We start from the raw sequence: 72089 nt of genomic DNA on the forward strand, positions 1-72089 counted from the left end.
GGCCTTGCCTTCAGCACAAGGCGGCTTCGTGATCTATATGGACGCTTCAGAAACAGGCTTGGGATGTGTCCTGATGCAAAATGGGAAAGTAATCGCGTACGCCTCGCGCCAACTCAAAATCCATGAGAAGAATTACCCGACCCATGATTTGGAGTTAGTAGTCGTGGTCTTCACTTTGAAGATATGGCAACACTATTTATACGGAGAACAGTTCAAGGCTTTTACGGATCACAAGAGCCTTAAGTACTTATTCTCGCAGAAAGAGTTGAACATGAGGCAACGACGTTGGTTAGAATTCTTAAAGGATTACGATTTCACCCTTTCCTACCATCCAGATAAGGCAAACGTCGTGGTTGATGCTCTCAGTCGCAAGGCTTTCGGTGTTTATTTCAATCTATTATATGCTGATTGAAAGCTTTTTAAGGATCTGGATTCTTGGAAACCATTTGCGGTCACACATCATTCTATCAGACTTTCCAGCCTAGTGGCCCAACCTGAGCTTTTAGCAAAGATTTTTGCTGCGCAAAGGATTGATGCGCAATACGTAAAGCTGAAGGATCAAGCACAGCAGGCTGATACCCCCCTTATGTCTGAAGGATGAAGGAAGTTTATGGCGTAAGAATCGCCTCTGGGTCCTAAGTGAACCTGTTTTGAGAGACGAGGTTCTCGCGGAGGCTCACAAATCCAGATACACGATCCACCCAGGAGGCACGAAAATGTTCAAAGACCTGCAGCGAGGTTATTGGTGGAGCGGAATGAAGCGAGACGTGGCCGAGTATATCGCCAAGTGTTTGACTTGTCAACAGATTAAGATCGAGCATCAACGACCTGGCGGAGAAATGCAGCAGATTGAAATCCCACAATGGAAATGGGAAAACATTACTATGGACTTTATCGTTGGTTTGCCGAAGACTCGGAGAAAGCATGATGCAATTTGGGTGATCGTCGATCGACTTACCGAATTGGCACATTTCCTCCCTATTCGCCTTAGTCAGTCACTCGACAGTCTGGCAGACCTCTATGTTCGGGAGATTGTAAGATTGCATGGTGTTCCAGTGTCCATCATCTCCGATCGCGGCCCTAGGTTCACCTTAAGGTTTTGGGGACAATTGCAGTCAACCTTGGGTACAAAATGGAAGTTTAGCACCACTTTCCACCCTCAGACCGATGGGCAGTCTGAACACACGATTCAGACTTTGGAAGACATGCTACCTGCATGCATGTTGGATTGGAAAGAAGAATGAGATTCTCATACCAGTCTGGCAAAATTCGTGTACAACAACAGTTATCACGCTAGCATCGGGATGGCCCCTTACGAGACCTTGTACGGGAAGCCCTGTCGATCACCTCTCTACTGGAACGAGGTCGGCGAGCGAAGATTGGATTCTTCGGTAGTGCTACAACACAACACTCAGCAAGTGCAGTTGATTCGGGAGCGACTCCGTACTGCCCAGAGCTGGCAAAAAAGTTATGCGGATCATCGTCGTCCAGAGCTCACCTTCTCGACGGGAGATATGGTTTTTGTTATGGTATCTCCCACAAAAAGCATTTTTTGGTTCGGGAAAAAGGGGAAGCTAAGTCCCAGATTCGTCGGACTATTTGAAATCCTAGATCGAATTGGTGAAGCAGCTTACCGTGTGGCTTTACCTCCTCAATACGCTCAGATCCATAATGTCTTTCACGTATCCATGTTGAGGAAATATGTGCACGACCCGTCCCACATCATCCATTATGATGATGTAGACATTCAGAAGGACTTGACTTTTGAAGAAAGACCAATCGAGATCTTGGATCGTCGAGATCAAGTGCTTAGGTCAAAGACGATATCCCTTGTCAAGGTGCGTTGGCAGCACCATGAGATAGAAGAATGTACTTGGGATCCAGATTCTGACATTAGATAGAAATACCCTGACTTGTACTTGGAGCGATAATTTCAATCTAATTTCGAGGATGAAATTATTTTAAGGAGGGTAGGATGTAAAACCCAGTGTTAAAAACAAAATCGGACCCGGGTCGGGTCTGAACCCGACCCGGATCCATACTCAAGCCAGCCCCAGCCCGTCGAATGGGCTTTCAGGGGCTCGCAAGAGGCGGCATATAGGGGGCCGCCCACCCCGTGCGGCCTCTACAAAAGGAGCGAGAGAATGGGAGGAGGGGCGTTCGAGCCTCTCCCCCGACTCTCTCTCATCTCTCGTCTCTCTCCCCTCTGTCTCTACTCTCCCTCCCAGACTCCATCTCTCTCTCTCTCTCTCGTCGCTGAACCGACGCTGGTGAGCCCCTCTCCGTCGAGTCAGCCCGGTGACCTCCCACCTCCCTGGTGACCTCTCTCTCTCCGGTAGCCCAGGTAACCCCCTCCTCCTCTCATTTCCCCCCTTTTTATTCCTCTGGGTTCGTCGGAAGGCCGGCAGGTGGCCGGCGGCCCTTGCCATGCCTACCTCTTTTCCGTCAGGCCTGCCCTTTTTACTGTTCCGGCAGGGGCCATCGGCCCTTGCCCTTCTCTTTCAGGTAGGGGCCGATAGCCCCTGCCCCTCTCTAGACCGACAGAAGCCTCTGGCCCCTGTCCCATGTTCTGTCAAGCAAAGCTCGGCAGGGGCCATTTGGCCCCTGCCTCCTCTTTTGGAAAGCCGCGAGTGGCCTTTGGCCCCTGCACTCCCTCTCTCTGCTCATTTTTCCGACAGAGGCCATCGACCCCTGCCCTTTCTCTTTCTGGTAGGGGCCGATGGCCCCTGTTCTTCCTTTAAAACTAAGCAGAAGCCTTCGGCTCCTGCCTCCCTTTTTGAAAACCCAGCAGGGGCCGATGGCCCCTGCCCCCTCTCTTATTTGTCTGGTAGGGGCCGAAGGCCCCTGCCCCTCTTTTTATAAACCCGGTAGGGGCGGATGGCCCCTGCCCTTCTTTAAATATCCGGCAGGGGCCGATGGCCCCTGCACCTGTTTCCTTTTGCGGCATGGGTCATTGGACCCTACCCCGTTCTGTTTCAAGTCTGTAGGGACCGTTGATCCCTGCCTTGTTTTACAGAGAAGCCGAGACCCCAGTCTTTTGTTGTCATTTTCCTTATTCACTTAAATGCATGCTAATAACATACCTTTGCAGCTTACGCAACGGAGCCCGTTCGCGCCCTGCGAACCGAACCGACGATTACCTATGCTCGTAGACGACCTCTTTCTTGCAATACCCCGAGGTAGGGGAAAATTGCACAAGGACTTAAATAACTGAAGCTAGCTTAAATAATTAAAGGCCGAAAGAACAAAAATATATATTTATATACGTATAAGTATATAAGTATGCTTTTAGCTCAAGGACGCGGTTTCACGATCCTTGTCCTTTATTTACGCATTTTTCTGCTTTCTGTCTTTAATTTGCCACCGCGCTTTGCGCCCAGGCTTTGCTTTCGCATTTCCTACTTTCTGTCTTTAATTTGCCGCCGCGCTTTGCGCCCAGGCTTTTGCTTTTGCTTTCGCATTTCCTGCTTTCTGTCTTTAGCTCAAGGACGCAGTTTCGCGATCCTTGTCTTTTGCTTTCCAATTTCCTGCTTTCTGTCTTTAGCTCAAGGACGCGGTTTCACGATCTTTGTCCTTTGCTTTCGCATTACTTGTTCTATGTTTGTCGTCGCGCTTTGCGCCCAGGCTTTTGCTTTCGCATTTGCTGCTTTCTGTCTTTAAAATTTGCAACCTCGATGGATAAAAGGAGTCCTTTTGTATCAAACATACGATTCTGCAAATAATGTTGGTTTTAAAGCATCGCAGTGGGTCATTCTGAATCAAGCATTCGGAAGGAGTAGTTTTTTCTACTCTGTTTAGTATTTTTGGCGCAGCTCGAGTTTTTTTAAAATCTAGGACTCGAGCAAACTTTTGCGTGTAATTTTCTAATGCGAAATCCACATTTACTGTTTATCGTTATCAGTATCAAAATTGGTGTTGCATGTTGACACTACGATAACAAATGTGAGATTCGAGAAAATCACATGCCATAAGTTGGCACATGATATTGGTCATTTCAAAAGTTTAGAATGATGACATTATATCTTTGCAAATTATGTTGTTGAGGCTCCTATTAGCATAAGTAAAAGTCTAACTAGCACGTGCTCATAGACATGCATGGCATGCGAGTAATACGACGGATGTTGAGACGGTCATTCGACCTCGACCAGTGCTATGAGCACATTGGTAAAACACATTACAGATTGATTGATTATCACCTTCACAGGTAAGATGCTCGATTGGGTCAAAAGACCAGAGCATGTAGAATGGGTCGTTGGTTAAGTAACCCCTGACACACCCATTTGTTTTCTTGTTGTCTGTCAAGGGAGAGTACGGATAGGTACACACACTTCGATGGACAGGTTGTTAACAACCATTCTACGAGCAAAGACTCGGTGTCCCCAGTCATCGGAGTTAGGGGATGAGACTACCAGATATTATCCTAGGTGGTAGATCTTTTGGACTTCTGCAGAAGTAGGATGCATCCGTAGCCACGAACACCTTTGGGGAATCCTCTCTCGGCTAACGGCCGTCTCCTTAGGAACGAACTCAACTAGCTATTCGGGTTATTCAAAATACATAGAATAATAGACGCCTGAACTAGTCTCAGTTGTTTCTACGAGTCGCGTCTGCGCGTACCCGCAGTCCAGTTAATGATGGAACATAAAGTAACTTGTGCACTCCACTTGATGAATCGTAGAATTGTGTTTTATGCTCAGTGATCTCAATTCATTATTAAATATTTTGTTACATCGTGCAACATGTGCTAGTTAGACTTTTACTTATGCTAATAAATTGCTCATGTTAGTTTAGTAAATTCTTAGTTACTCATCACACATAGTTAATTATTTATGCTTCTTTCAGACATTTCTGTCTACTTGTGCGCCTACTAGTTTTTCACGAAACTAACTCATTTTATGGGTACAGGTGATGATTAGGTGCTTAGCAGGCGATGGCGCGATTGCGAGATGTCTTCAAGATCCACTGTTACCACTCGCAGCTCTTGTCCTGATCGTTTTGGGTTTTTTGTTACGGATTTCTTAAGAAAATCCAAATTTTGTACAACTTAAAAACTATTTATAATATAAATGTTTTCATCTAGATATTTGCAAGTTATGCCTTTGTCTTTTTGCTCTTTTAGCTAACGTGCTCAAGATTGTCGACTTGCCCTCTTTTCTTTTAAAGAAATGCTTCCGCTGATTTTATAAATAAACTCTGAAAAGAAAAAGGATTTTCTAGCCTTTAAACCATTTTCAAAAGGTTTACAAGTTCGAAATTTTTGGGCATTACACTCAGGGAGTATTCAGTTAAAAGAGGTTCGAAGGTTATATTTGCGAAGGTCGTATTGTATTTGTGAAGGTCTCATCACAGTGTGAACGTCGAAGATATTCACATCAAGTATTTACGAATGTCAGTAGACATTTGTAAAGCTTCTCAAAGAGTATTTACTTAAAGAAGGTTTGCAAGTTATATTCGCGAAGGTCGTATTGTATTTGTAAATGTCATACTATATTTACGGATGTCTCATCATAGTGTGAATGTCATGCACCTTTACAAAGCTCCTTAAAAAGTATTTACTTAAGTGAAGTTTACAAGTTATATTCACGAAGGTCGTACTGTATTTGCAAATGTCGTAATGTATTTGTAGATTTTCATAAAATCTTTTTTATTTAAATGTTGTGAACTTCCTACAATATACCTATATATCATGTGAATCTTAGCCGGTTCGCATGTGTGAAGGGCAAAAATATATGAAAAAGTCAAGCATCTGCAATTTTTTATATGTAAGAGATTTTGTCAAATTGCTAAATATTTTGAGAAGTGCACCATTTTGCAAGGACAATACCGTCATTTTCCATTCTGAATATGTAATCCACCGGTCGCCGGTTATAAGACCAACCAAATGTGTCCCTTTCATACTGGGGGGTTTGGATTGTTTTCACTATCCGCATGGTGAATGCTTTACACCACGACATTTGCAATGATAGGTCAAGAAGCAACTATGGGTTCGCCGTATATAATGCCAACGTACAAAACAAAAACTTTTGGTGGCTCTATCAATTTCAGCATAGAACTAAATATTTGTACAACTTCCTTTTAAAGCAAGAAAAAAAGGCTATTCACAATCATGTAAAAACAGAAGCAATTTGTAATGAAAGAGCTACAAAACCGTATATCGAACCCAAGTTAAACATAGTAGATCATCCCCACTTCCAGTGTTGATGTATGGGGAATATTGAGAGCAGACGCTGGACCCCTGCAATTTCTTCTTAGGAAATCATACCCCACATCTATAGCCAGCTTCTTCAGGAAACTTGATCCACTCTTTGCTTTTACATATGAATGGCCCAGGATAAATGCCATGCCTGCTTCTCTTGCCTCCATCAATTCCTGCAGTTCTTCCCTAACACTAGGATCCATCTCTGGGCTCTCTGGCAACACAAATCTCACCTGTTTTTTCCTCATAATCATTGGTGAGTTGTTTGTGCTTAACTCATTCCATGAATTTGATGTTCCTGGCACATCCACTACATTTTCTTCCACACAAGGCTGGATGGAATCTGCCGTTGGTGTTCCTATAACTGTCATTTTTTCATCCTTCTCAGAATCATCCATCGACCATGAACTTTGCTGCCCAGATCGGATGAACTCCGCTATGCTATATGACAACTCCTTCTCAAACTCTTGATCATCTTTGTGAATATCTAGATAACCATATCGAGCTATACATCTATAAAGTCTGTACTCCTTTGGCCCAATTCGGCCAACGAGGAACCGCTCTTCTGGTCGAACATATGGAACAGGAACAGATTTTACGCATACAAACACTAGGACCTGGTGGAATGCTGGAAGGTTGGTGACAAAGTGGGAGAACATTGCAGGGATTCCAGTAACGACTTCTGCATGTATGAGTCCAATGCCAGGTACACGGACAATACCAAGACTTGGTCCAAGGCTAAGCAACCACTTCATGGAGACCTTATTCTCAAGGTCAAACTCATATTTCTTGAGAGTACCATAGTGCCATATGTACATGACCAGCATAAATGTGAAAGCAAGAGCTATAGGGACCCAAGCACCCTCCAAGAATTTGATGAGAGACGCAGAGAAGTAAAGTGCTTCAATGGATCCAAAGAAGAAGATGAAGCAAATGGCAAAGATAACGCTCTTGTGCCAGCATAGAACAATTACAAGAGACATAAGGCAGCTTGTAACAAGCATCACAGTTATAACTGCCAAGCCTGAGTCAAGAAAAAGCGGTTATGAAATGTAAGAACCAATACACTGGACATTGAAGGTACCGGTGACAAAAACAAAACATTTTTTTTCATCAACAACCAGACTGGTTACACGTTAGGATCTTTTGGATTTTTTGTTTTATTCAACAGACCCAGTTCAAACCACTTGTTATGATAATAAGAATTCTTTTGGCCCATGAAAAGACTCAAAATTTAACCACATGTATAAGGTATTATGAGTTTCAAGTCTACTCTTTCAACCACTTTTTTATGCTAATATTTCCACTCATATATTTATCAAGTTGAGCAAGAGGATAGACCACAGTGGGATTCTAACCTTGAAAAGCTGATGTTAGAAGGAGATAAACAATATCATGATGGAAATTATAACTAGTGGCAGTGCCATTTATTTCTATTTGTTATAGGAAGTTAGGCAGTTTATAAAGAAGAAAGAAACTAAAAGAAACCAGTGAAAAATAGGGATTAAGAATGAAATTCATGATGGAATACTGCAGTAAGATGTAGATGTTTTTGTCCATCAAGGTGTTAAATTATGTATCGATATTTGTAATCTCATATATATTTATATTCATATCTATATAGATATATATACATATATACTATGTATATATGTATATATGTATATATATCTATATATATATTTATATAAATATATATATTTTTTCTTATTCACCCAAAAGGGTATTTCTGTAAATTCCTGTTTTACGCATATTCCATTTTGGAATATGCTTGTAAATTTGCTTTTTCCTTTTTTTTTTTTGCTTTTTCTTTTTTCCTTTTTGCTTTTTGCTTTTTTGTTTTTTTGTGCCACATAGGGAGGCTCCCCAAAGAGTCGTTGGGGAGCCTCCAACGGTCACATATGTGACCGTTGGGGGCTCCCAACGACTCTCTTGGGAGCCCCCTATGTTGCTCCTTTTCTCCCTTATAAATAGGGGCTTCCCCCTCTTGTATTTCTCATGGCTTTGAGTCAAAGCCCAAGTGCTCAATAAAGTGATTCCAATATTTTGTGCATTTGTGAGTTTTTGTGAGTTGTGCTTTTGTGCACAAGTGTTCTGAAGTGTTCTTATTGTGCATGTGTGCCAGGTTTATTATCAAGAATATTAAGGTCTTGATCTTAGTATCTTGTTTAGAGATACTTTTGCATGGTATCAGAGCCTCGTTGAAGAAGGAGGACTGTGCATCTCTTCACTTTTGAAGTGCCTCGAAAAACGTGCCTTCAAGTTATTGAAGTTTTGAAGTGAATCATCTCCTTCAGGCAATATTTTAGAAGCATCTTTTGTCAAGAAAGGTTTGAAAATCATTTGAGGTACGCGTTATTTTCTATCATCTTCCCTCTCTAATGGGTGAAAAAGACTCCCACTTCTCCCTTGGTTTTAAACTTAGTGGTTCGAACTACCATGTTTGGGCCGGCAATATGGAAGCCCATATCAAAGGGAAAGGTCTTTGGGGGTACGTTCAAGGTTCAATATCGGAACCTGAACCCAAACTTACAATCATAGAAAAAGGAGATATTAAGATTCTTGAAGGTGAAGATAGACAAAAGGCCTTAGAAGATTATTCCAAAAGGCATGATGAGTGGGAGATGAAGAACTTCAAAATCTTGTCTTGGATTTTTTCATCCGTAGAAACCAAGATCAACGCCAACATCATTAAGTTTAAAAAGGTCTCCGAAGCTTGGTTGTACCTTGAAAAATGTATACTTCAAGGGACTTATCTCACAAATATTACCTCCAAAAGAAGGCTTTGACCCTTCAACAAAATAATTTGTCTATTCGGGAATATTTTGCCGAACTATCATCTATTTGGGACGAGCTTGCTATGCTCGAACCAAAATGGAGCGGAGAAGCAATCGAGTTAAGACACAAACAACTAGAGGAAGATCGATTCTTTAATTTTCTAAATGGTCTTAGACCCGAATTTGAGCAAATTCGGTCCTTTCTTCTATCCGCCTTCACATCTCCCTCTATTGAAGATGTTATCACTAAGCTAAGTGGTGAGGAAACCCGTACGGAGATTAGTAAAAATAATCCTAGCATCCTTGTTGCACCTTCTCAAAATGATTATGAAGCGGTTAATGCTTTGTCAAAACCCGGGAATAATATGAAGGCCTACAAACCTCCTCATTTCAAAAATCAAGGACAATGAGGAAATGATCGATATGGCAAAAGAGACTATAGCAAATTAACTTGCCATTTTTGTAAAGAACCCGGGCATATCAAACTCATTTGCCCTAAATGGAAGAAAATTCTTGCCGCGGCTATGGCATCCCAACCAGAGGAATGACCTTCTTCATCAAATAAGTCTCTTTCCCTTCAACAAATTATGGATGCTCTTCAACCTCTTCTTAAATGAGGCATTTCCGGAGCCGCTATGTCATCCTCCTCTTCTCTCGGTAAGACATCTTGGCTCCTAGATTATGGTGTTTCATTTCACATGACTACAAGTTCTTGTTTTCTTTCTGATTTTTCTAAAAAATTTCTTCCATCTTTTGTCTCAACGGCGGATGAAACACCTCTTGAAATTAAAGGAATGGGCAATTTTGAAAAACAAGACTTCTTTATTCCAAAAATTCGTCTTATACCAAAACTAAACTTAAATTTACTCTCGGTTTTTCAACTCTCGGACTATGGTTGCGATATAAAATTCTCTTCTGATAAATGTTGGATACAGGATCGTCAGTCCGAGAAGTTGATTGGGGAAGGCTCTAGGAGAAGAGACCTCTACTATGTTGATTTTCTCAAAATTCCCAAGAATCAATTTTGTAACGTTGCTCAAAACAAAGATATTCATGTATGGCATAAGAGATTGGGTCATCCCAACATTGTTAAAATCTCTTATTTGTCTTTTATTAAGCATCTTTGTAATAAAAATTTTGTATGTAATGAATGTATTCTTGGGAAAATGAAAAGTCTTCCTTTTTCTCAAAGATCCATGTTTACAACAAAATCTTTTGAAATTGTTCACTCCGATGTATGGGTCCGGCTCCGGTGATATCTAAAGGAGGTTTCTCTTACTATGTTATCTTTGTGGACGATTACACTAGATTTAGTTTGATATATTTTCTTAAACATAAACATGAAGTTTTCTCGATTTTTAAAACATTTCATATGATGATTTTAAATTAATTCAATGGAAGTTTAAAAATTCTTAGAACCGATTCGGGTGGCGAATATCTTTCCAATGAATTCAAAAGTTATCTTGAAAATCATGGTATTCTCCATCAAAAGTCTTGTCCTAAAACCCCACAACAAAATGGGTTGGCTGAACGAAAACATAAGCATATTATTGAAACAACACGAACTTTGCTCATTTCACAAAATATTCCGAAAAGACTCTGGGCTGAGGCAGCCCTTACATCAGTCTATCTCATAAATAGACTCCCATCAAAAAACTTAAACAAGGTTTCCCCATTTGAAAAATTATACGAAAAAGAACCTGATTATAGCAGGTTAAGGGTTTTTGGATGTAAATGTTTTGTCCTTACTGATAAAAATGACAAACTCTCCCCCAAGGCCATTTCTTGTGTCTTTCTTGGTTATTCCGAAACTCAAAAAGGTTTTCGTTGTTATGATATTAAAAATGATAAACTATATGTTTCCAGAAATGTAAGCTTCTTGAAAAATATAAGTGGTTTCGAAAAACTTGAATCTAATGACGAGAATATAGACTATTCTTTTATGTTTGATCTGTTGACTGAAGATGATGATACTAGTGATGATGAGTCAAATCAAAATGACTCAAGTAATAATGAAACCAATTTTGTGCCCCCAACGTTTCATCATGTCAATGAAGAACCGCATAGAGATCCCATAACCTACACTCATAGAGATAGGAATACTTTCAGAAGTGCCCTCAAAAGATATGATGATGCTAGTGGGACTACTCCTCAAAGTGAGGAAAACCTTCGTAGGATCGAAAGACAGAGAAAACCCCCCTCTAGGTTCATCTCATATGAGTCTTTTTCACCTAAATATAGAGCCTGTCTAAGCGCCATTCACTCTTACATAGAACCTAGAAACTTCGAGGAAGCACGAAAATGTCCGGAATTGATAGTCGCTATGGATAATGAACTTGAAGCTCTAAAGAGAGCAAAGACATGAGAATTTCAAGACCTCCCTAAAGATAAGAAAGCAATAGGGTGTAGATGGGTGTTTAAGGTTAAGACTAAGAGTGATGGGTCCCTCGAGAGATACAAGGCCCGTTTAGTTGCAAAAGGATATAGTCAAGAATATGGGATTGATTATGAAGAGACCTTTGCCCTGGTAGCTCGAATGGTCACCGTTCGATGTCTTATAACCATTGCCTCAATCAACAAATGGAACATCTATCAAATGGATGTTAAGAATGTTTTTTTAAACGGAGATCTAAACGAAGAAGTGTATATGGATGCTCCTCCTGAAATGGAGTCTCCTAAAGGAAAAGTGCTTCGCCTTCGAAAGACACTTTATGGTTTGAAACAAGCCCCCAAGGCTTGGTATGATAGGTTTAACTCCGTAATGTTAGAAAATGATTTTTTATCCTGTTTTACTGATACTGCTTTATTTGTTAGAAAATCTAATGCAGGGATTGTTATTCTACTTCTATATGTGGATGACATGCTTATAACCGGAAGCGATTCTAAAGGGATTAAAAGCATAAAATCGATTTTAAAGGATAAGTTTGAAATGTCTGACTTGGGTTTTTTAACTTATTTCTTGGGTATTGAGGTTGCATACTCTCATAGAGGGTATTTTTTGTCTCAAACTAAGCTTGCATCTGAGATTATTGACAGGTCAGGTATTACAGATGATAAAGTTTGTGAAACTCCTGCTATAGTAGGAGCTAAAATGAAGATTGATGATGGTGTTCCTCTCTCCGATCCTACTCCCTACAGACAACTTGTAGGATCGTTGATGTACCTAAGTATTACCAGACTAGATATCTCACATGCAGTGCATACGGCAAGTCAGTTTCAACATGCACCAACTTCTATTCATATGAGTGTCGTCTTACGTGTCGTAAGATACCTAAAGCGTACTCTTAATAAGGGAGTTTTTCTGTCATCCTCTTCTGAGTTAAAATTAATTGCTTATACTGACTCTGATTGGAGAGGTGATCCAAATAACCGTCACTCCACCACTGGTTTTTATGTATTCTTAGGTGATTCTTTAATCTCATGGAGATGTAAGAAGCAACAAAAAGTTTATCTATCTTCAACTGAAGCTGAATATCGTGTCATGGCAACTACTACCATGGAAATTGTATGGATTCATCAGCTGCTTGAAGACATGGGGATCACTATTGAAGGGTCCACTAAGCTATACTGTGATAACAAGAGTGCAATATACATTGCCAAAAATCATACATTCCATGAGCGGACGAAGCACATTGAAATGGACTGTCACTATGTTCGTGAAGCCTACTTAAAAGGAGTCATTGATCTACCTTATGTTTTCAGAATATCAGTTGGCAGATTTTTTCACCAAAGCCTTATGTGCCCCAAGATTCAACTTTCTCCTTGGCAAACTCTCGGTCATCTTGCCCTAAGTTTGAGGGGGGGTGTTAAATTATGTATCGATATTTGTAATATCATATATATTTATATTCATATCTATATAGATATATGTATATATATCTATATATATTTATATAAATATATATATTTTCTTATTCACCCAAAAGGGTATTTCTGTAAATTCCTGTTTTACGCATATTCCATTTTGGAATATGCTTGTAAATTTGCTTTTTCCTTTTCTTTTTTCCTTTTTCCTTTTTGCTTTTTTGTTTTTTTGTGCCACATAAGGAGGCTCCCCAAAGAGTCATTGGGGAGCCTCCAACGGGCACATATGTGACCGTTGGGGGCTCCCAACGACTCTCTTGGGAGCCCCCTATGTTGCTCCTTTTCTCCCTTATAAATAGGGACTCCCCCCTCTTGTATTTCTCATGGCTTTGAGTCAAAGCCCAAGTGCTCAATAAAGTGATTCCAATATTTTTTATGCCTTTGTGCATTTGTGAGTTTTTGTGAGTTGTGCTTTTGTGCACAAGTGTTCTAAAGTGTTCTTATTGTGCATGTGTGCCGGGTTTATTATCAAGAATATTAAGGTCTTGATCTTAGTATCTTGTTTGGAGATACTTTTACACAAGGTCCTCTTAAAGTATAACTCCATGCAGATCATTAATGGTATTGTTATATTCTTAATTGAGCCAACATACTACAAGAGTCTCTATCTGCAAAGATGCACTCTTTTCACATAGGTAGATTTTAAAATGATCGAGCTAGCTCAGACGCTCACTTTATGAAGCAACACAGCAAGAATAAACAGACAACATGAAGAACATTCATAAAGGTAGGTCCAAAACCTAAACCGAAAGTTGTGCCTATAAATGAATAAACATGACCAGTTCCTCAGCATCCAACAAAATTGAGATTGTGGCGATTCTTCACAACTCGAGTTTCTAGAAAAAACTTCACCAAACTTATCATTGGATAAAGAATGCTTAATTTCACTTGATAATTACTGCCATTCAAGTTTTTCATGTTAAGTTCAGAGAGCATAAGGGCACGTTCAAGACCACTGGAACCCGTAGATAGAAGTAAAAGCAATGTTTTAAGTCTTCCCTTTTTTTTTCAAGAAAAAAAAAATAGCTTTAAGCCTTTTTTGTTTTTTCGAGAATGAAAACAATAGTTTAAGCCTTTAGTCCCCAAGGAGATTTTAGGTAGTTCATTTATGATATCACCATTTATTTTTTCTCCTTTCTATAGTTTTTTGTTTTATAGTTTTATTCATTCTCTAGTCTCTACAGTTTCTCCATTAATATTGGAAACAATTGTATGCTTTACATCCCAAGGATTTATTGGTCATTAAAAAACTAGAGTCAAAAGAAGAAACTAATAGTCGAAACTCCAAATAGCAACTGCTACTGTTCAAATTAAGAATAACAGAATATCACAGCAATTAATATGTTACCTGAGGCATTTCCCATGCGCTTAGTGTCTCTGAACCCCACAGTAACTGCAAGGCACAGCAGCATTAAGATCCAATTGATCTCTGGGATATAAATCTGACCATGTATCTTATCTGATGTATGAATGATCTTCACTCTTGGAAAGCATCCCAACGCAGAGCACTGTCTAATGATGGAAAATGTTCCTGTGATAACAGATTGGCTTCCCACTACTGCTGCAAGTATGGCTATTGCTAGTACAGGCCACCTTAGACTCTCTATAAGAATTTAATTATTGGAAAAGGAAAATCAATGATTAGGTATTAAGATAAGTCAAAGATTATCCACAAGGTGATCTTTATACCTGGCACAGATACATAGAATCCTATATGATAACCAGTTTGAATGACATGATGCCTTGATAGATAAGCTGCTTGTCCCATATATGCAAGGATCAGTGAAGGGTAGACCACAAACGTAAATGCAATCTGCAGATGAGTGAGTTTATCAGTTAACTTCATCTAATGGCCAGTTATCATAAGGGCAATTGACAAAGGACCAGTCATCCTCAGCTACACCAGAAAAATCAATACCAGTGTCAAACATGTCTGGATGAACAACTGAGAACTATCCCGACACACTTGTCAATGAACACAAAAAACACCATGTAAGACCCTGAAAATTGTGTGACAAACTAGAAGGTGAACAGGCTTTCAAGAGAAGCTTCTTTATGATGACAATGTATCAATCAATAATTGCTTGGTGGACACATAATGCATAACAAGAACTGGAAACTGCCAACCCACAAAGCCATGTTATGTAAAACACATTTTGATAAATAAGCTCAAGCTTGAGGAACTAGATTGTGTTGATTTTGGTCTATACCTTGATCGATAATTGTGAAAAATGTCCAAGATCTGCAAACATAGCCTCAGAGCCTACAAAAGAAACAATTGAAAATTGTTGAGACAATGTGGTTTCCCACAGAAACACAACAGTCTTCAGTTGATAGGCTTCTACCTGTGATACACAAGAGGATTCCTCCCAAGGACATCCATCCTCCCTTTTGTGTCTTCCTCAAGAATTTGTACATGTAGTATGGAGAAAGTGCTTGGTACACATAAGGGTTCCAGTGGACAATATTATACACACCCATGAGGCTGATGCAAAAAAGCCATGTTACAACAATTGGCGCGAAGAGAAATGCTACCCGATGTGTACCATAATGTTGAAGAGCAAACAGACAGACCAGTATGATACACGCAATAGGAACTTCTGCATCTGAAAAACTGCCAATTCTTGAGGAACCAAACCACCAGAATTTGCAACCATATCATGCTACTTTAGAATATAATTTGCATCAGAAAATGGCATCTTTAGTACGTAAATTTGCACTTAGAAAGAATTTGTTCTCACAATTTCTATATGGTTGCAAGGAAATAATTAGACTTTTGAAACTGATGGAAGCATGGACTACTTAATCCATTCATTTCCCCAACAAATTTAGATACCAAAAGACTTGCAAACATGAAATTAAGAAAACAGAATGCAGAACAGTCATTTTCCCCAAGGAAAGAAACTATCTATCCTTTTGATTGGGATAATGCTACAGAAAAGAGAAGCATTAAAGTGTACAAACGACATCACCATAAATGCCTCAATGAAAATTTCAGCATATATCAAATGAAGTAACTCTCAAAGATGAGAAAGAGATAAATTGCAGAAAAGATCATCATTCCCTAACAACTGGCCACCCTCAATTACTTCCGTGAAAATTTTAAATACAGAAAGCATTAAAGAACACATAAAGATAACAAACAGCAAAAAATGTGTCTTTGCATTTTGCATGTGGGTTTATACATGTGTGCTACACATCTTCCCCAGAAATTAAGCATCAAACATATTCAATGGTGCCTCTCTCTCAAAAGAGAAGGAATACCAGGTCGTTGACTGCCTCTTCGTCAATCCTTTGACATTTTTCTTGTTGTATCTGATAGATGTAGCTTGGCAGTTGACAATTTTATTAGACGAATTGTGAGAAAGGTCCTTACAAGCACAAAAAATATTTACCCTCTTAATTTTGATAACTATAAGAAATGGATGCTAAATGATCCAAAAAGTTCTCTCCTAGTGCATAAATGACAGTTTGATTCTCAAAAAATAGGCTTAAGCAGCATAACTGCCAATAGAAAATTCATTAACCCTCAGAGCTTAATTGGAAAAGGAAAAGATCCCAAGTCCTTTTCCAAAGATTCATTATATAATCATAAAATGTAACAGATATTAAAAACACAAAAGATATAATGCTAAAGAAAAAATTCAAAAGATGTAGTCATCAACTTAAAAGATGTATTATTCCCATTTCTAGAATAGGTAAATACACGATTAGAATGTAGCTGAATTCAAAGAGGCAACTGATTTAAATGTCTGGCTAAAAAGTAGCAGAACTCAAATAGGCAGTTTTGCAGTGACTTTTGCAAAGCCAATAAGAAGTTGGTCTCGTGTGCTTGGTTGATGTCCTGCTTCTACTTATCAGATCAGACTGGAACATACAGAATGCAGTAGGAATAAGCCCCTTTTAAGATTGTCTCAGAAGGCAAAGTCTCTGGCTTAGAAGTTTTAATCAAGTGTACATAAAATCCTCATAATTAAGATTTTGCAAAAAGCCCATGGTATTCCACTCTTTAATCCTCTTCTAAGTCATTCACTAAGCCTGTATAAAATCATACATATGCTATTTTACAATTTCTTGAATTTTTTGTTTTCATATCCATGTTCATTCCAGGTCGACCTAATTTTCACAACCTGATTCAGTACATGATATAGACACTCAGATTGACTTGAACCATCCTGGGACAAAAATAACCTTATCCAACTTATTAATTAAAAAATTGCAACACAATCCCCAAAGAGAAAAATGTCAAATGCCCAGCCATCTTGTCAATACTTTTGCTTGTTTCTGTGCAAATGAGATGGTAGGAAAGGGAAAATGCAATCCTAACATAGTTGCTTACATGAAATTACACCTGAGGTGACGGAATTATGATAATTTTCAGAAAGCCAGAGAATCATTTGCAGATTGCCGTAACAAACATTATAAGTGATACATACGCCCAAAATGTATCGCAGCAAGCATACATGAATGAGTAGAACCATGAGAATGACAATCAGTGGTAGAATACATGGAACATGAAGATTCACAAGACATCGATGCATCAAATTTCGTATCATTGTGTTCTTGTATCCCACGTGGGACTTCCAGAACATTGTCAAAATTCAATTCAAAGAATTCCAATGAAGACATAAAACAGTAGTAGCAACTAAAGATGCAAACATGGAAAACTTACATTCATGTTGCCTTCTTGACATTGAGAGCTCAAGGCCCGACACTGCAGAGAAAACTGCAACATCCAACAAAACCTTCAAGGCTCTTGACACAAAACCAAAAGGTTAAACACAATAAACCAGCTGAAAGGATCTAAGACAAGACATACCAGATATTGCTGGTGTGAGGACACCATCACCGATGACCATGCAAGCTCCAAGTAGGGCTAATACGAGTAATACGCTCTGCAGGACTTTGTGCTTTTCAAGTAATATCCTTACCCTTGCTCCAATCCTAGAGTCAGAAGGCTTATCTTTCTTGTATGTGGATAGTGCTTCATCAGCAAGCTGGCAGTTTGGCAAGAAACCAACCCTGGCATGCCTGCAGAGAAGAGAGTACAAAGCAAAGGTTCCACCTGCATTAAAAACAAGCACATGGCAAACAAGTATTAAGCAGTATAATATACATGACATACAAATGCACAAAATTGCTTTCTGTTGGTCAATATTTAATACCTTCTCCATTATCATCAGCTCTGAGCACTATGAAAACATACTTGAGAAGAGGCACCAGTGTCAGCGTCCAGAAAACAAAAGACAATACTCCATAAATCTCTTCATTAGTCTCAGAATGATGAATGTCCTCAGCAAAGGTGCTCTTGTACACATACAAGGGTGAAGTACTCAGATCTCCATATACCACGCCCAAGCTCTGATATGCCAGGGTTAAAACAGACCTCCATGATTCTCTCTGTTAAAAACAAAACAACCGGTAGATCATTCACCAAACATGAGTTACTTGATTAAACAATACCCATCACCCTTTCGGATAAGAAAATCAAAAAAGCAATTTTGTTTTCTTATTTTTTATGTATGAATTTTTCTTAAAATCCATCTACCGAGGAAAATTACACCTTTTTTTTTAAAGCCCTTCAGAAACCAATTATTTCATTCCTTTCCTTATATAATTAAAGGTATTCTTTTATTTTTTCTATTCCATCACTTAATTTGAAATAACAAGAATTTTTTTTATTTTTTTCACAACAAAGCACTTCATCAGCGCAACCAAAAGAGTCTTCCGGTCACTGTTTGTGTAAAAGGCATCTTCAAATGCTCCTTTCTTAATGTAAGTGACCAAAATGTGGTTTGAACCGTGACACCAACTAGAAATTATTGACGAAATTGAGTCTTCCGATCTCTGTTTGAGTAAACGGCAACTTCAAATTTCTTTTGTTAATGTAAATAACCAAATTGTGGTACGGTTGACGCCAACTAGAAATTATTGAAGAAATTTTATTCACTGAAACTAGAAATCTAAACCAAAAAGAAGCAAGCAAAATTACATACAAAGGACTGCAACTAAGAAAAACTGAACTTTTCTTTCATCTAAATCACCATCCACCCAAAAATCCAAGCATCAAAAAAATGTTGAAAAAAATGCACCTTGGTCGAACAGCCACATCCAAACCGAAATCTTTCGATATAAAATATCAAACATCAAAACTCTTTAGTCCACAGTAGGCATAAGCCAGACATATATATAGAGAGAGAGAGTACCTTAACAGGGTTTCTATAAATCCCACCCTCAAGATCCATGACAATGAGAAGCCAAAACTCCAACTAGCCCATCTCTCCCTTGCAACCTCAAAACCCAATTCACCATTCACTCAAAACCAACCAAAACCGCTCTGCCAGTCAGCAAAAAGGCACCACCAACCATTAAACTCAAGAACCCACCTTACATTTTTCAGCCTCTGCAACCCAGCTGAGGGTAACCAAAAGAAGAAGAACCAACTTTGCTTTTCTCTTTCCTTGGGCGAAAACCACCACCAAAAATATTCAAACCCCAACTTAACTCTATACCCAGAGAAGAAGAATCATCAATTCCTCTCTGCTAAGGTGTCCTCAGTTAGATGGTCAGGAATTTAATACTAGAACTATGCAGACGGCACTTCCACCACGAGATTTAATGACTGAAAACGTTGAAGAAGCTTCAATTTATTCAAAGGTGAGAAGTAGAGAGGCGTTATTTGTTCTTCAAGTCCAACTAGCGGTTGAACTATTCGGGTGATGAAAAGTGCTAAATAAGCACTGCCAGAAACAATAAAGTTTTTCACAAGGTAGTGAGAGAAACTACTAATAAAATCAGGATTGATTACGCTTCGTAGAAAAAGAATAACTTGTCCTTAAAAGATGTTTTACTTTTGGTGAAAAGAAAAGGATACCGCACAGTTTTTTTATTTGATCAACTCAAATCGCTACCAAACCTTATTCTGGACTTTGTAGGTGGGGAATACTTTTTCATTGTTTTAAAATGCTACCACATGACTTGCCACATATTTGTGGTGATGGACCACTGTAACTTATTTGTAGTACTGCATCACCATAACTTTTGGTGGTACACTGTTGGTTTATATGGATCTGATCCCCAAAATCTTTAATTTTTTTAGAATATTCTGATCTGATCCCCAAAATCACGTCTAGCATATTATTGTATCATTTCCATGTGTCAATGTTAATTCACATGCCATGTTTTAGGTCATTTTAAACCAAGCTTATCTTTGATTTTTTTACTATCCTAGAAATTGGATTTCATGGTATCTCTAATATGGTTATGCCTACTAATATATTGAATATATCATGTTAAAATACATCTTTACAGTGAGGAGAATATACGGTATTTTATTTTTTGTAATTTTAACTTATAGATGAGTTCTTTTTTTTTAGTAAAAAACAGATTTTTTATATCATGTTTTTGCTACATGCAAGGTGGTTTTCTAAAGGCTTCAAAAAACAACTGCCCTGTTAAGGATGCTCAAGGAGACGAGCCGAGCCAAGCTTGAATAACCAGATTTTATTTAATGCTCTAGAATTTTTAATTCAAAATAAGTGAAATTTTAACCATTTTTTTTTTGAAATATAATTCAACTCAAAGGAGATGATAGATACACTGCGAAAATAGTTTGGGTTTTGAATTGAACAACCCTGAATGGGTTAAAGAAACTAACAACTCTAAACTACATTGAATTCAATTCTTATTTGAATGTTGATTTAGGTCTGCACACTAAAAGATTTCATCGCGGATCTAACTCAACATGAATTGAAATAAATACAATATTATTTCAACATAAATTATAATGTATTAATAATCATTTGCACCAAAAACATGTTCATACGTGAGAGTCAAAATCATCTCAGCATCACACTACTATACTTCAGATCATTCAATCACTTGAAATCCCCATAAAACGGGGTTGGAATCATGAAAGTTGATCAATTTATATCACTAATATTAAGATTGCATATGCTAGAATATTCATCACAAACATGATATCACAGTTCTATAATTAACATATCATGATGTAATTAAAGTAGAGTAAAGAGCAAAAATGTATCTTAGCATTTACGTAAATAGCAAACATGTATCTTAACATTAATACAGATAACAAACATGTATCTCAACATTAAAGAATAATTAACATCTTTTGTATTAATGCATATCTTGTTTTTCTTAATTAACATCCCTAGGTACTTGGGTATAATCTTTGTATCTGATGAGAACATGATAGATGTTTATTATGTTATATTAATTTTTTTTTGAAGTGCCTAATAGACTGAATATCCAAAGTGAGCAACCCATGGCCGAGAAAACTTCTCGCAATGGTAGAAACGTTCAGTAAAAATGCATCAAGAACTAACTGCAATACTCGGGATATATCACCTAGGATACTTGGATATCTCCAACCTCTCTAACTTCGAGTGACTGAAGACCAAAAAAGACTACATTGCTCTCGTAAGCATTCAGTAAGACATGTAGGTGAAACTATATGTACTAGTGTCACTTGAGGTTGTACCTCCTATCTTTTTCAAGGTAGATCATGAATGGGTTACATAAATTTTCTTAGTTATATGCTTTATCATTTTCATATTCCTTGTTTCACAAGGCCAATCAGGGCTCAGAAGCCTAAGTACTCATCTATGGCAATTGTCACATCATGATGCAATATTATTTACCCAAACTCATTCTGTGTTGCTCTGGTGCATTTAGCCTATATGAACACTTTGTCAATAAAAATAGGTACAACAAGTCAAGGGTGTGGATGTTATGTATGAGTCGGTTACTTTCTTGCGCACCTCATAGGTTATTATTAGACTCGAGCTCATACGCGAGCTATCAAATAAACCTACATGGTTCACACACATCATAATAGTAAATGTGCAATAATATCATCCACACAATTGTGCCCAATGGAACCACGAAGGTTCCTTGAACCGTTCTTTCCATCACAAAAAATAAGCATGTATCTCATACATGGAACATCATACATATTATGCTTCAATTTCATTTCATATATCATCATTGCATATTCAATTTAAGCATTCATACATATGCATTTTCTAAATTTCGAAAACCCAAAATATAGATGAAGTTTCACATTTCTAAAATATTGAACTCACATAACTGATTTCAAATCTAGTGAAAATCAATCAAACTTATATATATATATTACAGTTCAGACTTGATTAAAACATGATACATTCATGTGTCGATTAGATTTGAACATACAATGTTGCAATTCAAGTTTTAAGTTGCACTTACATGCATACTTGCATGAAATATATATATATATATATATATATATATATATATATATATATATATATATATATATACTTGAAACTATCTGTATATATTTTATAAAGCTGCATATGCTTACATATACCTAGGTTCAAATTTGCATTAGATACGATTAGGTTCAAATCTGCATATACATATGTTCAAAATTGTATTAGATACTTAAGTTCAAATCAAAATATACCTATGTTCAAAATTGAATATATATATATATATATATATATGTGTGTGTGTGTGTGTGTGTGTGTGTGTGTGTGTGTAGGGGTGCGTATAGATTTTAAAACCGCATATATGTAATTTTAAAATCGTTAATTTCAAAATCACACACACACACACACACACACACACATATATATATATATATATATATATATGTTGAATGTATCTAAAGTTACATTCTTTTTTTTTTTGAAAGCTACAAGTGTTGTATAGTTCATGCATACGCATGTTGCATATGCATGCAGTTCATGTACATGCGTGTTGCACACATGCATATATGTATGTTGCACACACACAAGCATTATATATATATATATATATATATATATATATATCCCACGTGGACATGGAAACTGATTTTTACAAAGTGATTCATAAGCAAAAACAGTTTTCATGAAGCTTTTTTTTCCTTGAAATGCATTTAAAAAGATATAAGACTATGTATTTAGAAAAATCTAACATAAAAAGTATTTAGATCAAGATTATACCAAGAATGTAGTTAGATAAAAATGGCATAAAAAGTGCATTTAGATAAAACTAACATATATATACATTTAGATGAAACTAACATGCATATACATTTAAATGAAACTAATATACATATACATTTAGATGAATTTAACATACACCAACATTTAGATGAAACTAACATTCATATGCATTTAAATAAAATTAAGATACATATGCATTTAGATAAAACTAACATACACCTACATTTAGATGAAACTAACATTGATATGCATTTGGATGAAACTAACATACATATAAATATTTAGATGAACATATATCCATATAAGCATCTAGATAAATATTCATCAATATAAGCATCTAGATGAACATTAATCTATATAAGCATCTAGATCGAGAGAAACATAGAATGAGAGATACAAACCATTAACTCTATAAACAATCTTAGTTTATACAAAAATAAACCATTGAAAGCTTTAAAAAACATTATTATGATTTTTCCATACATATCAACACTCATATTCATTGTGTATATATATATATATATATATATACATGTTGATAAATGTCACAACATTAACAACCAAATTAAGAGTGATTTTTATTTATATTGATGAGACAAAAACCCACAAAAGAACAAAGAAACTCTCTTCAAAACATGTAGGGTGAAGTCCCAATAAATACCTCACACTATACCAAGTGAAGATAGAGGGAAGGAGCTCCAAAGTTCTTCCAAAAAAATCAGTGGAGGGAGAAAAGAGAGGAGAGAGAAAATACCATACAAATGAAAGGGGTTGGGCTTGACCCACCCTCCAAAATCATGAAATAGGGAGGGAGATTGGTAGGTGATGATGTGTGATTGAAAAAAAATGAGGAGAGATGGAGGGTGGAGCTTGAGTCAAACTCCTCCTCCCAAAAACCAAATTTTAAGGCTCTTACTTTTTTCATAATTTCACAAAAATGGAAACAAGTTAAAAGAAAGTTTAAAAAAATTGCACATTTGAGATTAGCATAGGGATTGGGTTTTGCTCCTTGTTTTAAGAAGAGAGAGATCTATTGGGACAGAGAGAAGACAGAGAGAGGTCTCCATCAAGTGGGCACCACTCTTCTCCTCTATGCAATTTTCAACGGCATCTTCATAGAAATCATCCCACCCCATTATAATGAGTTGGTTCAAACCCAACTCTAACCAATTCTAGTCCGATTAGATGTTAAATATTATATTTATTATCATTTTATTTATTTATTTTATTATTGAATTTCTTTTTTTTCTTTTGAAACTCCCAATACGAAGTCACTACACATTGAATCCTTAATTGGATCCAATCCAATGTCAATTGGGTCTGATCCAAATCGAATAAGTCTAAATAATTTTATTTATTCAATATTTAGAATTATTTTTTTACTAACCATGGTTTAATTAACTTGCATAGTTAATTATAATTTATCAGGGTAATTAGTCATCAATTCAATTTATTCTACTAAATAAATTAATAATTTAATTTAATTACTAATTAATCAAATCTTTTAATTTATTTATTAATTAGCCATTAATTGTCAATTGTACCAAAGTTAAACTAAGGATATTAGTAGTTAAACACAATTCAATCACACAAAAAATTTTAGACGGTTGATTTTTTGAACCTTTTAAAAACCCACTCATATGTCATAATGGAACACTTCAAGAGTTGATCCCTACAAAATCAAGTACATATATCACATTGGTATGCTCAGAAGATGAAAAAACCCAGAAAAACTAATTTAGCACTTATCATTTTGCACCTACCCATTACTCTCTCTCTCTCTCTCTCTCTCTCTCTATATATATATATATATATATATATATATATATATAGAGAGAGAGAGAGAGAGAGAGAGAGAGAGAGAGAGAGAATGTGTGTGTATTGTAATTGCAGTGCCTTAAATAAGGGGCTTCAAGTTTAAAACACATTATGCAAATCTTATGAAAACTAAGACGCGATGACACAGATTTTTTAATTGGTTAAAATATTTTTTGATATTTCAATATGAATATATATATATATATTAATTATTAAAATCACATTAAAGATTACTACTCTGGCGGCCATTGTTTAGACAAATATTACCACTCTTGTGGCCATTGCTATGACAGTCACTGCTTATGTCATCTATTCTGCATTGCCAGGCGCACAGTTAACTTACTGATATATTCTGCAGTTGTTGGAAGTGTGAGAAGGAACCCCTTAGTTGGAACTGATAGGGATGGCTCTTTTGACCTATGTAGTTTCTTAGATCATTTTTCTACCTTGTCAAATCTGGCATAAACATCAGCAAAACATGATTCAAAGGTCTGTTGTCATATCTGCCCTGAATTGTTGAATCAACGATCCAGCTGTATCGGCTGATGCCCATACTCAAATGAATCTTTGTATCGACCAAAAATAAAAAAACATTACGTGTCAATTAGAATGTCACATATTAAAATCATTAAAATAAGATTTAAAAAATATGAAAAATTACTTTTCAGTATTTTTTATATTTATTAAAAAATAGCCGATTCAAGGGTGATGCCTATCGATTTTCTGCCGATACGATACCGATTCAGGCTGATGTGCACGGACGACATTGGTAAGTTTGAACTAAACTTAATATATAGATCACATATGCAGGGTCAGACGTGAAAAAAAAAAACAGAACAAAAATTAAAAATATTACATTATTTTCATTAGAGAGTTCCTTACCGACTAGCATTACCCCTGAGATTGATGTTAGTTGGTGGGAATGAAACTCATGAAGACATGCTTTTGAGCGTGCCCACCTGCAAGAACACGCTTTTTCAGTTGAGCTCCTACCGTTCCAAGCACCATACGTTCGCCAAACACACCAACGTGGGCTTGTCACTTTTGAATTCGCTTTTTAGGCAACACGCCATATATATATATATATATATATATATATATATTTGGTGCTAAACAGTGCGCTAAATAAGTTTTTTGAACTTTTCTCATTTTATTTTTAAATTCTGACCATAGAGATATGATTTATGTACTTTATAGGGATAAGCGCTTGAAGCCTTTGATTCCAACACATGGGTGGTTGAAAAATCAACGGTCCAAAATCTTTGTAATTTTTTCAGACTTCAAACATCATTTTTTTCGTCTAAAACACAATATCTTAAGTGTGGATTCCTAATAAATCGACCATGCCCAACACATTAATAGGGCTGGAACCGCATAAAAAGCACAGGAGAAGCTGAAAAACCCATTTAGCATGCGGTTTAGCACCAAATAGCATGGACCCATTACTCTCTCTCTATATATATATATAGAGAGAGAGAGAGTAGAGCCTAGGTGCTTGTGATATGCATTTGATGGGTTTTTTGAGTTTTTTATTTTATTTTTAAATTTAGACGGTACAAATGTGATCGGTGTACTTGATTTTATAGTGATCAGCTCTTCAAGTGTTTGATTCATATACATGAGTGGATTTTTATAAGGTTTAAAAAATCAATGGTGCAAAACCTTTGTAAAATTTTTAGGCTCCAATCATTTTTTTTCCATCAAAAGCAAATGATCAAGGTGTGTATTCCACATAAATTGACCATGCTCAACACATTTATGGGGTTGAAACCGCAAAAAATACACCATAAGAGCAGAAAAACTCATCAAGCATGTATCACCAGGCCTGGTAGGCATGTACCGAAACCCCCGCTACAATGGAGAAGACCTTTCGGTCCCAAGCCTAAGCCAATTGCTAGTTTGACATAGTGAAGCTTCCTAACTAAGAGGAATCACCATCGCTCGACACGCAAAGTACTTGATTTTATAGGGATCAGCTCTTGAAGCGTTTGATTCCAACATATGAGTGGGTTTTTCATAAAGTTTGAAAAATCAACAATCTAAAATCTTTATAAATTTTTTAGGCTTCAAACATCATTTTTTTTATCTAAAACACATGATCCAGGTGTGGATTCTTAATAAATCGGCCATGTTCAACACATTATTAGGGTTGGAACCACGTAAAAAAGCACCGAAGAAGCTGAAAAACTCATTTAGCATGTGGTTTAGCACCAAATGGGTTTAGCATGAACCCATTACACTCTCTCTCTGAATTTAAAAATAAAATGAAAAAACCTAAAAGTCCATCAAACACGTATCACAAGCACCCATTATACATGTTTGATGGATTTGAGGTTTTTTCATTTTATTTTTAAATTCAGAACATATAAATGTGATCTATGCACTTGATTTTATAGTGATCAGCTCTTGAATTGTTCGATTTCGACATATGGTTTTTATAAGGTTTGAAAAATTAATGGTCCAAAATCTTTGTAAATCTTTTAGGCTTCAATCATTTTTTTCATAAAAAACACATAATCAAGGTGTGTATTTTATATAAATCGACTATGCCCAACACATTTATGGGGTTGAAACTGCGAAAAAAAAACACCATAAGAGCAGAAAAACCCATCAAGCATGTATCGCCGAGCCCCATGAAGCGCTGCATGAGACGAAACCCCCGCTACAATGGAGAAGACCTTTCAGCCCCCAACCTAAGCCAGTTGCTAGTTTGACATAGTGAAGCTTTCTAACTAAGAAAAATCATCATCGCTCTATATGCACTCATCAAGCCCCTTGCAAGGGTGTAAGGTTGGGCAAGAAGGCAAGTGACAAGATTGAGCTCTACGCATGCCTGCTGATACCCATGAGGAATTTGCATACTCGTAGGTACCCCTGTGCACTCTGATGTGCTACTCACGAGATATAAGGGTTGCCCACTCTAGAATGCACAGTGGTACACCAATGCAAGTCAAGAGGAAGGTCCTCTATATAGGTGTTATGGGCACTGATCCCCCCCCTGTAAATAGAAGAAACTCTAATATCCCTTAAAAATACACATCTTTTGTTCTCAATGAAGTTCCTGAACTTAGACTTTATATTTTACCAAAACGACCATACCAAGGTCTTCATCACATATGAATGTATCGATGAGATTTCGATATTGGCTCGGTAATTCTCAACGTGCAAGGAGATGTGCAGTGCCGAAGTTCGGGCAAGTCTGCATGGGCACTAGCATGGAACCTCCCAATCACTATAAGAAAAATGCCAAATAGCGACGAACTTTTGTGACGGATTTTTTCCATCGCAAATTTGCGATGGATTCGCGAGATAAAACCATCCATTGCTAAGTTCATAAATATTTACGAAATTAATGACGAAAATTTTGTTGTCGCCAACGCCGTCGCTACTTAGTGACAGATTAGTGACTAAAATTTTATGTTGCAAAACCCATCGCACTTAGCGACGGAATACCTCCATCGCTAGTTTGCGACGGAAATATTTCATTGCTAAATGCTGCTGTAAAATCTCGCTGATTAGCGCTGGATTAGCGATGGAAAAATTTCGTCGCTAGATCATCACTAACTGTCGATGTAAAATGCCCTAGGGCACGAAATTGATTTTTTTTTACTCACCCGCGCCGCTCTCTCTCTCTCACCCGCGTCGCTTTTTGTCCTCTCTCCGGGTGCTATAGGACATAACTGGGTCAAGGGGAGGTGTGAACTGGGTGCTATAGAATAGAATTGGGTCAAGGTGAGGTGTGAATAAGGTGCTATAGGATAGAATCAGGTCACTATAGGGCAGAATTGGGTCAAGGAGTGTGAATCGAGTGCTATAGGACATAATCGGGTCAAGGGGAGGTGTGAATCAGGTGCTATAGGACAAAACTGGGTCACTATAGATCAGAATCGAGTCAAGTTTAGGGACATAACCGAGCTCATAGAGGGGATGAACTAGTTTAGGATAAAGTGGTGGAGGACCACCACCTTTGGTGGTTGAAGTGGTGGCTAATAGGGTGCTAAGGGAGAAAGGGGAGAAGGATGGGTCAAATGGTTTAGCATTCTACCCCTCTAAAGAAAAATTTCATCCTCAAAATTTGCCATTCTCAAGAATTGTTTAAATAAATTGAGGTAAAATCCACTCGATGTCAATGAGGATGCGCTTACCCAATAAATATTAATATACACATGTGAGCTCTAAATAATGATCAAGACAACTCACAATGAGTCCCTAAGGAAATTTTTGGGTCGGCACTCGGTTATGCAAAATCTTATATGTGCTTCCATTTATTCATTTTTTATTAGACAAAAGTCTCGCAATCCTATGCGATCGATTACACTATATTCCAAAAGGATTAACCTACGACTAACTAGATATCATGTACCTACTCGCTATTGTCCATTGGTTCTGCTATGGTGGCATTAACATGTCCTGCCACCTCCTTGGGTTGTTGTTGCTGCTGAGATCCTTCAGCATTCCGCCTCTGCCAGTCTGCCACCTTTTTGCAATGATTTTTGGCATAGTGGCCATCTTGCCGCAATAAAAGACACCCTTCAGTGTCTCAAGGGCATGACTGTCCCAGATGACAGTAGTTGTACTTTGGGTATATTGCACTCATAAAAACAGGATGCCCGTAGAGTCCCGATTCAACTGAAACATGAGCAAAAATTGATATTTTTATGATATTTCATTTTTTCCATGAAAAGTTTTATATTTTTTTAGGATTTGATCATGTTGATAATCATGCTAGGGTGCTCTACATTCGATTCGATGTTGATTTGAATCTGTTTGATCCTTGAATTAAGAGTTTTATAAAAAAAAATTCTGAAAACCCTGATTTTAAGGCCATAGTCTTGTTTTCAGGGGCATTTTTGTCATTTTCCCTAAAATTCCAAATTTCAAAGTTGTTTTCTTTTATTATTTATTCTATTTTGCATCATCTTTTATTATGTTTATCTCAGGGAAGCATGGAAAAAGGCTTATGTCCAGATAAAATCCAGCAATTTTCAGATATTGCAGAATAAATCCCGAAAAGCCGACATATCTCTACCAACAAGTTTGCTAATTTTGCTGAGATATTCAAGAGTATATTTTATTTTATTTCTTTTTTTATTTTGATGTAAATTATAATTGTAAATATTAAAATAATAATTTAATTTTCTGCTTAGAATAGGGCGGCATTACATATAGTTTATTTTTAAGTAATATGATTCGTGTGATGGATGATGATTCATGCATATTCAAACCCACCATGGTCTACATGATTGACATGTGCACTCTCTTCTAAGGAGTTAATAAACTCGATTGAGTTCATATTTGTAGTCATAGTCAGAATACAAACAATATCCAGATTTATCAACTTCTTTTAAGCCACAATCAACCTACACTCCTAAGCTATCTTCAGAAATCATTGCATATTTCCAAAAAATTTCTAAGTATTTCTCCCTTTTAGAATTAAATGAGGTATACTTAATACATATTCGTGGCCATAGTCAGGGATATGTGCTAAATTTATTTCATCTAAATTTTATAAGACACATAAATTCTTTTACAAAAGGTTTTCCTCAAATTCTTCAAAAAATATTTTCTCAAATTGCATTCATGCATCATCTAGGTTAGATTGCATCATGAATAGTTTTTCACAAGGTTACACACCCATTCTTTTGATCAATTCAAAAATCATATCTCAAAAAAAAAATGATTTTCTCAAAAATCTCCAAAATTTCTTTAGAATTCAATTTTCCCAAAACGATCACTTTTTCTTTAGGAATCGATTTTTCTTTATTTAAAACTACTTTTCAAATATGTCTCATGATTTTCAAGGTATTTTCTTTTCTAAGTATTTCAATATTTGAAGCATACATCATGTTTTCAGTCAATTTTTTTTTAAGTCAAAGCACATGCCTGATTCTTTGTGCATTTAGGAAGTAGAACATCGATTTAGACAAGTTGAGCAAATCAAAGCAAAGCACATGATTGATCCTTGGTTTGATTACCCCTGGTTATGGTGTCAGGAATGGTGGAACCTCGTATCGACAGGCGAGTCCCATTCTTCAGAATTATCCTGCATTTTAAAATGAAGGCGAGTTATTTTCAAATTTTTTTTCAAAGGTCAGTTTAACTTGCAAAAGTAAAATTTTGCAATGATAATAGGTTTAAAGACCGAGATGGGACCTGTCTTTGCCTGATCAAACTTGTGCTCTGCTCCATTTAACTTGTCAAAATTGTGGTCTACATTGTTAGTTCTATTTCATGTGAACCTAGAAGCCTAGAATCAAACCCAACTGACATGGATTGCATATAGACTTAGGTATAGTTTGGTAAGACCGATTCAGGAGGTATTATTCATGCTCACTTAGACTTAGGTCAAATACAATCCTCCTCAATCTAGGATCTGATTGAAAACAATGTTTGTTTCTTATAAATTTTTCCAAAAATCTACTTCTTTAGGTCATTAAAGCCTTCTATTTTCTTGCATGTTGATCATATTTTAAAAATAACCCCACCTACTTTTACCTTGCCACCACGTTGCTGGGCTTTCTTCTAGAACCGTAGTTCAAGACAAAGCCTCACAACTGAGCCACCTATTTGGGTTGATCCCCCCCTACCACGTACCAAGGGCAATAGTCCAAAGTATATATGTAGGTGCTCAAGGATATTGGAAAACATGAGCCTAGAAACAGAGAAATTATTTTTATGCCACATACATCAGGCTTCGGATTGAGTATATCGGCATAGCATGATTGGACACAATTGATTTGAGCTTTAGAGTTAGGGTTAGGGTCCTACCATTATTTCAAAACTTGTGCACCTAGAGTCAGCTCTTTAAGGAATGCTGTATATGCATACTTGATTGTGCAGGATGTGATTGAATGTTATTTCTCTTTATTCATTTTGTTTTCCTTATATTTTTCCATATATTTTCTGAAAATACTAGACAATTTTTAAAATACCCTATTTTCCTACATTCCCTTTTATTTTCTCAAACCCTGGATGATTTTCAAAAAACTCCTCTATTTTGCCTCAAAACTCTAGGCAGTTTTCATCCTTCCGTTCCTTTGGATCTCGAATTTTTAGCTTTTTTTTATCCTGCCTACAACTTTTTCAAAAAACATATATACTTTTTAAGTCTTGTCCTTACTTCTTCTTTAATTTCTAGCCTATCTTGATGGCATCCAGTCAGCTTTATTCAGTTTTTTCTGAAGGCCATATCTCTTATGAAGTCGACTCCTTATCTCAAGCAACACAAGAGCAAACTCAGCATGCGATGGTCTTGTGCACAGTAGGGTTAGCCTTCTTTCAGGATGGATAGAACTATGTTGATATCAAAATAATACAACTTCTATAAAGATGGGGAAGTCGACAGACCAACCGTCTCTTGATCGCCATGGTTATACTTGCCTTCCTATATTGTGGATTGACCCGCTTCACATTCAAAGATTCGATCTTAGTAGAATGATGCATCTACGTATTACAGTCTTGGTTCATCCAGCATGTGCCAACTCGAGCAAGTTCATTCCAATACAACAGCAAAAAGCCACTACCTATTTCTTGGTACAGGTTCTTGATCGAGAACCTCCATAAAGAAGAAATCGTGTGGGACTACTTCAACCGTTAGGAGTCACCCCTCGATACACTTATGCATATAGCAAGCTATTCAAGTTACTCAGACCATTCTTCTCCAATTATTACCAGTCAGATTGATGTGTCAGGCAGTTCTCACAGAGATAGAAGCGTGTTGAAGCGCGACTATTGTTAAGCATTGTGCAAGAGTTTGATCTGAAGTCTGCTTAGTGGTCCAGAACATACTATTCTGCCAAGCATAACTGAAATTCTTTTATCACCTTCAGTGTTTTTCTTGGTCCTCGAGTATCTTCTGACTACCACGAGTAGTGGCATATTATTTGTCCACCCCCTCTTTATCAAGTTTATTATTAATAAAATCATCTTCCTGCAATAATTTTCATTTTATCGTGGTTTGACGACCTCGCCTAGGTAACAAGGCATATTTTAGTTGTTTATCAAGGCAATTATTGTGATTCCAGTGATGAGCCAATCCCTGGTAATGGGATATTCTTCAAATTATCAACCTGATCCTCAACAAGTACTTTACTTCATTTGTCTTTATCCCAAATTATTTTTCAGAACCTGACAATTCTTCCTATTCTGCAGAGAGCACTTGTGATCCCATATAGTTCAGACAAGGTCCAGCAAGAAAACTGCACACGTCCAACAAATCAGCTATTTTTCTGCATCCGAGTAAGAAATGTCGACTCCACGATATGCCCGAAACCAAAGTCAGCAGGCCAACGATGACATCGATCTTCAGATGTATTTGTTATTCCGAAAGATGATGAACAAAATGTTGACTGAACAGGCAGAGGCTAGTCCAGGCAAGATTCCCAGCAAAAGGAAGGTTAAGAGCCGAATAATGAAGAAGCATCAGAAAATCTCAAAGAAACGAGTTCAGCACGAGGACACCTCTAACGAATCCGAATCAGTGGCTGACTCCGATGAAGAGTATGAGACTCAGCAAGCCTTTCAGAAGTCGACTCAGGGGCAAGGGTTGGCCAACAAATCCAAGAATCAGACTGTTGATGACCTTGCTCAGCCACAACTCAAAGATGTGGTCAAAATGGTCAAGGATCTGTAGGCCCGTGACAAGGGAAAGAAGGTCTTCACAAGTGAAGACTTTTATGACGGTTTAGACGGGGATGACAATCTCGACAATCTCCTCAGGAAGTTCATCAAGTTTGATGGTTTTGGCGACCCTAAAGCACATCTCGCTATGTTTTTCGCCGAATATGCCAAGTTTAAGCGAGATAATCGAGCTTTATTCCTTTGCTTCCCTCGCAGTCTGGAGGGGACAACAGCCAAATGGTATTCTGAGCACATCAATCCAATCGAGTTGTGAGAGTTTGATAAGGTAGTCAACCTTTTTATTGAACAATTCTTATTCAATATTGAGTCCTTACCCATATTGAATCATCTCTGCGGCCTAAAGCAGAAAGAAGATGAAAAGGCCAGAGACTTCATTCACAGATGGAGATCCACTTGCAATCGAATGAGGGATATGATATTAGAAGGGCATACATTGTCAGTGATCCTAAATAATTTATCTCAACCTCTAAGGGGTCTGATCTCTACCTCCTCGGCACGATCCTTTGTTGAATTAATAGAACGAGCCGAATGACTTGAGATGGAGATGAAGAATGGGGTTTATGAGGGCATTACCATTACAAGAAGCAATCAAGATGCCAAGAAGAAGACTCACTTCACTCTTTCTGCCAATCCCTCCAACAATAACAAAGGCAACAAGAATAATGGTGATAACAATTCAGAGGAATTCAAAGGCCAAAAATGAAAGTTCTTTGACAATGATAAGCCTCTCCAATCTAGCCTCTAGCATAAAGAGAAAGATCAGGAAAAACCAAAGCACAAGAATTGGAGTACTGATCGAAAGTTCACACCTCTAGACCAGACACTCCACAGTGTTCTCGAATACATGCTCGCGAGAGATATGATCTGTTTGTCTAAAGTCGTTGATCCCCCAGCAATTATGGGCAGATTCAAAGAATAGTTCTGCAAATTTCATCGAGCAGTAGGGCACGACATCAACCACTGTTTTGTCTTCAAGAACATTGTTCAAGACTGCATTGACAAAAATCTCCTTATTAAAGATAAAGAAAACACCAATCAGCCGTCCTGATTGAGCTTCTACTTGAAACTGACAATGCCAATGTTTTCTCCTTCCTTTCATTTTGCTTTTGAAGGAACAATTTAGTCTTGTTTCTTTCCTCAATTTATCAAATACATCAATAAAAGTATCAATTTTCCTCACTTTCTCCTTTGCAAAAAGTCTTCTTGCGAAAAGTGACCCCTTTAAGAGTGCATCCCGAATAAATCAAGAAGTCGGTTACCTTCAGAGCACGCTCTTCAAATATCAATTATTTATTCTGTTATCCAACAACTTACTCCCCAGTTACACTGGGGCATTCTTTGAAAATTTATCTTTACTTCAAAGTATGCAGGCAGGATTAAACAAAAATTTTCACCATTCATTTGCATTCAGTTGCATCTATTTGCATTTATTTGCATCCATTTGCATTTATTTGCTCAAATTTATTATCCATTTAGGATAAGGGATAAATTCTGAGACCCCGACAGTTGTCCAAGTTATTGTGAGGGTAAAGATTGAAAATCTCTCATCACAATCATCAAGCACCTTCAAAACACCAGTGTTTTTCAAAGTTGACCTTCGGGTCAAATCTTTTATCAAAACCATTTTGCTGGTCAGGTCAAAATTAACCTTCGGGTTAAGCCTATTTCCAAAATCCAGTTTCACACTGGTTGAACCATTCCAAAATTCAATCTTCGCACTAATCAAGCTTTCAAAATTCAGCTTTCAAGCTAATTTTCAAATCCAATTTATGAATTGTTCTAGAAAATATGAGTTTCAACTCAAATTTTCTTCTAAATCCAATTCGTCTTGTTTTCCTTCGAAGATTCAAGTTTTGACTCAAATTTTCTTTCCTTCAAATTCAAAAGTTGGTAAAGAAGATTCGAGTTTCGACTTGAATTTTCTTTCAAATCCAATTTGTCTAGTTTTTCTTTGGAGATTCGAGTTCTGACTCAAACTCTTCTGCCAAACCCAATTTTACACTAGTCCTGTCAAATCCAATTTTCAAATTGGTCCTTTCACCAAAATCCAGCTTTGCATTGGTTCTATTACCAAATCCAATTATTGTACTGGTCGCTCTTTCAAATTCAAGCCTTATACTGATTCCTTTTCTCAAAACAAAAATTTTCACCATTCATTTGCATTCAGTTGCATCTATTTGCATTTATTTTCATCCATTTGCATTAATTTGCTCAAATTTATTATCCATTTAGGATAAGGGATAAATTCTGAGACCCCGACAGTTGTCCAAGTTATTGTGAGGGTGAAGATTGAAAATCTCTCATCACAATCATCAAGCACTTTCAAAACACCAGTCTTTTTCAAAGTTGACCTTCGGGTCAAATCTTTTATCAAAACCATTTTGCTGGTCAGGTCAAAATTAACCTTCGGGTTAAGCCTATTTCCAAAATCCAGTTTCACACTGGTTGAACCATTCCAAAATTCAATCTTCGCACTAATCAAGCTTTCAAAATTCAGCTTTCAAGCTAATTTTCAAATCCAATTTATGAATTGTTCTAGAAAATCTGAGTTTCAACTCAAATTTTCTTCTAAATCCAATTCGTCTAGTTTTCCTTCGAAGATTCAAGTTTTGACTCAAATTTTCTTTCCTTCAAATTCAAGAGTTGGTAAAGAAGATTCGAGTTTCGACTTGAATTTTCTTTCAAATCCAATTTGTCTAGTTTTCCTTTGAAGATTCGAGTTCTGACTCAAACTCTTCTGCCAAACCCAATTTTTACACTAGTCCTGTCAAATCCAATTTTCAAATTGGTCCTTTCACCAAAATCCAGCTTTGCATTGGTTCTATTACCAAATCCAATTATTGTACTGGTCGCTCTTTCAAATTCAAGCCTTATACTGGTTCCTTTTCTCAAAACAAAAATTTTCACCATTCATTTGCATTCAGTTGCATTTATTTGCATTTATTTGCATCCATTTGCTCAAATTTATTATCCATTTAGGATAAGGGATAAATTCTGAGACCCCGACAGTTGTCCAAGTTATTGTAAGGGTGAAGATTGAAAATCTCTCATCACAATCATCAAGCACTTTCAAAACACCAGTCTTTTTCAAAGTTGACCTTCGGGTCAAATCTTTTATCAAAACCATTTTGCTGGTCAGGTCAAAATTAACCTTCGGGTTAAGCCTATTTCCAAAATCCAGTTTCACACTGGTTGAACCATTCCAAAATTCAATCTTCGCACTAATCAAGCTTTCAAAATTCAGCTTTCAAGCTAATTTTCAAATCCAATTTATGAATTGTTCTAGAAAATCTGAGTTTCATCTCAAATTTTCTTCTAAATCCAATTCGTCTAGTTTTCCTTCGAAGATTCAAGTTTTGACTCAAATTTTCTTTCCTTCAAATTCAAGAGTTGGTAAAGAAGATTCGAGTTTCGACTTGAATTTTCTTTCAAATCCAATTTGTCTAGTTTTCCTTTGAAGATTCGAGTTCTGACTCAAACTCTTCTGCCAAACCCAATTTTTACACTAGTCCTGTCAAATCCAATTTTCAAATTGGTTCTTTCACCAAAATCCAGCTTTACATTGGTTCTATTACCAAATCCAATTATTGTACTGGTCGATCTTTCAAATTCAAGCCTTATACTGATTCCTTTTCTCAAAACAAAAATTTTCACTATTCATTTGCATTCAGTTGCATCTATTTGCATTTATTTGCATCCATTTGCATCCATTTGCATTAATTTGCTCAAATTTATTATCCATTTAGGATAAGGGATGAATTCTGAGACCCCGACAGTTGTCCAAGTTATTGTGAGGGTGAAGATTGAAAATCTCTCATCACAATCATCAAGCACTTTCAAAACACCAGTCTTTTTCAAAGTTGACCTTCGAGTCAAATCTTTTATCAAAACCATTTTGGTGGTCAGGTCAAAATTAACCTTCGGGTTAAGCCTATTTCCAAAATCCAGTTTCACACTGGTTGAACCATTCTTAAGTTCAATCTTCGTACTAATCAAGCTTTCAAAATTCAGCTTTCAAGCTAATTTTCAAATCCAATTTATGAATTGTTCTAGAAAATCTGAGTTTCATCTCAAATTTTCTTCTAAATCCAATTCGTCTAGTTTTCCTTCGAAGATTCAAGTTTTGACTCAAATTTTCTTTCCTTCAAATTCAAGAGTTGGTAAAGAAGATTCGAGTTTCGACTTGAATTTTCTTTCAAATCCAATTTGTCTAGTTTTCCTTTGAAGATTCGAGTTCTGACTCAAATCTTCTGCCAAACCCAATTTTTACACTAGTCCTGTCAAATCCAATTTTCAAATTGGTTCTTTCACCAAAATCCAGCTTTGCAATGGTTCTATTACCAAATCCAATTATTGTACTGGTCGCTCTTTCAAATTCAAGCCTTATACTGATTCCTTTTCTCAAAACAAAATTTTTCACCATTCATTTGCATTCAGTTGCATCTATTTGCATTTATATGCATCCATTTGCATTAATTTGCTCAAATTTATTATCCATTTAGGATAAGGGATAAATTCTGAGACCCCGACAGTTGTCCAAGTTATTGTGAGGGTGAAGATTGAAAATCTCTCATCACAATCATCAAGCACCTTCAAAACACCAGTGTTTTTCAAAGTTGACCTTCGGGTCAAATCTTTTATCAAAACCATTTTGCTGGTCAGGTCAAAATTAACCTTCGGGTTAAGCCTATTTCCAAAATCCAGTTTCACACTGGTTGAACCATTCCAAAATTCAATCTTCGCACTAATCAAGCTTTCAAAATTCAGCTTTCAAGCTAATTTTCAAATCCAATTTATGAATTGTTCTAGAAAATATGAGTTTCAACTCAAATTTTCTTCTAAATCCAATTCGTCTTGTTTTCCTTCGAAGATTCAAGTTTTGACACAAATTTTCTTTCCTTCAAATTCAAGAGTTGGTAAAGAAGATTCGAGTTTCGACTTGAATTTTCTTTCAAATCCAATTTGTCTAGTTTTCCTTTGGAGATTCGAGTTCTGACTCAAACTCTTCTGCCAAACCCAATTTTACACTAGTCCTGTCAAATCCAATTTTCAAATTGGTCCTTTCACCAAAATCCAGTTTTGCATTGGTTCTATTACCAAATCCAATTATTGTACTGGTCGCTCTTTCAAATTCAAGCCTTATACTGATTCCTTTTCTCAAAACAAAAATTTTCACCATTCATTTGCATTCAGTTGCATCTATTTGCATTTATTTTCATCCATTTGCATTAATTTGCTCAAATTTATTATCCATTAATGATAAGGGATAAATTCTGAGACCCCGACAGTTGTCCAAGTTATTGTGAGGGTGAAGATTGAAAATCTCTCATCACAATCATCAAGCACTTTCAAAACACCAGTCTTTTTCAAAGTTGACCTTCGGGTCAAATCTTTTATCAAAACCATTTTGCTGGTCAGGTCAAAATTAACCTTCGGGTTAAGCCTATTTCCAAAATCCAGTTTCACACTGGTTGAACCATTCCAAAATTCAATCTTCGCACTAATCAAGCTTTCAAAATTCAGCTTTCAAGCTAATTTTCAAATCCAATTTATGAATTGTTCTAGAAAATCTGAGTTTCAACTCAAATTTTCTTCTAAATCCAATTCGTCTAGTTTTCCTTCGAAGATTCAAGTTTTGACTCAAATTTTCTTTCCTTCAAATTCAAGAGTTGGTAAAAAAGATTCGAGTTTCGACTTGAATTTTCTTTCAAATCCAATTTGTCTAGTTTTCCTTTGAAGATTCGAGTTCTGACTCAAACTCTTCTGCCAAACCCAATTTTTACACTAGTCCTGTCAAATCCAATTTTCAAATTGGTCCTTTCACCAAAATCCAGCTTTGCATTGGTTATTTTACCAAATCCAATTATTGTACTGGTCGCTCTTTCAAATTCAAGCCTTATACTGGTTCCTTTTCTCAAAACAAAAATTTTCACCATTTATTTGCATTCAGTTGCATTTATTTGCATCCATTTGCTCAAATTTATTATCCATTTAGGATAAGGGATAAATTCTGAGACCCCGACAGTTGTCCAAGTTATTGTGAGGGTGAAGATTGAAAATCTCTCATCACAATCATCAAGCACTTTCAAAACACCAGTCTTTTTCAAAGTTGACCTTCGGGTCAAATCTTTTATCAAAACCATTTTGCTGGTCAGGTCAAAATTAACCTTCGGGTTAAGCCTATTTCCAAAATCCAGTTTCACACTGGTTGAACCATTCCAAAATTCAATCTTCGCACTAATCAAGCTTTCAAAATTCAACTTTCAAGCTAATTTTCAAATCCAATTTATGAATTGTTCTAGAAAATCTGAGTTTCATCTCAAATTTTCTTCTAAATCCAATTCGTCTAGTTTTCCTTCGAAGATTCAAGTTTTGACTCAAATTTTCTTTCCTTCAAATTCAAGAGTTGGTAAAGAAGATTCGAGTTTCGACTTGACTTTTCTTTCAAATCCAATTTGTCTAGTTTTCCTTTGAAGATTCGAGTTCTGACTCAAACTCTTCTGCCAAACCCAATTTTTACACTAGTCCTGTCAAATCCAATTTTCAAATTGGTTCTTTCACCAAAATCCAGCTTTACATTGGTTCTATTACCAAATCCAATTATTGTACTGGTCGATCTTTCAAATTCAAGCCTTATACTGATTCCTTTTCTCAAAACAAAAATTGTCACTATTCATTTGCATTCAGTTGCATCTATTTGCATTTATTTGCATACATTTGCATCCATTTGCATTAATTTGCTCAAATTTATTATCCATTTAGGATAAGGGATGAATTCTGAGACCCCGACAGTTGACCAAGTTATTGTGAGGGTGAAGATTGAAAATCTCTCATCACAATCATCAAGCACTTTCAAAACACCAGTCTTTTTCAAAGTTGACCTTCGAGTCAAATCTTTTATCAAAACCATTTTGGTGGTCAGGTCAAAATTAACCTTCGGGTTAAGCCTATTTCCAAAATCCAGTTTCACACTGGTTGAACCATTCTAAAATTCAATCTTCGCACTAATCAAGCTTTCAAAATTCAGCTTTCAAGCTAATTTTCAAATCCAATTTATGAATTGTTCTAGAAAATCTGAGTTTCATCTCAAATTTTCTTCTAAATCCAATTCGTCTAGTTTTCCTTCGAAGATTCAAGTTTTGACTCAAATTTTCTTTCCTTCAAATTCAAGAGTTGGTAAACAAGATTCGAGTTTCGACTTGAATTTTCTTTCAAATCCAATTTGTCTAGTTTTCCTTTGAAGATTCGAGTTCTGACTCAAACACTTCTGCCAAACCCAATTTTTACACTAGTCCTGTCAAATCCAATTTTCAAATTGGTTCTTTCACCAAAATCCAGCTTTACATTGGTTCTATTACCAAATCCAATTATTGTACTGGTCGATCTTTCAAATTCAAGCCTTATACTGATTCCTTTTCTCAAAACAAAAATTTTCACTATTTATTTGCATTCAGTTGCATCTATTTGCATTTATTCGCATCCATTTGCATTAATTTGCTCAAATTTATTATCCATTTAGGATAAGGGATAAATTCTGAGACCCCGACAGTTGTCCAAGTTATTGTGAGGGTGAAGATTGAAAATCTCTCATCACAATCATCAAGCACTTTCAAAACACCAGTCTTTTTCAAAGTTGACCTTCGAGTCAAATCTTTTATCAACCATTTTGGTGGTCAGGTCAAAATTAACCTTCAGGTTAAGCCTATTTCCAAAATCCAGTTTCACACTGGTTGAACCATTCCAAAATTCAATCTTCGCACTAATCAAGCTTTCAAAATTCAGCTTTCAAGCTAATTTTCAAATCCAATTTATGAATTGTTCTAGAAAATCTGAGTTTCATCTCAAATTTTCTTCTAAATCCAATTCGTCTAGTTTTCCTTCGAAGATTCAAGTTTTGACTCAAATTTTCTTTCCTTCAAATTCAAGAGTTGGTAAAGAAGATTCGAGTTTCGACTTGAATTTTCTTTCAAATCCAATTTGTCTAGTTTTCCTTTGAAGATTCGAGTTCTGACTCAAACTCTTCTACCAAACCCAATTTTTACACTAGTCCTGTCAAATCCAATTTTCAAATTGGTCCTTTCACCAAAATCCAGCTTTGCATTGGTTCTATTACCAAATCCAATTATTGTACTGGTCGCTCTTTCAAATTCAAGCCTTATACTGATTCCTTTTCTCATAACTGTTGTTCCTAGTGAACCGATGTTGTTTTCAATTGAATCGATGTTGTTCTTTAGTGAACCGATGTTGTTCTTAATTGAACCGATATTGTTCTTAAGTGAACCAATGTTGTTCTTAAATGAACCGATGTTGTTCTTAGTGGAACTAATGTTGTTCTTAATTGAACCGATGTTGTTCTTAAGTGAACTGATGTTGTTCCTAATGAACCGACGTTGTTCTTAATTAAACCGATGTTGTTCTTAAGTGAACCGATGTTGTTTCTAGTGAACTTATGTTGTTCTTAATTGAATCAATGTTGTTGTTAAGTGAAACGATGTTGTTCTTAGTTGAACCTATGTTGTTCTTAAGTGAATCGATGTTGTTCCTAGTGAACCTATGTTGTTCTTAATTGAACCAATGTTATTCTTAAGTGAACCAATGTTGTTTTTAAGTAAACCGATGTTGTTCTTAGTGGAACCAATGTTATTCTTAAGTGAACTGATGTTGCTCTTAAGTGAACTAATGTTGTTCCCACGAAACTGATGTTTTTTTTTTACGGAACGGATGTTGTTCCTATGGAACCAATGAGAATCTCCTTTTAAACCATCCCTTATGATCCAGTCTTTCATTAAGATCCTACAATTGATCAAGCCGTCGGGTCACCAATTTTTATCAAGCAAAATTCAGGTTATCAATTCTATCAAAGTCATTGTTTTCCAAGCTTCGGGTTGCATCCGCCAATCATGGTCGTCCAAGATTCAACCTTTGTGTCGAACTCGCTCCCAATTGGCTCAATATCAATTATCAATCATTTTTCTTGTGAGAGATCCTTTCTTATAAGGAGAGTTCGAGGGAGCTCATTCTCTTCCATGCAACTATTGTTTGTTCGCTGAATCCCTTTCTAGGGAGATTTTGAAGGGACTCGTGTTTCGCGAATAGTTTGCAAGACAATTTTTATTATCACACAAGGAACACTATTTCTAGGATGAGCTTTGACAGAAGCTCGTTCTCCTTGTGACCCTCAATATTTTTGTTAGGCCATCCCATCATCGAAGACCCTTTTCTAGGGAGAGCATGATGGACTCGCTCTTCTATGACAATTCATCGACCTTATCCAATTGACCACCTTTCCATAAGAGAACCCTAGAATTAAGGAGTTTTGATGAAAACTTAATTTCTCTTCGAAAGTTCATTTTGCAAACATGTCTTCTTCAGGGAAGAGAGGAGTATTATTTATTTTTACCCATTCAGGTAAGGGTCAAGCTTGAGTCTCTCCTTTGGGGAGAGGAGAGGGGAATTTAGCCACAGTTATGTCAATCAGATGTCAAGCGATTTCTTTCACCAAGAATTTCAAGAATATTTTGCCAATCTATCATAAAAAACAATCTTTGATCTCAAAACTTTTACTGCAGAAAGAATTACCTCAAATTACCTTCAGTATTCTCTCCAAAAGGACAAAACTCTTGCTAAGAAAGAAGAAAATTCAAGTTTTTTTGTTGGTCAACCAAAAGGACGAAGAAAAATCTTTGACATGACTAGCAAGGAAAAGTTAATGATGTTGAAAAGCCATAAGTGAATTGATATTGATCATAGCTATGGCACATTTTAAAGACTATTCTTCTGGTAATAAGGTAGTGGAAATATCCTGAGCAAAAAAAAAAGAATTCACTCAATTTCAATATATCTCTTCAATCAATCAAGTTGTGATCAACTATCTGCAAAAGGGATCTCTCAATCATTGTCAAGTTGAAAACTGGTGGATGCGTTAGACCCCCAGGGCCAAATAAAACTCGGATCATCTACAAGTTGAAGAAGCATGTAACATATCCTTCTAGGAAAAATTTAAAACATTGCCAAGTTAAAGGCTGATGCGATAAACCTTCTGCCAATCCCTAAAAGATATTTGATCACTGATATCATAAAAAAAAATTTAATCCAATGAGACAATTTTATCAATTTAATTCTTGGGACCAAAGAAGACTCGGATCATCTCCAAGTTAAAGGAGCTTGTGACGTGTCCTTCCAGAGAAAATCGAAACATCACCAAGTTGAAGATTAATGTGATGAAATTCTTGCCAAATCCCAAGAGCGCTCACTTTTCATGTCTCAAAAGAGTACAAAAGATCACCAAAAGACCCCAATAAAGAGACAATATTATCAATCTAATTCCTGGTACCAAAGAAGACTCGAAACATCTCTAAGTTGAAGGAGAGTATGATGTGTCCTTCTAGGAAAAATCAGAACATCACCAAGTTGAAGGTTGATGTGAAGAAATTTCTGCCAAATCTCAAGAAAACTCAATCTCCATGTCTCAAAAGAGTGCAAAAAGATCATCATGGTTAAACCTCAGATATCAAACTGCCAAAACTACCAAGATTTTTCTTTATTCATGTAAAATTCTTTTATCAATATCCTTCCATTAATTACTTTTATGAAACTGAGAGCAAATTCTTTTCTTTTCATATCAAGGAAATGGATAGCTTCCTTAAAGAAGCCCAACAACAATAATTTGATTTTAATTCTGGTTTCTACGGAGTTAGCCCAATTAGAGGTAATACTTTAGGTAGAAAATGGATTTTTTTTTGCACAAATGTTCTTACTTTCAATTATTTTGAATCAACTATAATTTTTATCTTATTGGCAATATTTTTCAGCTATCCCGACATGATGTGAGAGCTTGATGTCCATTTTGATATATCTTGGCATTGTCGTTATCTCCCTTTAGGACTTGATAACATGAGTTTTCAAGATCCTTCCCTTCTATTTTAATCTGAGCGCCTGAGCTCTCAGATTTGCACACTTCCCTGTGTTCCCCACTGTCCCACCATAGACAGTTCCTGTTCAGGGTAAGAGTTAAACCTAAATTATTTTTGGGAAAGGTTATTGTTTTAAAAGCCATTTAGTCTCAGCAATGAGACACCCAAGATCAACTCCTTTTCAAGCTTTAGGGAACCCCATTTTCTTCCTTTTGCAAACCTTCTCGGATTTATTATGCAAAATCTGAAGGTTCTATCATGGTTTCTTTATTCAAGGATTCTGGTATCCATACCCATTCAGGTTAAGGGTTACACCTGAGCCTCACTTCGTGAGGTATTTTATTCATATCCGTTCAGGTTAACGGTTACACATGAGCCTCACTTTGTGAGGCATTTTATCCATACCCGTTCAGGTTAAGAGTTACACCTAAGCCTCACTTTGTGAGGTATTTTATCCATGCCCGTTCAGATTAAGGGCTACACCTGAGCCTCACTTCGTGAGGTGTTTTATCCATGCCTGTTCAGGTTAAGGGTTACACCTGAGCCTCCCCTATCAGGTATTTTTCGTCCCATCCAGGTTAAGGGCTAAGCCTGAGCCTCATTTTGATGAGGTGAATTTTCTTCTCCATTCTCCATGTCATATCTACCACTATCACCCAAATCAATTCTTTCATACCCAGTCAGATTCTTCTAACTGGGGCATTTTTATAGCCTAAATTTGGTGTATTATTCTTTGCCAGTAAGCTTGACTTTCAACCGATTTAGTAGCAAAGAGGGGTATCTGTAAACACCCTAAATTTTCTACCTTCACTCACAAACCCTTTTCTCTTGCCACTGGGGCCCGCTCTCTAAATCCTTTAAGAAACCAGTTGGTCAACATTTGAGCCAGGGTTATTTAGAGCCTGAACTTTGTCCCAAATTCAAATATTTCAAAATTCAATCTCAATTTCAATTATCATTTTTTGCCTTCGAACAAAAATGTTCAATTCTTTGTTTTTGTCAAGGGTCCGGGACTTCAAATCCCTTATCCAGGGTTTGTCTTTTGCATCTTATTTCATATCATTTTATGTTATTGCATGTCATTTTCAAGATCCAACACTGGTTTTTCAAAATCTTCAATCCAGATTTGAGTTTTTAAACTTTTCTTTTGAAATCAATTTCAAAAAACTGGGTTTTAGATTGATATTTTCCATTCATCAATCCCCAGGATCTTATATTCCTTTATTTAAATTATTTTCCTTAGAAAGCGATCTGGATTCATTTTAAAATCAATTTTTAATTGATCTCAACTCTCAAATGAGACCCATCTAGGGGGTGTCTCTTCTGGACCCCTTATTTCATCCAAATTTTAGAGTTTTAGTTGATTTAGGACTCTATCTTTTCATCTTTTTAAACCTTTTTTAATATTTTATTTCGGTTTTAAATCAGAGGTAGTCTTATCCCTCGTCAATTTCTTTCATCTTGGCCAAAACCTCAGAGTTTTAGTCAGACTAAGACTCTATTCCGGAGTTTCAGTCAGACTAGGACTCTACCTTTTATTTCTATTTTTACCTGTTTTCAAGAAAATCCTTTAAAATGTTTCAAAAGAAACCAAAATCTTAGAGTTTCAGTCGAACTAGGACTCTATCCCAGAGTTTCAGTTTGATTAGGACTCTAACCCTTACCTCATTTCTGAGAAAATCTTTCAAAAACTTCTTCATCTATCTTTCAAAAAATCAAAATTTAAAATTTTAGGACTCAGCTAGAGTTTCTGTCGGGTCAGAACTCTACTCTAATTTTATCTTTTTACTCTTATTTTACTTGTTTTTCAAAAAACAGATCCAATTCTAAGAGTTTCAAATTTTTAGGACTCTATTTTAGAGTTTCAATTGATTAGGACTCTAACCTTGATTTTGTCATTTTGTTTACCTTCACTAATCTTTGAGAAGATCTTTCAAAACCTCTTTGTTTATCTTTCAAAAACCTAAATTTCAGAGTTTCAAAATTTTAGGACTCTAGTCAGGAGTTTTAGTTGGTTCAAGACTCTAATTTTCTCGAATTTACTCTTTGCTTTTATTTTCATCTGTTTTAAAAATTCTTTTTTAAACCTTTATTCTAACCTGTTCAAAAACTCAAATGAAGGGCCCACACACCTGATGCCACATTCGAGAGATTTTCAATTCATCTAGGACTCTAGTTGATTTAGAACTTTGATTTTTACCTTTTGTTTTAAACCCTTTTTGAAAATCTTTTTTTAACCCCTTTATTTTTAAATTTTTAAATCATTTTCTAAAAAAAAATCAAATGGGCCCCCCAGTAGGTGGTGTCACATTTGAAAGAGTCTAGGTTAGTTCAAGTTTAGTTAGTGCCCTAATTGAATTAGAATTTTAAAAAGATCAAAATTGATTTTAAAATCTAACCTTTATTTTCACTTTTTAAAACCTTATTTTTAAATCTTGAAATTAGGGCTTTTAAAATCAAATGTGGGCCCACTGTAGGTGGCTCCACATTTGGGATTATTCTAGGCTAATTAGGACTTAATTAGGTTAATTAGGTAGAGCCTTTTAGGGTTAGAACTCCACCAAAAATCGTTCCCCCAATTGCTCTATCTTAATTAATTAAAGAACTTTCAAAAAAATCCAACTCTTCAATTAAGAGTTGGAAAATTTTATAAAAGGGTCTCTATAGGGGGGCAACCAAGCATGCACTCTCACCCTTTCTCTCACTCTAAAATTCGTGTCTCTCTCTCTCCTCCAAGTTTCTTCTCTTCCTCTATTACTGCAACAAAGGTGAGCTCTCTCTTCTTCTGCTTTTTTTTTGTTTTATTTTATTTCTTTTTTTTATTGATTTCACCATTGCCGCCCCTATGTGTGAGCTTTTTCTTTATTTTTTTGTTCAAGATCCATGTTTCACGACCTAAGATGATGATCTACTGATCATCCATGGTTGTTTCCATATTTTTGATCCGTTGGATTCATTAGAAATACAATTATTATGTTAAATGCCCAAAAAAGATCAAGATTCAACCTTTTTATAGGTTGAATCCCTCTTTCAAAGGTCAAATCAAATTTTCAACCGTGTATCCTTGATTTTTTTTATTATTTCATCATATCCATATTTGTTTTACTCATTCAAGCTTCAAATCAAAATTCATTATGTTATTTATAAGTTTTTATTTATTATTTTGCATGTTTAGATTAGGGTTCTTCATGCTTTATCGATAATATGCGTATCTTGATTCTGGCTACACGAAAACAACATTATTTCATGTGTGTTTTTTTGTTAATAAAATCTATTTTTTTTAGGGTTAAATCATGACTGTGTCAGTGGCTTTTCATAAGAATTTAGGATTATTTTGAGTTCTGTAACTTTGTTAAAAAAAATTAGAAACCGAAACTTGGTTCCTGTACCGTGAAAACATTATACAAAATTAGGTACAGTTTGTCGAAGTGATATCTCCATCATTAGAGATCCAATCGATGATCCGTAAAAAGCAGAGGATTTGTCAAGATGTCTAGTATATCCTATAAAATTTTCATTTTTTTATACAGCAGTGTGCTATTTTTACTTTTTCAGAAATCAGAATCTATTTCACAAAGACCGTTATGCATCATTTAAGCTCTGGGTCAACTTACGCAGATCATATCTCCTTAACTGGAGATCTGATTGATGATCCATATAAAGTCACAGATTCAAAAGCATTTTTAGTTTTATCAGTGTGATTCTTGTAATTTTTTAATACTGTCTGATATTTTTAATTTAGCCGAAATCAGAACTGTCTTTTCTAGAGCCATCATGTGTTCACCGGAATCAAGCGTATATTGCAGGAATGATATCTCACTAACCAAAAATGGTTTTTCCAATCTGTAATAAGAAATATTTTTGTCTAGATGCATAGTTTCTTCATGTGAAATTTTACAGTTTTTTATTGCAGTTTGATACCCGATTTGGGGCTGACATTGTGACAGGTACGTGCCCACGGACAAAATTACATATTTTCATATTTTTATTTAATTTTTATATCAAAATAAAACCAAAAATATATTTTTTTGATTGCACTCTAATTTTAGGGTTATTAGAAGTGTTCATGTTGATTTTTGTGAATTTTGAAATTCATTTAGTGCATTATTTAGTTAAATCATAAAAATAGGATGCCTGCGGAGTCCTGATTCAACTGAAATAGGGGCAAAATTGATATTTTTATGATATTCCATTTTTTTCATGAAAAGTTTTATATTTTTTTAGGGTTGATCATGTTCATAATCATGCTAGGGTGCTATACACCCTATTTGGTGTTGATTTGAATCCGTTTGATCTCTGAATTAAGAGTTTTATAAAAATCTTTTCTGAAAACCCTGATTTCAAGGCCATATTCTTGTTTTCAGAGACATTTTGGTCATTTTTTCTGATATTCTGAATTTCAAAGTTGTTTCCTTTTATTATTTATTTAATTTTGCATCATATTTTATTATCTTTATCTCAATAAAGCATGAAAAAGGCTTATATCAGGACATCAATTTCTAGATATTACTAGATAAATCCCAAAAAGCTTATATATCTCTACCTACAAGTTTGTTAATTTTGCTGAGATATTCAAGAGTGTATTTTCTTTTATTTTATTTTCCATTTTGATGTAAATTATAATTGTAAATATTAGAATAAGAATTTAATTTTCTGCTTAGAATATGGTTGAATTGCATATAGTTTATTTTTTAATAATATGATTCATGTGATCAATGATGATTCATGCATATTCAAACCCACCATGGTCTACACGATTGGCACGTGCACTCACTTCTAAGGAGTTAATAAACTCGAATGAGTTCATTTTTGTGGCCACAGTCAGAATACGAACAATATTGAGATTTATCATCTTCTTTTAAGCCACAATCAGCCTACACACTTAGGCTATCTTCTGAAATCATTGCATATTTCTAAAAGTTGTGTAAGTATTTCTCCCTTTTAGAATCAAATAAGGTATATTCAATGCATATTTGTGGCCATAGTCAGGGATATGTGCTGAATTTATTTAATCTAAATTCTATAAGGCACATAAATTCTTTTACAAAAGGTTTTCCTCAAATTCTTCAGAAAATATTTTCTCAAATTTCATTCATGCATTGTCTAGGTTAGATTGCATCATGAATAGTTTTTGACAGGGTTACACGCCCATTCTTTTGATCAATTCAAAAATCATATCTCAAAAAAAATTGATTTTCTAAAAAATCTCCAAAATTTCTTCAAAATTTGATTTTCTCAAAAAGATCTCTTTTTCTTCAGGAATTGATTTTTCTTTCTTCAAAAATACTTCTCAAATATGGGTCATGATTTTCAAGGTATCCTTTTTTTCAAGTATTTTAAAATTTGAAGCATACATCATATTTTCAGTCAAACTTTTTCTAAGTCATAGCTCATGCCTGATTCTTTGTGCATTTAGGAAGTAGAACATCAATTTAGACAAGTTGAGCAAAACAAAGCACATGATTGATCATTGGTTTGATTACCCTTGGCTATGGTGCCAGGAATGGTTGAACCTCGTATCAACAGGCGAGTCTCATTCTTCAGAATTATACTGCATTTTAAAACGAAGACAAGTTATTTTCAAAAACTTTTTTAAAGGTCAGTTTAACTTGAAAAAGTAAAATTTTGCAATGATAACAGGTTTGACGACCGAGATGGGACCTGTTTTTGCCTGATCAAACTTGTGCTCTGCTCTGTTTAACTTATCAAAATCGTGGTCTACAATGTCAGCTCTATTTCATGTGAACTTAGGAGCCTAGAATCAAACCCATCTGACATGGATTACATGTAGACTTAGGCATGGTTTGGTAGGACCGATTGAGGAGGTATTCTTCATGCTCACTTAGACTTAGGTCAAATACAATCCTTCTCAATCTAGGATTTGATTGAAAATAATGTTTTGCTTCTCATAAATTTTTTCCAAAAATCTACTTCTTTAGGTCATTAGAGCCTTCTATTTTCTTGCATGTTGATCATATTTTAAAAACTACCCCACCTACTTTTACGTGGCCACCACGTTGTTGAGCTTTCTTCCAGAACCATAGTTCGGGACAAAGTCTCACAACTGGGCCACCTATTTGGGTTGATCTCCCCTGCCATGTACCAAGAAACATAGTCCAAAGTATATTGGCAGGCACTCAAGGATGTTGGAAAACCTGAGCCTAGAACTGGAGAAATTATTTTTATGCCACGTACATCAGTCTTTGGCTCGAGTATATCAACATAAAATGATTGAACACAGATGATTTGAGCTTTAAAGTTAGGGTTAGGGTTCTACAACTATTTTAAAACTTGTGCACCTAGAGTCAGCTTTTTAGAGAATGTTATATGCGCATACTTGATTGTGCAGGATGTGATTGAATGTTATTTCTCTTTATTTCTTTTGTTTTCCTTATATTTTTCCATAAGTTTTCTGAAAATATTAGACGATTTTCAAAATACCCTATTTTTCTACATTCCCTTTTGTTTTTTCAAACCCTAGACGATTTTCAGAAAACTTCTCTTCTTTTTCTAAAAAATCAAGGCGATTTTTATCCTTCCGTTCCTTTGGATCTCGAATTTCCAGCTTTGTTTTTATCCTGCCTACAACTTTTTCAAAATGCATATATACTTTTCAAGTCTTGTCCTCACTTTTTTATTTTCCAGCCTATCGTGATGGCATTCAGTCAGCTTGATTTAGTTTTTTTCGTAGGCCATATCTCTTATCAGGTGCGGCAAGGTCTCCCTGATCATCAGACTCTGAACACCGAATTTTTCATTCCTCGATGATATTATTCTTGGCTCAAGAACTTTTCTCGTATGTTCTTGAACCATCTGAGTGACTACGGATTAGAACTGACATCGTCAGTAGGAGAGCATATTATCAACGGTAATTTGATTCAAGCATTAGCAGAGTGGTGAAATCCCTCATTCACAATTTGCCTTTTGCATCTCATTTTATATCATTTTATGTCATTGCATGTCATTTTCGAGATCCAACACTCTGGTTTTTCAATTTTTTCAATCCAGATTTGAGTTTTTAAACTTTTCTTTTGAAATCAATTTCAAAAACCTAGGTTTTACATTGATATTTGTCATTCGTCAATCCCCAGGATCTTATATTCCTTTATTTTAAAATATTTTCCTTAGAAAGCGATCTGAATTCATTTTAAAATTAATTTTTAATTGATCTCAACTCTCAAATAAGATCCATTTAGGTGGTGTCACTTCTGGATCCCTTCTTCCATCCAAATTTCAGAGTTTTAGTAGATTTAGGACTCTGTCTTTTCATCTTTTTAAACCTTTTTTAAAATTTTATTTTGGTTTTAAATTAGAGGTAGTCTTATCCTTCGTCAATTTTTTTCATCTTAGCCAAAATCTCAGGGTTTTAGTCGGACTAGGACTCTATTCCGGAGTTTCAGTCGGACTAGGACTCTACCTTTTATTTCTAGTTTTACCTGTTTTCAAGAAAATCCTTTAAAATCTTTCAAAAGAAAGAAAATTCTTAGAGTTTCAGTCGGACTATGACTCTATCCCAGAGTCTCAGTTGGATTAGGACTCTAACCCTAACGTCATTTATGAGAAAACATTTCAAAAACTTCTTTATTTATCTTTCAAAAAATCAAATTTTAAAATTTTAAGACTTTATTGTACAGTTCCAAAATTTTAGGACACTGCCCCAGAGTTTCTGTCAGGTTAGAACTCTATTTTGATTTCATTTTTTTTCTCTTATTTTACTTGTTTTTCGAAAATGGATCCAATTCTAAGAGTTTCAAAATTGTAGGACTCTATTTTAGAGTTTCAATTGATTAGGACTCTAACCCTGATTTTTTCATTTTGTTTCTCTTCACTAATCTTTGAGAAGATCTTTCAAAACCTCTTCGTTTATCTTTCAAAAACCCAAATTTCAGAGTTTCAAAATTTTAGGACTCTAGTCCGAAGTTTTAGTTGGTTTAGGACTCTAATTTTTTCGAATTTACTCTTTGCTTTTATTTTCATCTGTTTTAAAAATTCTTTTTTTAACCTTTATTTTAACCTGTTCAAAAACTCAAATGCGAGGCTCATACAATTGGTGCCACATTCGAGAGATTTTCAATTCATCTAGGACTCTAGTTGATTTAGAACTTTGATTTTTACCTTTTGTTTTTAACCCTTTTTGAAAATCTTGTTTTAACCCCTTTATTTTTAAAATTTAAAATCATTTTCTAAAAAAAAATCAAATAGAGGCGTCACATTTGAAAGTGTCTAGGTTAGTTCAAGTTTAGTTAGTTCCCTAATTGAATTAGAATTTCAAAAAGATTAAAATTGATTTTAAAATCTAACCTTTATTTTCACTTTTTAAAACCTTGTTTTTAAATCTTGAAATTAGGGCTTTTAAAATTAAATATGGGCCCACTGTAGGTGGCTCCATATTTGGGATTATTCTAGGCTAATTAGGACTCAATTAGGTTAATTAGGTAGAGCCTTTTAGGGTTAGAACTCCACCAAAAATCGTTCCCCCCAATTGCTCTATCTTAATTAATTAAAGAACTTTCAAAAAAATCCAACTCTTTAATTAAGAGTTGGAAAATTTTATAAAAGGGTCTCTATAGGGGGTCAACCAAGCATGCACTCTCACCCTTTCTCTCACTCTAAAATTCGTGTCTCTCTCTCTCTTCCAAGTTTCTTCTCTTCCTCTATTGCTGCAACAAAGGTGAGCCTTCTCTTCTTCTTCTTCTTTTTGTTTTATTTTATTTCTTTTTTTTTTGTTGATTTCAACCTTGTCGCCCCTATGTGAGTTTTTTCTTTATTTTTTTGTTCAAGATCCATGCTCCACGACCTAAGATGATGATCTACTGATCATCTATGGTTGTTTCCATATTTTTGATCAGTTGGATTCGTTAGAAATATGGTTATTATGTTAAATGCCCAAAAAGATCAAGATTTAACCTTTTTATAGGTTGAATCCCTCTTTCAAAGGCCAAATCAAATTTCCAACCGTGTATCCCTAATTTTTTTTATTATTTCATCATATCCATGTTTGTTTTACTCATTCATGCATCAAATCCAAATTCATTATGTTATTTACAAGTTTTTCTTTATTATTTTGCATGTTTAGATTAGGGCCATTCATGTTTTATTGATAATATACGTATCTTGATTCTGGCTACGCCGGAACATCGTTATTTTATGTAAATTTTTTTATCAATAAAATCTGATTTTTTTAGGGTTGAATCATGCCTGTGTCAGTGGCTTTCAATAAAAATTTAGGATTATTTTGAGTTCTGTAACCCTACTAAAAAAATCAGAAACCTAGTTCCTATACTGTGAAAACGTTATACAAAATCAGGTACGGTTTGTCAAAGCTATATCTCTATCATCAGAGATCCAATCGACAATCCATAAAGAGCAAAAGGTTCTTTAAGATGTCTAGTATATCCTAAAAAAAATTCATATTTTTATATGGTCATTTGCTATTTTTACTTAATCAGAAATCAGAATCTATTTCACAAAAACATATGCATCGTTTAAGCCCTGGGTCAACTTATGCAGATCGTATCTCCCTAACCAGAGATCCGATTGATAATCCGTAAAAAGCCTAGGATTCAGCAGAATTTCTAGTTTTATAAGTGTGATTTCTATAATTTTTTAGCACTGTTTGATATTTTTAATTGAGCCAAAATCAGAGTTGTCTTTTCTAAAGCTGTCACGTATTCACCAGAATCAAGCGTATATTGCCGAAATGATATTTCCCTAACCGGAGATGCTTTTTACAATATGTAAAAGGAAATATTTTTGGCTAATTGTATAGTTTCTTCATGTAAAATTTTATAGTTTTTCATTACTGTTTGATATCCAATTCGGGTCTGACACTATGACAGATACATGCCTGTGAGCAAAATCGCATATTTTATGTTTTTATTTAATTTTTATATCAAAATAATACCAAAAAATATTTTTTTATTGTACTTTAATTTTAAGGTTATTATAATTGTCCATGATGATTTTTATAAATTTTGAAATTTATGTGGCACATTATTTAGTTAAATCATAAAAACAGGATGCCCGCGGAGTCATTATTTAACTGAAACATGGGCAAAAATTGATATTTTATGATATTCTGATTTTTTTATGAAAAGTTTTATATTTTTTTAGGATTTGATCATGTTCATAATCATGTTAAGGTGATTCACACCCGATTTGGTGTTGATTTGAATCCGTTTGATCCCTGAATTAAGAGTTTTACAAAAATCTTTTCTGAAAACCCTAATTTTAAGGCCATAGTCATGTTTTCAGGGGCATTTTGGTCATTTTCCTAAAATTCTAAATTTCAAAGTTATTTTCTTATATTTTTTGTTCAATTTTGCATCATTTTTTATTATATTTATCTTAGAAAAGCATGGGAAAAGGCTTATATCCGGATAAATCTAGCAATTTCTAAATATTGCTAGATAAATCCCGAAAAGCTGACATATCTCTACTAACAAGTTTGCTAATTTTACAGAGATATTCAAGAGTGTATTTTATTTTATTTTCTTTTCTATTTTGATGTAAATTGTCATTGTAAATATTGGAATAAGAATTTAATTTCCGGCTTAGAATAGGATTGCATTACATATAGTTTATTTTTCAATAATATAATTCGTGTGATGGATGATGATTCATGCATATTCAAACCCACCATGGTCTACATGAATGGCACATGCACTCACTTCTAAGGATTTAATAAACTCGATTGAGTTTATATCTATGGTCATAGTCAGAATACGAACAATATCCAGATTTATCATCTTTTTTTAAGCTACAATCAACCTACACTCTTAGGTTATCTTTAAAAATCATTGCATATTTCCAAAAGTTTTCTAAGTATTTCTCCTTTTAGAATAAAATGAGGTATATTTAATGCATATTCGTGGCCATAGTCAGGGATATGTGATGAATTTATTTCATCTAAATTCTTTAAGGCACATAAATTCTTTTACAAAAGGCTTTCCTTAAATTCGTTAGAAAATATTTTCTCAAATTGCATTCATGCATCATCTTGGTTAGATTCCATCATGAATAGTTTTTTACAGGGTTACACGCCCATTCTTTTGATCAATTCAAAAATCATATCTCAAAAAAATTTGATTTTCTCAAAAATCTCCAAAATTTCTTTAGAATTTGATTTTCTCAAAAAGATTTTTTTTTCTTCAGGAATTGATTTTTCTTTCATCAAAAATACTTCTCAAATATGGGTCATGATTTTCAAGGTATCCTTTTTTTCAAGTATTTTAATATTTGAAGCATACATCATATTTTCAGTCAAACTTTTTCTGAGTCATAGCACATGCCTGATTCTTTGTGCATTTAGGAAGTAGAACATCGATTTAGACAAGCTGAGCAAAGCAAAGCACATGATTGATCCTTAGTTTGATTACCCTTGGTTATGGTGCCAGGAATGGTTGAACCTCGTACCGACAGGTGAGTCCCATTCTTTGAAATTATCCTACATTTTAAAACAAATGCGAGTTATTTTCAAAAACTTTTTCAAATGTCAGTTTGATTTGCAAAAGTAAAATTTTGCAGTGATAACATGCCCCCCCTTTGAAAATGTATTTTTTTCCTTTTGATTTGAAAACTAAGATGAAAGGTTTAAAAATACAAGTAAAAAAGATGAGAAAAAAGATGAATTTGAAAACAACAAATTTCAATTGGATTTAAGATCCAATTTTGATTTTCAAAATCCAAATTGAGTTAAAGCCGGATCTAGATTGAATTTTTAGAAATTTTATAAAAATATGGAATTTTGATTTGAGATTCAAAGATTATTTTTGAAATTGGGATAAAAATTAGATTTTGAATTTGAATTTGAAATCCAAGAATTGATTTTGAATAAAGATTGGATTTTGAATTTGGATCTGGATCCATTTTGATATTTCAAAATCTAGATTAAATTGTGAATTGGATCCAAGGTATTTTTCAAAAGTTTTTTATAAAATGGTGGATTTGAATTTAAAATTCAAGAATCAATTTTGAAATTAGGATAAAAAGTGATTTTTAAAAAGGATCTGGATCTGAGGTTTTGAATAAAAATTGGATCTAAATCTTGTTTGAAGGAAATTGGTCCAAAATGGCAATCGAACCCTGAATATGGATTTACAAAATGAATTTGCAATGAAAGATCCATGCTCATGATGGAATTTGGATTTAGATATTGGATCAAATCTGGAAAAAAGGATTGGATCTTGGATCTGGATTAGAATCCAAGAAATGAAATTAGATCTTAAATATTAGATGAAGGAGTGGATTTGAGTCTGAGTTTAGAAATCAGAAATCTATTCAATTATTCTTCTAAACGGATCAGAAGGTGGATCTAGATGGAAATGGATTTAAAATGATTAATCAGATTCTGGATATCTAATGGGATATTTCAGGTTCAATGAATAATTTGGACTTTGGATATAGATTATAAAATAAATCAGACGAAAGATCCAGGTCCGAGATAAAAATTAGAAACTAAATCCAGCATTGGATCCACTATCCGAGTAAAAATGGATTGGATTTTGGATATTGATAAAATATCAGATGAAGGAATTGATCTAAGTCTGAATTGGGACTTGTCCTAGTTTAGAAAATTGATAGAAATAGTGTCCTGAGTAAATTTTTATTTTTTGTTTTCGCCTAGCAGGGGCAGAAACACGATATTGGACTGGTTTGAACTAATTTGAATTGGATAGGTTTAAAATGAACTAAATCAGAAATCAGTTATACTCAGGTGAACTAAATTTGGAGCTAGAACACTAGCTCAACCGACTAGAGTTAGCTCAATTTAGACTGAATTGAGTTAAAATGAGCTCAAATGAGCTGAAACAAAAGTCTGAGTGTGTAAAAAGTTACTTTGAACTAAAGATGAGCTATTCAAACTCCTGGTCAACTCAGATTAGACTCACAAGGATGGGATCTAATGAATTTGACTGATTTGGGGACAATTTGGTTAAAATTCGAGCTAAAATGAGCTCATTTCGCTTGAAATGCGCTAAATTTAGCTAGAATGGGCTGGCACTGCTCGTCGTGAGCTCAAGGGAGCTAAAAATGTGAGACATTCTAACTTTTATGAACTTAAGCTGAGCTTGGTTAAGTCTAACAAATAAAAGTTTAAGGATGACCTAAGGGTAAAATGGTAATTTTATTGACAAAATGAGGGTAGACTGATCTCTAGACTGGGGTAAACCTAGGGGTGATATTCGACACTGCCCTGCAGAGAGTTGGCATCTATGAAATGAGGATGTCTGGAATGGACCTAGAAAATTCGGGGTGTTTACAGAAGTCTGCATAAACTTTTATATAATCATCATGACTTTTATGCAAACTTCATTAGATTTATGCGATGTTTTGCAGTTTTGAGAAACAAAAAGTCCAAACAAAATTTTATGTAAACTTCATGACTTTTGTATGAAATTTGTTAGATTTATGCGATGTTCTGCAGTTTTAAGAAAAAATGAAAGTTATGTGAACTCTATTTGGTATGCGTATTTCAGTTTGAAAGTTGTTTTTTTTTTTTTTATAAAAAATCACTGCATATATAAATGTGTATTCAATTTGAAATTTCATTTTCATTTGAAACACAACATGCATGAATGTATATTTAGTATAGAACTTGATTTTATTCAAAGCAATATATGAATGTGTATTCAGTTTGAAATCTATTTTTTATTTAATGCATATTAGATGGTATTTTGATGCATGCCACCTAGTTCTGAATATGTTGCATGTTAAATTATAAGTGGAGGAGGATGTAAGTAGGTATATATTGATGGCCTTGAGGTTTTGGCATGGTCTTAAGGACATGTTTATACAATGATTTATGCATGGTTTGTTGTACAATGTATGTGTACTCTAGGCACACAAATGCCTATGTTGTGATGATTATGGATTAATGTTGTGTTTTTGGTTGCCGGGTGTGGACCTAAAGGTATCTAAGTGATACGATATGTGATCTTTATTGTCGGGTGCAGACCCGATGGTACCTATAAGGTACGATAAGATGTATGAGAATAATAAACTAAAAATAACTATAAGATCACACTAAAATAATGTTTTTGTCATGCTCTGAAAGATGAGGTGACTGCACCAAACTTGAGGGATCCATTTTTGGATGGTTGACTAGCAGATGTTGTGTCCCGTCACTTTGGGTTGTGAAAACGCAGTCCCCTACCTCGGTGGATTAAGGGACATCCCATGGATCTGTGTAATTTTAAGGGTCAAATGTGAACCCTGTCCCTGACCATGGGCATTCAGAACAACTTTGTGGGATCCGAGGGCAATTGACTTGCCAGTAGAAACAGTCTCTTCAATTTAATTAAGATGTTGAACTTGTCCCCTATCACGGAGGAGAGGGGACCATCCCGTGGATTCATTGTTTACTTTTGGATCGAGGACCCCATCTCTAACAATGGGTATTAGGAGACCACCATGTGGATATGTATTGCTTCTTGGGTTGCAGACCAGTCCCCAACCATAGTGGCTTAAGGGATTATAGCTTTGGCCATTAGCTTTGGTAGTGCTCTAAAATCTTCTAGGGAGAGGGATTCCTTGACAAAGGTTCTCAGACTCTAGTGTTGGCTCACGGTGTCCAACATAAGGTAAAATAAACAAGGGAGTGATTAAATGGAACCCCCTTGGTGGCCCGAGGTGCTTATAGTTATCCATAAGGTTGGTGCCCCTTGTGGTGAGTAATTACAAGAGAAACTAAAGATGCGTGGATGCATTTCAATTATTCAACAGAAGCTAAATGAATAATCTAATAAAACACTCAAGCATAAGTTTAGTCATGCATTGGAGTGGTGTTTCTGCAATACTCATGGTTTTTAAGAAAAAAATGTTTTGGACCTAGGTTGGATCCGACTAGATCCAACCTGGATTCGGGTCACAGCCCCCCCGGCAGGCTACTTAAACCTCCCAAGGGGGGTTCTTTTTATGAAATGAGAAACCCCTCCCCTCTCTCGACTCTTCCTTGAGTCCCTGAAGCACTACCCGAGCCTTACCCTCCTCACGTCGAAGACCTCGACCATAAAACCACCCTCGTCCTCTTCTTCCTCTCACTGACGTAACCAGCTCCCAGACCCTCTCATCTCTCTCTCACTGTAAATCTCTCTCTCTCTCTCTCACTCGCTCTCTCTTCTCCATCTCTTCCCTTTTTTTTTTTGTCTACAGACCAAAGCAACAATTGCTAGTGGCTTTGGCTTGCCAAGAGGGAGGGTGCCAATCACCCCCCCTCTGCTCTCTTTTTTTTTCTACTGACTAGGTGGGGTGGCAGAAGCCACCACTCACCTTCCTATCCTTTGCTTCCCCTCTTGCCTAAGAACTGAGCCTAGCGCGGTTCGGTTCCAACTGAGTCTGGCTCGGCTATGGCCTGCTCAACTGTGGGCTGGCCACTACCTACGATAGTGACCCATCCACGCTGGGTAGGCCCGCCGAAGTTAAGCTCAATCAATGTTGAACCCAGCTCGGTCCTTGCCTTTAGACTGAGCCTAGACCCTCCTGTTTCCCTTCCCCCCTTCGTTGTTTCCAAATAAATAAGAGTGGAGGGCAGGATGCCCCCTCCTTTGATTCTTCTTCTTCCTTACTTTTGACTAGATCCAACCTGGATTCGGGTCCCCCCCCCCCCCCACAAGCTACTTAAACCTCACAAGGGGGGTTCTTTTTATGAAATGAGAAACCCCTCCCCTCTCTCGACTCTTCCTTGAGTCCCTGAAGCACTACCTGAGCCTCACCCTCCTCATGTCGGAGACCTCGACCATAAAACCCCCTCGTCCTCTTCTTCCTCTCACTGATGTAACCAGCTCCTAGACCCTCTCATCTCTCCCACTGTAAATCTCTCTCTCTCACTCGCTCTCTCTTCTTCGTCTCTTCCCTTTTTTTTGTTGTCTGCAGACCAAAGCAACAATTGCTAGTGGCTTTGGCTTGCCAAGAGGGAGGGTGCCAAGCACCCCCCCTCTGCTCTCTTTTTTTCTCTACTGACTAGGTGGGGCGACAGAAGCCACCACTCACCTTCCTCTCCTTTGCTTCCCCTCTCGCCTAAGAACCGAGTCTAGCTCGGCTATGGCCTACTCAGCTGTGGGCTGGCCACTACCTACGATAGTGACCCAGCCACACGGGGTAGGTCCGCCGAAGTTAAGCTCAATCAATGTTGAGCCTAGCTCAGTCCTTGCCTTTAGACTGAGCTCAGACCCTCCTGTTTCCCTTCCTCCCTTCGTTGTTTCCAAATAAATAGGAGTGGAGGGCTGGATGCCCCTCCTCTGATTCTTCTTCTTCCTTACTTTCGGCTAGATGAGAGAGGTGGCCAGGAAGCCCTCGTTTCCCTCCCGTGACTTCTCCTTCATTTTTCTCGGCAATCCAGAGGGTGCCATACCCTCTTCTCCTTCCCCCTTCCTCTGCTCTTTTGGCACAGTACCAGGTGAGCACAACTCTGCCTAGTCATTGAGCCCACCTCCTCCCGTTCTATTAGCACAAGAAGCAGCAATTGCTACTGCATGCATGGCTCTATCGAGCTGAGCTCGGCTGGAACCAAGCTCAACTCAGTTCATGTTTTCAAAATCGAGCATGTCTCGATCATGTCTTGCACTCTTGGCAGGCCTGATCAGGCACAACCGAGCTAAGCCCGGCTAGCACCAAGCCCAGTTCGGTTCACCCTTTGCATGAGCCCAACTTGGTCTTCTTAAATCAAGCCTGGCTCGGTCAAGTGACAACATTGGGTTGGCTCTTACTTGGCTCAGCCAAGCTGAGTTTGATAAAGGTCAAACTCAGCTTGATCCATTTTTGTATTACCGAGCTTGGCTTGGTCAAACCGAGTCCAGCTCAGTCAAGCCTAATCAACTCGGTTCCTTATCGAACCAAACTAACTCTTTTTATGTCTGGTAGTCAAGCTCGACCTCTTATACCGAGCCCAACTCGGTCCAATCGACTCAAACTAGGTTCGGGTTTGATCCCTACGATGCAATCATCATCACGATAAGGTTTTAATACCATCCTTTATGTAGCGCAACATAATATTTTTAGCGCTCCACGTCAACACAACGAATGTGACACACTTATCAAGGCACAAGCCCTTAAAAACCTATACTCGGAATCGTCCGCAAGTTCAACCATCTCTGAGGTAGGAAAAAGTTGCATAAGAGAACAAATGACAAAATAGTTCTAACTAATACACAATATATATATATATATGCTTTTAACTCAAGGATGAATTTTGCGTATTCTTGTCCATTTAAAATTATGTCATTTATTTTGTCGCCGCGCTGTTATGTGCATAGGCTACTGCTTACGTAATTTATTTAGCCGATGTACGATTTCATACATCGTGCACTGCTTATGCAATTTATTTAGCCGATGTACGGTTTTGTACATTGTGTATTGCTTATGTAATTTATTTAGCCGATGTACAGTTTAGTAGATTATGCACTGCTTACGTAATTTATTTAGTCGATGTACAATTTCGTATATCGTTCATTGCTTACACAATTTATTTAGTCAATGTATGGTTTCGTATATCGTGTATCACTTATGCAATTTATTTAGCTCGATGTGTGGTTTCATATATCGGGTCTTGCTTTATGTCATTTACTTTGCCGCCGCACTGTAATGTGCACATACTTTTGGTGTAATATATATATATATATATATGTGTGTGTGTGTGTGTGTGTGTGTGTGTGTGTGTGTGTGTGTGTGTGTGTGTGTGTGTGTGTGTGTGTGTGTGTGTGTATTCTATATACATATATAACTTTATAAAGTATGCAGTTTTGCATACTCCTGCCTACCTTATATTATGCCTGCATATTTTTAAAGACGCAAATTTGCATATCCTTGCTAAGTCTTTATTTTTAAAGGTATTTCAAATGCGAGATTTCAAGCTTGCATTATTCACTGTCTTAAAAAGCAAAACAAACATTTGGCGTTTGCATATTCGCAATAGAGTTTTTCCTTCAAACCAGCATAACAGAAATACGTCGACTACGTAACCCTAGGTGGTACATACTTTCAGTCCTTCCTTTTGCTATCCGAAATGACTCAGATATTCTCCGATCTAAAGCACAAAACTTTGAAATTTCTAAATAAATATTGGGGTTTCTTTCTAAGAAACTGATATCTCTCTCATCGTAGGGGTACTATCAGACATGCATGAAATGTTAGTATTACAATGATTGGATGGGAGGTTTATGGTAACCTCGTAGTGTAAAAATGCACGATGATAAAAAATAAATCACATAAATGGTGATGATTACCTTCCCAGGAAAGATGCTTGATTTGGTTTAAAGGACCAGAGCATAGAGAATGGATTGTCAGTTAAAATAGAACCTAACATACCCATTCATCTTTTTGGTTCTGTCAAAAGAGAGGACAATATGATACAAAAACTCTAATGGACAAGTTGTTAACAACTACTCTCCTCAAGTAGCAATGATTCGGTATCCCCGATCATCAGAGTTAGGGGACTAGGCTGCTAAAAATTATCGTAGGTAGTAGATCCCAATGATTTCTGCAGAAGTTCAAATGCATCCTCTTGAACAAGTGGCCTCTGTAAAATTCTCTCTCGATCATTGGTTGTCCCCTTAAGAGCGAACTCAGCTAGTTGTCTGGGGTATCAAAATACATAGAATAATAAACCCTTGGATAGTCTCAGCTGTTTCTATATTTTTTCTGTGCGTACCCTCGGGACAGTTAATATCAAAACAAGATTATCATGCTCATTTTACTTATTCTGAACTGCACATCATGAAAGAAACAACACATATGTTAGTCTTATTCTGAATTTTGATATCTATGCACCTGCTAGTTTTTTATAAGTTTGGTCTATTTTATGGGGTATAGGTGATGATTAGGTCGGTACAGTGGGCGATGTCATGATGACGTGATTATATCAAGATCCCACTCTTTCTCTGATGTTTTATTCCTGAGCACGTTTTGTAATTTTTACATAAGGGTTTCTTTTGAAATTCTTCTTTTGTATAAACTTTAATTATCAAAAACCTTGTTTTGAATTTATATGGTTTCAATGCTTATATGGAGATACAAATCTATTATGTAAAGAAATGTTCACCTGTAATGCGCCTAAGATCCGTTGAGTTGTTGTTTCAAACACTATTTTTCTGCTGAACTGTCATTTTAAACTCTAAAAAAGAATTGATCGCAAAGCATTTAAATTTTTCCTAAAAAAATTACAAGTACAAGATTTTCGAGCATTACAGTTTCCTTGTGAAGTGACCTGAAGAGTCGACTCCCCTGTGTCAATGAGTTTTTCCAAAGTGGACTTGTAGAGTTGATTTTTGGGTTAGGAGGGTCGACTCCTGCTATGTATGTTTGGATTTGTTTATTATTGTGGGCTTTCTTTGGGACCTAGCTAGTCCTTTCTTCCTTGAGCGTCCAACCTTGTGAGGTTTTTCGAGTGTTGGCTCGTGTTTTGGTCATGTGTGCAAGTTTCATTGCTAGGGATCAAGTTGAGTTCTTAGAGACCATGCTAAGACATGTTATAGTCTCATTCATTTAAATTTAATGTTTTTCAAGAGACGTCTAGGGAGAGCAGATTGATGAGGAGAGGTGAACTTAATTTCTACTATCTCTTTGCCTAGCACTTTAGTTGAGAAAGAGTTTTTCATAAAGAGATTACATCCTTCCTCCACTACCTTATACAACTTGAACAAGTTCTTATCATTTGCCACATGTACAATGCTTCCAGTGTCTAGATACCAGTCCCTATCAGCAACCACCATAAAGGTTTTAAGAGATTATAGCCACAAGCTTCTCCTTTGGCTTGTTTGGCTTGAGAGTAGTCATATTTCGTTCTTTGCATTCTCTTGTAAAATGACCAAACTTGTCACATACATAGCAATTGATTTCCTTTATATCGGTTTTTTCTCTCACAAATTTCTTTTTGTTTATCTATGATTTCATTATTTTGCCACCTTTGTTACAAATAATATTCACTTTAGGCAAGACCTCTTGAGGACTCAAATTCTTTTTGTCAACAAGTTTCCTCCTTAATTTGAATGTCCTTAAGAAGCCAATCTAAAGTGATTTTTTCATTTTTATGTTAGGTGATTTTTTTTTTTTTAAGAATCTGGTAGTTTTTCAATAATAACTGCAATTTGAAAATCACCATCAAGATACATATCTTCTCTCTTAATCTTATACAATAATATTTGCATCTCGTGAATTTGAACAAGTACAGGCTTATCATCAATAATAAGAAAATTAACATACTGATCTATGAGAAACAAGTACAGGCTTATCTTCGACATTGTATTTGATCTTTAAAGCATTTGATAACTCTTTAGCATACTTCAAATGATAATACAGGTTAAATAGTGAATCGATTAAAGTGTCAGAATATGCCACTTGCATTGGTAGTTGTCTGTCTCTCTCTCTCTCTCTTGTTCTTTTGTCTCGACTTCTCCAACAATAACAGTGGGACATGACTTCTTGAGGATATAGTCAGTGTACAACTCAGATAACAAAGAGACCTTTGATTGCTACCATTTGAAGTTCAACCCATCAAAGTGATTAAATTTCTCAAAGTCACAACTCAGTAGATTGATGGAGTTGGATGTTGAACCAAAAGCCATATCAAAATTTTAAAATTGTTAGAACACACAGTGGCAAAATCAAGATTTTGAAAAACCGAGATCCCAAGCCTAGAGACACCTTCTTAAGATCGCTATCTTTATAACTTCAATAGCCCCACTTCAGAAATTCTAAAGTTGTGAACAAAGTTTGTATACGAAGTCTCTCTAAGATACAACTAGGCTTGGACCTCAAAAGTGTTTTTGCTTTGCAAGACCCGGTGACTTCTCTCATACGCGAACTTACAAGCCAAATGAGTGCAAAAGAAAAGAAAATAAGAAAAGTATGAGAATATGAAATTTTGTTGTTCCAAAGAGACAAAAATTAAGGGGTTTTATAGACTTAATTAGGAAGTTTAAAAATGATTCAGTTGATAAATGAGATTGAATGGTCATAAATCCAATGTTTAGAAAATTGGATAAAAAAGACCCTAAACAGTCGTTCGTCGCCTTTGACCAATGGTCAAGGTCCTTCAAAACTGCCCAACAGCCACAAGCGGCATAATCACCATTTAAACACACATTTAGGGTAGATTAAATTGGGAAGTGAACTGTTGCCACGTGCAATGCAACAAAGTTTTTTGTCCTCACGATTCTTCTGGCTGTTTATTAATTTCCAAAACATCCCTAGTTTTGTACAAATGGCAAATGAAACGATGGGAACTTGATATTTGAGTTGTACGTATGTCATTGTATAGATGGAGTTAAACCGAATAATCTCAAACATGGGACAATTTGGTGTTTTACCCGACTTGACCCAATTGTGACATTAGAACCTGCTCAATTAACAAGCGTGTGGTATTAAATAAGTTCACATCTGTTTTGGGTTCTTTACTCTAGACCCATATCCAACTAAAGCTATTTGCAGAAGTGTTTGATTTGATCTGTTTGATAGGAATCAATCTTCATTGTTGTTTGAAGCTAAAAACTTTTTCTTCTTTTCATAGTCAAGCAGGGGTAGCCCCTGTGGGGAATATGAGATCCCTTGGTTATGACTTTGTGACCAAATCATCCAGATATTTCATTTAACCTTTAGCATTACATCTTTCATTTTTATTGAAAGGAAGAAAACAGTTCATTTTTATTGTCGTATTATTGAAAAGGATGTAAATTTATATGAATGCGATTGTGGGCAAATCTATGATTTCATTGGATCATATATGGCCCATTTAGAAAGCCCCTCGAGATATGGTAAGTGAACAGCGCACAGTTACTATAAGCTTCTTACTATATGGAAAATGTTACTTCCTTGGAAGCATAAAACTTCTTGCTTCCATAACATAAACAGAAGTTTTGGGAAACTCATTTCTGAAACACTAGAATTTTGCTTTCTCACTAGCTTCACAAATCGACCCACCTTCCCCTTGTTTTCCATACTAAAAATGATAACCTTTTATAATAAGCTTGGATATTGATTGTATCTCACTTTGTAATCATTCTTATGGTGTTTCTTATTAGCTTCTGCTCTTTCTTCATATTGCTTTTTCTGTTTTCTTTTCATACACTTTTATAATCACTTTACAATTCTATATCATTTCCCAGCCTTCCCTTAGTGCACCCCTTCCCATATTCGTTTTGAATATGTCTTGTTAACTATCGAATAAAGCTAGAATAATGCTTTTATATTTGAGTTGAGAAATTTAAATCCATGTAAAAGGTTGATTGGGTCTGAAGTTGACAACTCTCTCCCTATCAAAATCTGCTTTTCAAACAAGAATGCTACTATTTTGTATCCTACTATGTCAGATTTGGTGATATCTCCACATCGATTCCCACGCATCTATGATGTGACAAGACTTATATTGCTGCTTTGAACTTATGGATTGAATAGTTCTCGTAATCATGTAAATGATTGTATGTCTTAAGATGTGAATAATAGCTCGCAAGGGTTTTGCCTTCTTGGCTAGGCAGGACTGTGATTTGTCAGCTAACCATGGTTCAAAACCTGCAGGGGTATCCATAAACTAAGTGTACTCATATAAGGGACCCCAAGGGGTATTACCAATCAGAGGCCTGCCAATATGCGACTGGTGATTGAAGGAGAGGGTTTCTCATGGTTAAACTTAAAATAAAAAATAGAAAAACAGAAAGAAAGAAGAAAAGATGCCATTAATGATGAATTGTACTGGATCAATGACCTGTTGTTCGCTTTCGTGAGACCCAATCCTTTCACTTGAACTATTAGATACACCAGACTGTTAGCAATCTGTGAACACCCCAAATTTTCAAAATTTTTCTTTTTTCCCCTGGCCCCCACCTTCTGAGCAATTGGGTCAATTTCTAGCTAAATTCTCGGATTCACTTGTTGAAAATTCGAAATCCAATTTTATTTTATTTTTATATTTGACCCAATTCTGGATCCAGCTCAGATATCCAAATTCAATTCTAAGCCCAGATCTTTTATTTTCAAAAATCCAAAATCAATTCTCTGTATTGGATCGGGTATTTTATCCAGATCCAATCTCCATTTTGATTCATTCCTCTCATGTCATTTCCTTAATTCGAGATCCAAACTCGATATTTGCTTAAAAATCTCGGATCCAGATCTAGTTTGAAAATCCAATTTCCCCTTCTATTTTAAAACTCTTCTTTTTTGTAAAATTCTCAAAATTTCAAACTCAATATTTTCGTAAACTTTTCAAAAAAATCTCATCTGGACCCCATCTCTTAAATCCCTCGTATTTCCCTCATATTTTTAGATTTTTCTTTAAAAAACATAAAAGAAAAAATTCAGAAAATAGCTTTACCCTCTTTTTGAGAAATCTTTGTAAATGAAACCCCCTTTTTAAAAAATTTCAAAAAAATGAAGGACCACTTTTGAGAATTTTGTAAAGGCCTCCTCTGTTATATATAAACCAACGCAGGGGAGGCACTCTCTCATCCATCGATCTCTTTGCAAAGAATCTCTCACCATCGAGCATCGCTCTCATCCATCGAGCATGGCAGAGGAGAACGGTCGAGTTCTTAAGAGGATCATCTGGAAGGAGGAGGAGAAAACGAGTTTCTCTATCTCCCCTCTTTCGATTTCCTCTTTGCCTTCCTCTTGCCCCCTCTCGTTTCCCCTCTTCCCTCCTCTTTCTTCTCTCCTTTCCCTCTTTCTTCCCTTCCTCGCTTCTTTTCTTTTCCCTCTTCTTTTTCGGTGGAGAAACCACAATCCGCCGGTGGTGCAAATACTGGAGATCACCTCCCCTCTCAATTCAAACTGGTACGATTTTCCCTTTCTTTCTTCTTCTCTACCTCTTTGCCTTCTTTCTTTTCATTTGTTCCTCTTCCTGTTTGCATTTTAGACTAGCTTATTTTGTTTCAAAAAGGAAAAAAAAATAGATTGAATCCTGTATATGTTGCTTTTCAATGTCTGCATCATCCTTTGAATTCATGTTTTGTGCATTTGCATTTTTAGGATAGTTTCATTTCGTAGGATCAATTTTCCTGTATAGCATTTGATATTCAACTCTGCATCAGACGCATTCTCCATTTTCATTTTATAAGGTTTGATCTATGCATCCATCGGATCGTCCTCTGATCTGGAATTCTTGATCTGCATTATTTTCTTCTTTGTTTTATGTTTTTGCATTATCGATTTGTATTGATTTTCTGTTACGCATTTTCCCTGTTTGTCTATATGTTGCATTCCACTCTGGTTTATCTATATTTTAGTTATAACTCATTTCCAGCATCTGAAGCATCCTTCATTCGTCTATCATGCATTCATTTTCATCAAATTTGATTCAATCCAGCATCTGCAATCAGGTGTTCAAACTTGATTCAATTCAGCATCTGTATCATTTTATTCTCACCGCATACCATTCTAATTTCAATCGCATTGCACTTCTCAATTCTGCTTCAGTTCATAATTTCTGATTCGTAGTGTAACGGTTTACATTTCTGCGATTTTTGGTTACTGTGTGTTAACGCTTTAACGGGTAGCATTGTACTTTCATCTACTCCATTTGCATTTGCCATGATTGCATCATCATTTTCTTTAGTGTCATTTTTTCCCATCTATATTAGATCTTGATTTCCTCTGCATTGTAGATCCACCCTGCATTAGTATAGCATCGGCATCGAAGTCTTCCATTGTATTCCATTTGTGCATTTCTCTTTCTCGGCATCCAGTTCAGCATCACTTTCGCATCTGTTATTGTTGTGCCATATTGTTTCTCTCTGCATTTATATTTTTGTTATTCCTACAATTATAGTATAGATTCATATTCAGTTAGATGTGCATCGTCCTGCATCATCCAGTATAGGATTAGATCAATATCCACAATGCATTGCATTATCTCACCTGCACTTGATTCCATCCTTCACAACGTCACACAACTCCCCACTTTCACCTGCAATGTTTCTGTGTTGCACACATTAAGGTTGTATATCATTTGCAAGGCCCATTTTTTCCTCTACATCTTCGATTCCATCAGGTTCAATTACAGTGAATGCTGTGCAAAATGTTCAGTAGCAAATGTATCCAGCATATTTGGTACCTCTGATGGCCTCCCTCTCTAGCCACTCCCCCCTTTTGCGTAGATTCTTTTATTCCTTCTCCTTGCTTCCCTAGTCTTCATTCTATATCTGCAACAATCCACCTACTCTTGTCACCTTCTTTCTCGGTCTCTTTGCCTCTGTCCACAACAAACACAAAAGAAAGAAAAACACCCACTTGGGTTTTCTTCTTCTGCTGCCTGTTCTCATATTGGTTTCTGGGTAGTATTGTTTGGTAGATGGAAAATAATGGGTTCAATCTGCAACCCCAGTTTCCAGTTGGACTACATGTACTTGTTGTGGAGGATGATCCCACCTGGCTCAAGATCCTCCAGAAGATGCTCAGGAAGTGCTCTTATGAACTGACAACATGTGGTTTGGCCAGAGAATCCCTAAGCATTCTTCGTGAACGAAAAGATGGATTTGACATCGTCATAAGTGATGTTAACATGCCTCACATGGACTGTTTCAAACTCCTTGAACATGTTGGACTTGAAATGGATCTACCAGTCATTATGATGTCCGTAGATGGAGAAACAAGCAAGGTAATGAAAGGAATTCATCATGGAGCATGTGATTATCTGCTTAAACCTGTAAGAATGAAGGAGCTCAAAAATATATGGCAACATGTTTTCATAAAGAAAAGGCATGAGATGAAAGAGTTTGAAAGTCATGATAAGAGTGAAGATTCTCAGCTTGTAAGAAATGTATTAGATGATTTTGATGATGACCATATATCAAATGAAGGAGATACAAAAACAGTGAAGAAAAGGAAAGAGATGACAAATGAGGATGAACATGACATTAGCGATCCTTCTGCTGTCAAGAAAGCTAGAGTTGTTTGGTCTATTGATCTTCATCAGAAATTTGTCAATGCTATGAACCAGATAGGACTTGACAAAGTTTGGCTCCAAGAAGATACTTGACTTGATGAAAGTTCCAGGTCTAACAAGGGAAAATGTTGCAAGTCATCTGCAGAAATATCGCCTGTATTTGGGAAGATTACAAAAGCAAAATAAGCCAGAACCTATTTTTAATGGAAATATGCAACCAGACTGCATTTCAATGGAATCAGGAAGTTCCACTTGTCTGAGTTTGAATGTGGCACAACAAACAAACTCGGCTACATCATTTGGATTCTCAGATGATGAAATCCAAAGAACTCATGAAGATGATCTGAGAAGGTTCAACTTGCTGGTCACTATTAATAATTGGTCTTTGACTAATGGCATGGCTGATACTGTGAAAGCTAGTCAAACTTTCCAGCTTGCAGGTGCCAACAATTTTTGAAGGTTCTCAAAAGATCCAGTCTAATGCTAGTACCTCTGCAGCAGTTGCACAAGAATCACTAAGCATGCCACCAACAACTTCTGGTTCACCATTGGTAAATTTGTCTACATCTTCTGCTCCTAATATCATGTTAGCAGTTAATCCATTTACTACTGTGAGGATGCCTACTGCACCATTGTTTCCTTGTCCTCTTGGGATGCCAGGTACCCCTGGGCCTCCTGGAATACCTGCGCCGGCTCCATCATCTTCCCCTAGCATTAATGTTCGACTACCTCTTCCCTTGTTGTAGCCTCACATATATTCCCAGCAACCCATAAGTTGCTGAAGCTTAATGTGCATTCATCTCTTCCCTTGTTGTAGCCTCACATATATTCCCATCAGCCCATTAAGTTGTTGAAACTTCATATGCATTCATCTCATTCCAGCTGCATCCATTTCTGCATCATAGATCCATTTTCTTCAATAGTGCACGTTCTTCCCTGTTATATCTAATTCATATATAAACACAGTCACATTCTATATATATCTACAAAATCGTTACAACATCTGTTATATTTACATTTATGCATTTTAGTTGGCATCACTATGTTTGTGCATTTTTCATAATATTTCTAATTTTCATCATCTCTGCTTCAGCACTATTATGACAATCTTTGGTCTAAATCGATCTTGCATTTTAGTTTACATTTTGCAATTGGAATATATACTTTTACTTCTGTATTTACTTTCATTCCTACTTTTCATGCATCACATGCACTTTCCAATCTAGCATATCATATGCATTTTTTATTTCATTTCATCATATCATATGCATTTCTCCATTCACATTGCATATGCATTTTCTCATTTAGCATAAGCATCATACTTAGGTAGATGCATATGCATTCCTTCATTTAGCATAAGCACTATACTTAGGTAGGTGCATATGCATTTCTTCATTAGCATAAACATTACACTTAGGTAGACACATATGCATTCCTTCATTTAACATAAGCATTGCACTTAGGCAAATACATATGTATTTCTTCATTAGCATAGACATTGCATCTTCATATATGTATATGCATTTTCATTATCGCATGGGCATAACCATATGCATTTTAGTTTTAACATAGCATCTTCAATTTCTTTTTATGTTTTGCATTTTGTTACCTTGTGCTAACTCATATTTGTAGGGAAAGCTTGGAAAATCCGGATTTCTTTTCTTATATTAGGAATTTTAATATTCAATTTTAATTTAAGATTGTAACAATTTCATATTAATGAGAATTTCTACTTTTCTGTTTAGAATAGAATGTATGAGCATATAGTTCTCATAATTGCTTATGGCATTTCATTCTTCAAAAATCACTATGAAAAAACATGAATGACACGTGCACCATCCTAATAAAAGGTAAATAACCCTTAGTAAATAATTCACATTTATGACCATAGTCAAAATGTGAACAATACTTAGGATCTTTATCTTTTATGAAATAAAATTTGACCTACACTTTAGGTCCTTTCTGAAAATCATATTTTCAAAAATGTATTTTTCTCTTTTATCAAAATTAAAAATA

The 72089-nt window shown here is 35.9% G+C and overlaps 1 protein-coding gene across 1 annotated transcript; it reads right to left on the bottom strand.

Moving 5' to 3' along the window:
- Positions 1-6021: 6021 nt before the first annotated feature.
- On the bottom strand, positions 6022-19481 carry LOC149837408 (potassium transporter 6-like). Its single transcript, XM_090007365.1, has 9 exons — positions 19044-19481; positions 18003-18237; positions 17657-17902; positions 17510-17563; positions 15183-15443; positions 15048-15100; positions 14527-14650; positions 14186-14440; positions 6022-7220 (listed from the first exon to the last, which is right to left on the bottom strand). The coding sequence occupies exons 1-9, from the start codon at positions 19080-19082 to the stop codon at positions 6166-6168; spliced, it is 2322 nt and encodes a 773-aa protein (XP_089863491.1). The 5' UTR covers positions 19083-19481; the 3' UTR covers positions 6022-6165.
- Between the last annotated feature and the right edge of the window lie 52608 nt (positions 19482-72089).

The sequence above is a fragment of the Nuphar pumila genome, chromosome 5 (assembly GCF_984573655.1).
Source record: "Nuphar pumila chromosome 5, dmNupPumi1.hap1.1, whole genome shotgun sequence".
In the NCBI taxonomy this organism is placed as follows: domain Eukaryota; kingdom Viridiplantae; phylum Streptophyta; class Magnoliopsida; order Nymphaeales; family Nymphaeaceae; genus Nuphar; species Nuphar pumila.

Coding starts and splice junctions, on each gene's coding strand:
- LOC149837408 (XM_090007365.1), bottom strand. CDS start 19,082: ATGGATCTTGAGGGTGGGATTTATAGAAACCCTGTTAAG. Junction 18,238..19,043: donor TTTATAGAAACCCTGTTAAG/GTACTCTCTCTC, acceptor TGTTTTTAACAG/AGAGAATCATGGAGGTCTGT. Junction 7,221..14,185: donor GCGCATGGGAAATGCCTCAG/GTAACATATTAA, acceptor TTCTTGACTCAG/GCTTGGCAGTTATAACTGTG.